Genomic DNA, 72,089 nt, shown 5'->3' with positions numbered 1-72,089 from the left:
TTGATTAGTTATCTAGTTTGAGGTGAGATTAGCATAATTAAGTCAAGAGGTGTGATGGTGCAGGAGCACCCTTAGGATCTAATATGCCTACAAGAGGAAAATTTTATTATTTTGCTTTGTTTTGTGTTGTTTAATGTTTTTAAGGTCATTTGTGACCATTCATGGTAATTTTGGATCATTATGTCAAGTTTTGAATCATTTGGATAAAAATTGTAAAAGTTGCTCCAAAGTTGTCAAAATTGTCATGACAACTTTTGCAACTTTATGACTTTTAAAATTTTTGTTAAAAGTTGTTTATGGGTAGTTGTAGGTTAGTTGGGTAGTTGAATATGATGCAAATTGTATAAATTTTGTTCACAAACTCGAATTTGGAGGTTGGAGAGGGTTGGAGAAGGATGGAATAAAGAAAGAACTTATTTTTGTAGCATCCTTACATTGCTCTTGAAGTTTTTAGAATTTGCAGTCTTAAACTTGCCATTGTACGGCCTTTTGATGGCCTCATATTGAGGATTATAATATATGGATGGAAAGATATTTGTTTCTAGTTTCCAAATCTTTTTGTCTCATTAAATTTTATTGAGTTTTGTGTAAGATATGGCGATTTTGGTGAAGTCTGTTTTGAATGACTGATTTTTCGGTAACAGTCTGAAAGAAATGTAAGGTATGGATTGGTAAGATACAATAACAGTCTGAAACCAATGGAAAAAGGTGGAGAAATGAGTCTAGTTTCATTTACTTTTGATCTGATCTAATTTCATTAAGTTTTGAATGAGTTATGACATTTTTGGTGAAAGCAGGTTTGTGATAAAACTAGGGTTTCCAGCAAGCATTAAGAAAAATATATCTTTGTAATGCATCATCCCAAAAGGCTAAAACTTGGTGAGAGTCTTCTTTAAATTGCTGCACAAGGATCCTACAAAGGAATTTGGGTTATTTGATCATTTGGGAAAGATATGGATGTTTTTGTGCGACTTCTCATAGTAAATGTTGTCATGAGGGTTTAATAAAATAATACATTGTTGAGTTGTTTGATGTAATGATGACTTGTGTGCCATCAAAATCCATACCGAGAGGCCAGGATCAGGCCAATATTATATCTCCTTGATGAATTTTAGATGACATGTGTGAAATAGACCAAAGAAGTAATGTATCCAAGTGGTGTAATTGGAATGCACCTTGAATTCATTTAAGTATAACTTGTATGTTGATTGATGTTACCCCCACCTCTGCATCATGTGATTTTAGTTATTTGTCAAAAGACTATCCATCATGGGATGTGACTCTTCTTTTGTGAAGAGATATGCCTCATTCATAAGAAGATATATTAAGGATTGAAGGAGGTAGTGATTCAGGGGGAATGGTTAGAAGGTTTAGATGCAGTGATTCGGGGGGAATTGACAATTAAAGAAGGAATATAAAATATATATTTTTTTATATCAGCACAGATCAGATCAGAATCGGAATTGTTAGCAAGTGATGGGCAGCAAACATCCTTGTTCTTGGTGATGTGCTTCATATGAGTGCTTAATATATGAAGCACAATAACATTCTTATGTAGAACTTAATAATTGTTGGCCGTAAAATGCCGACATAGGAATAATCATTTTATTATGTTAGTTAATTGGACATGTGGGGTTCCCGTAGGGGTTAGTTGGTAGTTTGTGACGATTGGTACCTCCGCCAACCGCCAAGTAGTATTTATGCTGTGTTGTAAGGGAACCCCGGGAGTTGTGCTCGTTGTACATCCATTTTACCTGATGCAATAAAGATATATCATTTTGGCCATATTGTGAATTCTGTTTATGTTCTGTGAATGACTTCATGAATAATATTTGTGTATTTCTATTATCTTTACTTATTTGTGTATTTCTATTATCTTTACTATAGTAATCTAAATTGGTATTGTAGCGGTAAACATTTTGGCGCCGTTGCCGATACGAATTTTGGAGATCAATATGGTGGTAGGCAGTAAGCACTAATGGGGACCATTCGATCAACAATTGATAGTAATTGAAAGTGATACACATGAAGAGGTGATGCAGGCAAAAACACGGGAGGATCAACTGACGGAAGATTTGGTGGGCCTGTGGGAGGTTTTGCTCACCTAGTACGTGTAGAGGGAAGCTTAGGAGAGAGTGGTGTTTGAAGGCACGGTACGTGGCAAACTTATAGTCAACCCTGGTTTATTTGATCTTCTCGGGAGCCTTTCGAGACTGCTGGCCTGGAACCTCATTGAAGTACAAGACCAAAGGGAGGAAAGCAATTGTTAACGTCGTTGACAACAAATATTGCAGATGTACGAAGAACGAAACTATAGGGAAGAGGAAGAGGGGGATACGAGCAAACGCTGTACCCTTGGCAATTAATGCCCCTACGACCGAACAAAGACCAATGGCATACTAGTACCACCTGAGAGGTAGGGGAAGGATCGGTATGGAGATCCCTACGTATAAGAGAACAAAGTGAGCGAAGACGATGGCTAAGGGAAATTGCTAAAGGCTCGGAGAGTCCGGAAAAACGAAGAGTCTAAGCCGTAGTCGAGAGAGGCAGAAACCGTGTACGTGGAATCAGTTGGTAGAGGTTGCGAGGAACCTATCACTTCTAGATGTAGCGAACGAAGATCTTGCCGACCAGGCCACACACTCAATGTCAAGTGAAGAGTCTGGAACCGAATCTGAGAACAGCCCATCCGAACACTCCGAATGTGACAAAGAGGTAGTACGGGACCTTGAGGGCGAGGTTGCTGAAATTTTTGAAACTAATTTGTATAGAAATGGGAATCTATCTCTGGCGGAGTAATAAAAAATAGGAGGGTCTGAGCCGAAGACTCTAGGGAGGAGAGAATATAGAAACGAAGGTGACCAAGGTGTGGAAGATGCAAGTGGACGTGTAGAGAGTTCGCGTGTGGCCGAGAGTGCAATAAAGGCACCAGAACACAAAGAGCAAAACGGTCCAATCTGGTCGAACACATACAGTACCTTCCAGGCAGCACATAGTAGATGAAAAACTCGGCGAGCAATTCAAAAACTCACGAGTAATCGCGATCCATAATCCCGCGCGAGTTAATCGCGGAAATACTCGGGGCGATTTTTTTATATACTCGCCGCGATTTTTTTGGCAAATAATCGCCGTTAATGGCCAAAACCCGCCCGAAACGCGGCACAAAATGCGAGAAAAACGCGACTTAAGTCGCAGGCAAAAAAAAAACCGAAGTCTTTATTCCATTTCGCGGCTCGCGCGACTCCGGAAGGCAAAAAACGCCACGCGATTTGCATAGGGTTTGCATTTGCACGCACGACCAGGTATCTTTTTGTATTGTTTCATTTCGAATACACAGTCATTTTGACTGTGTAATACACAGTCATTTGAAATGACTGTGTATTACACAGTCAAAATGACTGTATTGTTTGCATTTGCACGCACGACCAGGTATCTTTTTGTATTGTTTTATTTCGAATACACAGTCATTTTGACTGTGTAATACACAGTCATTTGAAATGACTGTGTATTACACAGTCAAAATGACTGTATTGTTTGCATTTGCACGCACGACCAGGTATCTTTTTGTATTGTTTTATTTCGAATACACAGTCATTTTGACTGTGTAATACACAGTCATTTGAAATGACTGTGTATTACACAGTCAAAATGACTGTATTGTTTGCATTTGCACGCACAACCAGGTATCTTTTTGTATTGTTTTATTTCGAATGACTAAGACTGTGTAATACACAGTCATTTGAAAATGACTGTGTATTACACAATCTTAGTCATTTCAAATGACTGTGTATTACACAGTCACAGTCGTTTCAAATGACTGTGTAATACACAATCATTAGTAATTAGTAATTACAATTTACAGTCATTTCAAATGACTGTGTATTACACAGTCATCAGTCATTTGAAATGACTGTGTAATACACAGTCATTTGAAAATGACTGTGTATTACACAGTCACAGTCATTTCAAATGACTGTGTAATACACAGTCATTTCAAATTTTCAAATGACTGTGTATTACACAGTCATCATTACACAATCACAGTCATTTCAATTTTCAAATGACTGTGTAATACACAGTCATTTCAAATTTTCAAATGACTGTGTATTACACAGTCATCATTACACAGTCACAGTCATTTCAAATGACTGTGTATTACACAGTCACAGTCATTTCAATTTTCAAATGACTGTGTAATACACAGTCATTTCAAATTTTCAAATGACTGTGTATTACACAGTCATCATTACACAGTCACAGTCATTTCAAATGACTGTGTATTACACAGTCATCATTACACAGTCACTAGTTCAGCACCACCCACCCAGCGGCCACAATCTATTTTGAGCTTTAGTCGTAGACGCAATTTATGATTTCTTATTTTCATAATTTCATTGATACCAAACTTTGAACTTGATATGTAATCAGAATTTCAGAGGTTCTTGTTTTGTGGTCTATGACTCTATAACTCTATGAGACTGTCACTATGAAACGTTGATATGTATTGAACTCTTATACATATGTTGCACTTGGTTTTTGGTTTATGCTATGATACTTGCATTTGTTGCTATGTATTACCAAAAAAATTTGATTTATATATCATGGAAATCATATATGTTATACAAATTTGGTGTAAATGTGTGTTTTTGAATTATATATTAAAAAAAAATGTATTTTCAAATGTTCGATAAAGTTGCCGAGTTTTGCCGAGTTTTTTGCCGAGTTTTGGCGAGTCCCGAGTTTTTAAAATTTTTTGGCCTCGCCGAGTTATTGCAAAATCCGAGTTTTTCATCTATGCTGATAGTACCTTCCAGGTGGCACACAGTACCTTCCAGGCAAGAACAATGTTGCAGAATCAGAATACTTCAGAGAGACAAAAACTCCAAAGATTCACAGGCGACGGGTCAGACGACCCCGTACGACACTGCAAAACATTGATAACCATATGGGGGGCAAATGGCCAAGACGACTAGGATTACTGGCTGAAGTTGTTCCCTGCCAGCCTTCGGGGAATTGCAATTGATTCGTATACAAACCTCAACACCCAACACAAAACGAGATGGAGTGATTTGAAGAAGGCTTTCCAGGAGGAATTCAAACTCTTGAGGGATGACAACGAGATTGTGGCCGAAATTTACAATACCAAGCAAGGCAAAAGTGAAAGTGTTCGGGCTTACAATCGTAGGCTGAAAGAATTATTGAACAAGATGGAAAACCAGCTAGCTGATGGATTGAAGAAACGGTGGTTTGTGGAGGGACTCGTGTTGTCCCTCAGAAGGAAGATGAAGGTGGTCCCTCCGCCATCATATGATGAGGTTTATAACAAAGCAATGGACATTGAGCGAAAACAAAACATCAAAAGGAAAGAGGAGGGCGAGTGATGATGATAGTACAAGTGGAATTAACGACGGAGTCCAAAACCGTATAGGCCCTCTCTAGAGACATGATGCGGATGATGGAGTTGAAGGTTGACAAGGAGAGTGGCAAAGAGGGTAAAGAACTATGATGCACCGATTGCAAAGTAGAAGGTCATACCAAGGGAACATGTCGAAGGAAGTTTTTTTTTGACATCTGTCAGGTACTAGGACATTTCATCAAGGAACGCCTGTACAATTTGAAGACACGGGGTACACAAGTGCTCTTCGCTCAAGGGGAACAAGTTACCCCGCAAACCACACCACCCAAACCACCAACAAACTTAGATGCTTCACCAGAAGGATATCACAATAATCAGCGAGGAAACAATCCGTCCAACAACAACACATCGAGAAGTAAAATCCAGTACGATGCGAAGGGGCAACCCATGATCCAGTGCCGTAAATGCAATGAGTGGGGACACTTTGCTCGTGATTGTCAGAGCGGGAACAATAACGAAAGTTTGTTGTGTAAGTGGTGTGGTCTTGGGAACCATGAAGACATTGACTGCCCAAAGAAGAAAGGGGTAAATATGTTGGACGTCAAGGAGCTAGATGAGGAGGTACTGGCGATCACGAGGTTACAGAGCAAAAAGGCAACGTACCTCGCAAACCACACCACCCAAACCACCAGCAAACTTAGACGCTTCACCAGGAGGATATCACAATAATCGGCGAGGAAACAATCGGTCCAACAACAACACATCGAGAAGTAAAATCCAGTACGATGCGAAGGAGCAATCCATGATCCTGTGCCGCAAATGCAACGAGTGGGGCCACTTCGCTCGTGATTGTCAGAGTGGGAACAATAACGAAAGTTTGTTGTGCAAGTGGTGTGGTCCTCGGAACCATGAAGACACTGACTGCCCAAAGAAGAAAGGGGTAAATATGCTGGACGCCAAGGAGCTAGACGAGGAGGTACTGGCGATCACGAGGTTATAGAGAAAAAAGGCAGCGTACCTCGATCCCCATACGGAGAAGGAAAGACTCTAAGAGGCAAAGGTGGATGTTGAATGGGCAATGGTGGAAGAGAAAAGGGCCTCAGATGATGCCGCCAATACCCCACTACGGTTAGAGTCCGAGAAAACTATAATAAAACAGATGTTGCAAGCTACCATATTAGTACAAATATCTGACCTTTTGCACATTATGCCACAATTGAAAATGGCCCTCACAAATGTAGTCGGTGACAACATCATCGACCAGGAACGTCGCGAGAGCCAGTGACAAAACCACCTGGCACATCCGCCATGGACCCCATGCTACTCACCGTGAGTATTGGCCAGAAGCCAGCTGTAGTAGAAATGGAGATTATGGGATGGAAGCTGACGAATACTATTGTTGACGACGGCTTCGGAGTAAATGTATTGCCAAAGGAGACATGGAGGGGTCTAGGCAAACCAACTGTCTGGCTACCAACATTCCACCTTGTAGGTGTCGACTAGCATGGTATCAAGCCCTTGGGAACACTCATGGCACAAAATGTTGTTGTTGGCACCCAACATTTCTTCCTCGACTTTGTTGTCATCCCACTGGACAAAAAGGCCTTTGATGATCTCCTTGGGAGAGGTTGGCTGATCATGACAAAGGCAAATCATAACTTGAAGAAGAATACACTATCCATCAAGAGTGAAGGGCACAAATATGTGATTGACTTGAGGATCCAGGCAGTGATCGAGGAATTGGCATCATCCGACACCGACTTAGATGACTCGTGATTATGAATGGGGTTCAGAAGACAAAGGGAAAGATGGAACCCAACGACGAAGGAGTGATGGAGTTGGAAGATTGTTCGGAGGATGAGACAAGCTCTCTCAATGGGCTCTTTCATTGGCAGATGGAGGATTACGAGGTGTTTCACCTTGAGTGCCATATGTTGCAGATTTGTGAGATTGAGGAGCCAGGCGAAGGTACGAAGAGTGCAACCTTTCCTCTAGAGTATGGAGAGTACCGAGAGGGTGTAGTGCGGGTGGATGATACACTGGCTCATCGGTTTGAACGGGACAAGGCCATCAAGTACGAGGAATCAAATGTGAAGAAGGTAAATTTGGGAAATGACGACAATCTGAGGGTGATCCTCGTAGGGGATGATTGGAACCCCATACTAAAAGCAACAACCTTTAAAATATTTTTGGAGTACAAAGACGTCTTTGCATGGATGTACAAGGATTTGAAGGGGATACCTCTAGACTTGTGCGTACATCGAATACCCCTTGTACCCGGTGCCCAGCCCGTACGGAGAAGGCCGTACCGAATGAACAAAAACTATACCGCCAAGGTCAATGAAGAAATCGAAAAAATGTTGGAGGCCGACATTATTTTTAAAGTCGAAACCAGTGAATGGGTCTCGCCCATTGTCATTTCTCTGAAGGAGGCAAGTCAGATAAGAATTTGTGTAGACTTCCGGTGTTTAAATGCAGTGACCATCAAGGACCCCTTCCCAATCCAATTCATGGACAGTATCCTAGAGGAGGCGGCGGGCCATGAAATGTATTTGTTCCTAGATGGGTTCTCTGGTTAAAATCAGATCAGCATCGCAGACGAGGACAAGTTGAATACCACCTTCGTAGTGGAAGACAAAGCGTACGCGTACAACTGGATGCTCTCCGGTCTATGCAATGCTCCAGCTACCTTCCAATGGATAATACTACACATTTTTGACAGGATGTTTGTGGGAAATTTTAAGGCTTTCCTCGATGACTGGTCCATCTATAGTGAGCAAGAAAACCACTTGAAGGCACTAGGAGAATGCATGGAGAGGTGCTGTCAGGCCCGAATCACTCAATCCGAAGAATTGTCGGTTCATGGTACCACAGGGCAAGTTGCTAGGTCACATTGTATGCAAAGAAGGGCTGAAGACAAATCCAAACAAAGTAGGGATCATTGTAACCATGCAGAGTCCGGTGGACGTGACGGGAGTCAAATCTTTCCTTGGGCACGTTGGCTATTATCGGAGGTTCATTAAAAGCTTCACACAAATCTCTTGCCCTTTGGACATGCTGACAAGGAAGGGCGAACTATTCATGTGGGGAACAAAGTAGGAAGAGGCATTCAAAGAGCTGAAGTCCCGATTAGTGAGTGCATCGATCTTGGCATACCCGAATTGGGACAAGGAGTTCCACGTCCATGTCGATGCTTCCAGCTATGCTATCAGTGTCACTCTAGCGTAGGTAGGCATACAAGGATTGGACCATCCCATCTTCTTTGCCAACCGGCTACTCTCCAAGGCCAAACGAAATTACAACACAACGGAGAGGGAGGCCCTTGGAATGGTATGCTCCGTACAAAAGTTTCGTTATTACCTCCAGGCGACACCGTTCATGTTCTATGTGGACCACCAGGCCCTCATGTACATGGTAACAAGCCAATCATTCAAGGCCAAGTGAGTTTATGGTTATTGCTACTCTAGGTTTTTACCTTCACAATCATAGTACGACCAAGGAAAAGCCATGTGATTGCAAACCAACTGTCGCAAATTAAGTCTGGAGAGTCTCCAGAGAGGGTGAATGAAGATTTTCCAGATGCTCACCTGTTCCAGATAGCAGCATTACTCCCTTGGTATGAAAACATTGGCGAATACTTGTCCACCTCAACATTCCTGAGGGATATGCCGCCAAGAGAACAACGGAAGTTGGCATTGAAAAGCAAGACGTTTAAGTTAATGAATGGCCTATTGTACAAAATGGGACTCGACCAATTTCTCCGGAGATGTGTGATGCAGGAGGAGATTCCCAGCGTACTGAAGGAAGCCACATGGGACCCGACGCCACCGCACGAAAATTTCTATTGGCGGGGCTATGGTGGTCGACCCTGCACACAAACTCCTGTGAGTGGGTTGTAGGGCGTGACACATGACAACGGGTGGGGAAACCACTAAAAAGGGATTTCATGCCTTTTCTCCCCTCTCAGCCATGGGAGTTGTTCGAGAGGTGTGGATTGGACTTTGTGGGACCCCTAAAGTTAAGTAGCATGCACAGGTGTCGGTACATCATTGTAGTTGCCAAGTACCTTATGAAGTGGGCAAAGGCAAGAGCATTCCTGACAACACCACTGTCAATATGGCGAGATTTCTCTACGAGTAGATTATAACAAGGTTTGGTATTCCCATCGAAATCACCAGCGATCGTGGGGTCCACTTTGTCAACCAAGTCGTCAGGACAATGACAACGGAGTTCAAATTTTTTCACAATCTGTCAAGCTTGTACTACCCCTGAGCAAATGGTCAGGCAGAGGCAACCAATAAGGTATTGATATCAATCATCTACAAGTCATGCGGAGTAGAGTAGGAGGATTGGGAGGGGCGGCTTTCGACAGTACGTGGGTGTACCGTACGACATATAAAATGACAAGGTATGTAGGACATGGGCGGAAAAGGGTTTCGTATGAAGGAATTTGGGAAGGATACTTAGCCTACAACATTGACTCAGAGGTTGAGGCACAATGAAAGGCAGAATTAGCAGGAAAAGATGAAGAGCACTTTGACTCAGAGGAGGAAATTGATTTGGAAGAATACGGTGCAACCCTTTGACCATGCCTGAAAATGGTGTTAAAAGGGGAAGATTATTTTATGGCAGCAATATATCTGGGCGAGGAGGCAGCCCCCAACTCACTTTGGCGAATAGTTCCCAATCCTGTGGGCCCACCGCAAATCGAAGGGGAAAGGGTAACTTGGTACCAACAATACAACGAAAGATACATAGATGGACAGTACATGGGGGTGGGACCAACGCCCTTGTTGGATAAAATTTTTGACCTAGAGTAGGTGGGTACTTGTTGTGAGGAGGAATGTTATAGACAACTGCCATTCATTTGTGTATGGTTACACGACTTAGAAATCAAAATGCGACTAGAGGGAGATCCTATAGGGGTAGAATGGGAGATGGAGGAAACTAAGAATGATGATGCAGTGAGGCCTAGTAAGAAACAAAAGAAAGAAGAAGCTGTCAAATAGGCAAAAGTAAGGAAGGGATCAAAACAACTTGTATGGAAAACCAAGTTGCGGAACTTGAGGCAAACAACAAGTACCGGTACAAAATAGGTGGCACACCTAGAAGTACGCAAAAGCAACCAAAAAAGCACCAGGAGAGAATTAAAAGTTGGGAGGTACCAACTAATGTTAAAGGTACGGAGAAATAAATTTAAATATTCTTGTCAAGGTAAAATATGGAAGAAATACTTTCAAAGGAGAATATTAAAATTGGAAAAAGCAAGGTAAGATATAAAAATTAAAAGAGAAGGGTCAAAAGTTACCAAAAAATTTAAAAGAATTGGGGAGATAATAAAGTCAAGGAACGAAAACTTATATGTAGCCAAAAAAGAGGATATTTTATAAGAAATTAATAAAATATGTTATTGCAACCCTAACCTTGGAAGTGAAAGAACTTTATAAATTCTCTCATTCGACCATTCAAAGCAAGTTATGCAAAGGAGAAAGGCGGTTTGCACCACGAGTTCAAGAAGGTCAACTGTACGATCCCTTATAGAAACCACAGGAGGGAGAAAGACAATTTGATAAGGGTAAAGCATCGTACGACTTCGTACGGAATTCACATGCTGAAGCATCATTTTACGGATTAGTACGGAAATTGCAGAATGAAGAAACCTCGTACAGTGTAGTACAAGATTGGCAGACTGAAAGGCTAACATATGGATTTGTACGAAATTCACGTGGAAAAAAATAGTCGTACGGATCTGTACGAAATTGACATAATAGAGAAGAAGTACTGTACGAGTAAAGTTAGAGGCAAGCAAAGAAGAAGTAATCCGTACTGAAGGTGGAGTAGTCTGTACGAAGGTAAGTGGAATCCGTACATAGGTTGAAGAAATCTGTACGGAGAGTAAAGAAATCCGTACAAAGGCAAAAGGCACAGAGACACATCCAGAATCCGTACAAGATTATCCTACCAAAAAGAAAATCTATACAGAATCCGTACGGAGGTGGAACTAGAGGAGGGAAAGCATGTTGGAAATCCATACGATAACATCTGCCAACACATCACCGTATGGAAATATGGAGTGGATGCACTGTACGAATGAATGGATTGGATGGAGAACTGGAAGGAGGCAATTCCATATGACCATCAACACACATAATCCGTACAGCCAAAGCACTTTAGAAAATTCCGACGCAAAGCTTCTGTATGCACAAGCCATAGAAGGGTTTCCGTACACTAAGGTACTGTACGAAGAAGACAACTGGAGAGATTCATACAAGCAAGAAAACGGTTGCGCCAACCGTTTTTCACAGGAAGATGTACACTTGGCAGTTGGGGAATTATTCAGACGCACAACAAAGACTTCATTGCATATAAGTCTTGACTGGAGAATGCCAAAAGTAAGTTTTGGAAACCCCTAGGTCAGAACAAAAGTGAAAACAATACATCTAGGAGCCATGGCCACACCCAGTAGCAGCAAGGGCAAGAAGGTCAGAGCCCGAGTATAGAAGGATGACCCAGTAACATTGCATTCATTGACATGGGAAGGATTGAATGGAGCCGACTGTTGAACATGGTGGAACGAAACCGATGACACGAACGTCATAAAGACAAATCTCAAGCGTGCAGGGGTGGATAAGATCATACAGATGCCTATTTTTAATATCAAGGAATTTGAGCTTGTGCTAAAGGCAATGGTAGCAAACTATGACAGACACACCAATAGAACCACGGTGAAGTACGGAGGATGCAACATTACCATGTCCTTTTGCGCCATGGAATTTGCTAGTGTGTTTGGAATTCCTTCCTAGGGGAACTTGGTAGCCAAGAGGAAACTACTAGTTGAGCAGAAGAAGAAATTACTGAACCTAATCTATTGAGGTGATTTGACAAAGGAAGAGATCGATAGCATTTGGAAGTATGGAAGCAGTCGAGGTGTGAAAAGAACATTCCTAGCCAATTTGGAATGGAGGTGCATAATGGACGTTATTTTGAGCCGACTCACAAGTGCGAGCAAGGCATTAGACATTGCCGTCTGGATGCTATACTTAATGAATGGACTGCGAAACGATACAGTCTACAATTGGGCATCCTTCCTCTCAGACAGAATCAGGGAATTCCTAGGATTGTAGCATAAGGCATTTTACATGTCGCATCATGCGATTACATTGTTTTTGGAGGCCATATGAACAGGAATGCTTGTGGACAAAAGAGGGCATTTGCAGTCGCTTCCCAAAGTGGAGCCCTGCAATCCGCCAATTTTCTATTGGACATACCTGGGTACCATGGCAGTCAGTGGGGACAACCTCGGAGGAAAAAATGACGACAAGATGTGGGGCAATCTAGCAGCATGTGAAGTGACACGAGTGAGGAGGACACTCTTGAGGCCTCATCATTTGAAGGGCATAGTGCAGAGGAAGATACCTTCAAGGTGGTGGCAGTGGCATTCCAAGGGGAAGATGACGTAGAAGTAGTTGGCAAAACATGATTGGCAGAAGGCGTAGGAGAAAGTAGAGTTTATCAAATTGTTCTTGAGACTATGCTAGATGCTGACATCTCTGCACCCCTTGGTGGAGGTAAGGACTCCAGACCCTTGCGAATTCTTGAAGTCATGACAGTTAGATGGAGGATGTAACATTGACAATCCATGATGCTTCAGAATGGGGAATTGTTGATGTAGTTGATGTGAAGGCATCACCACCACCCAGGACAACACCTAGGGTAGGAGCGACATTGACACAATGCAGCCCCACAGGGGGGCACCGAAGGCCAGGATGAAACAATTGATTCATGGCTACTGGAGACATTGGGTGTTTTGGTGGAAAACCTATTAGAGTTACCATCATCTAGTGGAATGGAACCGCCGTCTGGCGGAATAGAACTGCCATCTGGTGGGATGGAACTCCACGATAGAATGGGAATTCCATCGAGCAGAAGGGATCTTCATCATGAAGAAGGAAGGACACTGCATGCACAACACGAATTATAGGAGGTTGGCGAGCACGCAGGAGGGGAGGAATTTTCTTCTCCTGAGGCAGAGGAATTTGTACTATGTTTGCCTAGACCCAACCCAGAGGATCCCTTCGGTACTATGCATCAATGTGTGTCTCAATTGGAAGGGATGGCCAAGTTTCTGAGCGATGTGGGCCACATGGTGAAGGATATTAATGTTGGGCATGATCCTCGGGTTGCCAAGGTGGTGGAACGACTCTTGTCATTCATGAAATAAGGGTATGAAGGGAATTTTTTCCGCTACTTTACAGCTAAGGGATGGTCAAAATCTGAAACTCGGGATATGTTGGACGCATGGACTGCCATCCTAGTGGTAGATGATGGCCACAACATTTGTGGATCCCTATGCGGGATGGAGATTGCCTTTCGCGATTGCCTTTCGCGATTTGGTCATCGAATACCGAAGAATGGCTGTAATCCGGATGGAAGCAGTAACTGCACAACGGGACCAGGTAGTACGTGAGGCAGAGGCGCTAATCATATTCAGAAGAGCCAAGAGCAGTTGGCCTAGGAACATTCACGGGTGACATCTTGGGAGGAAACGGTGGCGAAGTATACTCAAGAGTTAGCCGCTAGAGACAACCAGAAGGCCAAGATGAAGGCCAAGGTGGCAGAATTGGAGGCGAACCTAGCACGTAAGGAGGAGTAATTGAAGGGACAGGGTGAAGAGCTTCAGAAAGGACACAAGAAGGTTATCAAAGCTACTTATATGGTCAAAACTGTGCGGGAACGAGAATTGGCAGCCAACTAGTGTCTCTAGCATTTATAGCAGTAGTCGGGCACTTCCCAATCTTCGGTTTTGCCAGGGATGCCCTCTAATCCTTCCCAACAGTAGTTTAGTAGGTTAGATGAGCTCCCATTTTGTTGTCGTCTGGAAGACGACTACTTTTTGGGGGGGCTGATGTTGGCTGTAAAATGCCGACATAGGAATAATCTTTTGATTATGTTAGTTAATTGGCCATGTGGGTTTCCCGTAGGGGTTAGTTGGTAGTTTGTGACGGTTGGTATCTCTGCCAACCGCCAAGTAGTATTTATGCTTTGTTGTAAGGGAACCCCGGGAGTTGTGATCAATGTACATCCATTTTACTCGATGCAATAAAGATGTCTCATTTTGGCCATATTGTGAATTCCGTTTATGTTCTGAGAATGACTTCATGAATAATATCTGTGTATTTTTATTCTATTTACTTTTGTAATCTAAATTGGTACTGTAGCGGTAAACAATAATAATATAATTATAGGAAATAATATAATGATTATAATTATTATAATATTTTATAAAGAAATGCTTTGCAGTAAAATATATATTATAATACTATTTGAGTATATATATATATATATTAATGAACAAGTAAATATGAGATTATAAACTAGATTGAATTATTAATTCAATATCACAAAGAAGATTAGGTTTCTCGGTTATGATTGTCAGTATTTAAGACGTTGGGAAATGCGATGTTTCCAAGGAGGGGCAATCTAAATTTGAGGGTATAGACCCAAGATAGGTAAGGGCTTGGATTTGTAAACTTTGAGGGGACTTATCATATTTGGTTTCTAAGTGCTTTGGTAACATTCATATCTTCTTCTTCCTTATGGATGTATGATAGATGAACAATTTACTGATTGAACTGTGGAGTATCATTGATTGGATTCATGTTAAGATAGTTGTCTCCGAATCAATTTAGTTTAAGTCATAAGTATATTAAGATGGATTAATTATGGTTAAAATATGCCTAAACTTAGTAGGGGACATTACAAATATGCCCAAAATTATACAATGAGATTGATCCAATTATTACCTATCTATTCTTCATTAGAAATTCTCTTCCCTGTAGTCCATCGGACGACTAAGCAACAAGTCATCCATCATTGGCATGCAACTAGTCCCCAAGCCTACATTCTCCTGGCGGAGTCTGCCCGATACCTTAGATCAATGTGGGGTATCCCTTGCGTGCATGCAACTGACGGTAACCATCCGCTAACTAAGGGGTACGACTGACAGTCTTCTGACATAGTACGCTCCTTGACTATTGTCAATCTCGAGTGGATAAGCTTATCTTATGTGGGCCATAGGATTTCCTTTGGTGATCACCTTAGATAGAGAGGACTAGTCTACGTGCTAGAGGAATACAATCCTCTACCTATGCCCTTGTACGGTCCGAACTCTATCCGTTACCGTAAAAGTCAATGCCTGCACTTGACTTAGCACTATAACTAGAAGAGAGGTTCCTAATTCAAAACAAGTAGATCATAATCAAGATAGGTCCAGGAGTATATACATAAAGTCTTACTTGTCTAGGATTATATTACACAACCACATAAGATCACTTGGATCCAACATAAGATTGCCTCTACTTAGTAGATAAACAAATTGAACATAAGGTGGTCTACCCTTTCACTATATTAACTCATCATTCAAAACACGAAATATATTAAATATGAGTTGTAAGGCTTTAACTCTTTCATAATCTTCTAATGCCTATTCGGCCTCATTTGAAACCTACTAAAGAGGAAAGGTCAACAAGTTAGGAACAACCTTGAACCTTGGAGTTATTCCCCCTCTAGACCCTACCCCTATGAACCTGAGGTCACAGAGGCATCCTTCACCCATGGATCGCCTACATTCCTGCTTCCAAATGGGTTAAAGTCACACGTAGTTCTCCTTACCAAGTCTCTCAAAGGACCCCTACACACAAGTTCTTGTAACCTAAGGTTTGTTGAGAATCCCCTTTAATTAATAACACTACCCTTTAAGGATATTGAGGTCTCATTTAATCTCCACCTGTTAATATTCACAATTCAACATAAATATGCTAGAATTCTTTTAGGATTACCTTATTAACATAGAGACTAGGTTGGTCACCTATCCACAATAAATTCCCCTTGTTTGCACACGTATTGCAACCATTATCATATGACCCACGATGTACTAATTGCAATAGTCAACACCACATGACTTGCAAGCAACCAATAAAACAACACTGATGTAAGGTCTTTAAGCTCAATGGATTAGTTTGATAGGCTAATGTTGCACCTTATTATGAACCCTTTTCTTGCACCACCTTTTCATACAATGGTGCAACCTAATATTCTTATGTTTAATAGTTTCTCAACTTGAAAAGTTTACCCATCACATATACCCTTGCATAGGAGTACGCCACTACTTAGATTTTCCCACTAGGGATGAAATGCTATATTTTATTAGCACCAACACATATGATAATTATTGTATCATTTTATGATAAGGCCAATAAGGTGAAGGGTTACCAAACTAAATAAATATCAATGTATATCAATATCATATAATTATTGATAATAATCATGTTATTGGATGATTGATATAGTTCTTAAAACCTTTCTCTAAATTGAAGTATCTTATTCGACTATAAGGATGCATTCTTATCTAGGATTCTCAACCTTGACATATAGTTCTCCTAAAGAAGCCAAGGACCAACGTAACCGAGGATAATCATGTAGATGAAATAGGTTACAATGGTGTATGATTTTACTCAAATGAATGAGTTCAACATGCCGAGATGATACATTACTAAGAACAAGGTTCTTGAGTTATCTCTACATAGGATGGTCCGAATTAACCACCACCTATATACTTAGGTGAGCATTAACACATCATTATTTCAAACAATACAATATAGACTATAATAGTGTCTTGTAAAATGTTTAATGAAAATCCAAGCCACACTCGTACATTGTGCATAACATCCTAATAAAATAAAACATTGCTCATAATAGAAGACAAGACAACAACGCAATCTGGTCACTCGGATTGAGGTTCTGAAGAAATCCGAGACCAAGTGTTTTGAGACAGACGCAAGGGTTAGAGAGATCGTGGGCAAGGTATTCCGTGTGGTGTCAGAGATCTGGAAGAAGGAAAGCCTAAGGGAGAAGCATTTACAAGTAGAGAACCTGAGAGCCAGGATTCAGGCAAGCTTCTTCCGAGATTCAGGGATGATTAACAAAGGCGATCTTTCGAAGATTGCAAACTTCCTCTCCATCGATGACAACTTCCTCACCCAAGCAGTGGAGTGGGAAGGGATCCTTGCCACATGCGCCGACGATGTGGATCTCATCGACTTCCAGATTGGCGGTTTGCCAAGTGTCACCATGGAGGAGGTCAAGCTCGTGGTTTCCAGATACGTTGAATCTTTGAAAGAGGAAAGTGGCCACTCACCTCAGTAGAATTAACAGCTATGCCACTTGTCATTCTTTCATTTGCTTGAACTGATAGTATTTCGGGAAACCCTAATTAGGGTTTAGGACTTTCAATCTTGGCCCTTGATCGCTGTTTGATCTCGGCCATTCATTTATTTTTGAGAAACTATATAAGGTTGCCTCCTCTCATTTGAAAAGGTTGAGGTTTTTGATGTATTGTTGCTTAAGGTCATTTCTAGATAATATATTGCATGTGCGCTGCTTTGTAATCTCTATCATTTGAATGATTTGCATGGTTTCAATTGCCTCAACACTTAGTTAGAATTAATTTAGATTTGCTTTCATGGTTGTTAATTTGAATGAAGGATTTGATAAGTGTCAATTAATGGTGTATCTCCGCTCACACTTTTGGTAAATGGATGATTTCCATCTCACCGTGCAAAGTTAGTCTGAGCCCACCCCTTGTGCATCCCAACATCTTGATCATAAGCAGAACCCATTGAAGATTGCACCGGCCTTTTGTAGTTGTCCCTAGTGTGGCAAAGCAAGGTTTGGTTTCTCGAGAGCACCTAGTTGATACTGTCTCCCGAATTCATAGGATTAGATTAGCCTTCCTAAACCCTATCTCTTTTTCCCTTTCTTTTGAAAGTCTAAATCCCAGAAAATCCCCCCCAAAAAAGAAGAGCCTAAATTGCTAAATCCATCTAAGTCCAGCAGTTCAAAATACTTGTCAAACGTAAGTCCCCCTTGAAAATTTCAGCATACACTACCCAAGAAGCTATTCCACTACAGGCGGCGCTTGTTCGCACATATAGACCTTGGAATCAGTAGTGATTTTTCAGGAGAGGATAGAATAGCTTCGGGTATCCTATCCTAATGTTTGGTAGATGATAAAACAGACACCGACATAAAATGGCGCTAGAAGGAGGGCTTGATCATCGTCAAGTTTTGACCAGCTAAAGTAACCTATTCTGGATAGTAGATATGAGGCAACATGGTATTGCTGCATGAGTTCCCGTTCAATCTGCCTCTTGAACAACCTGAACAAGGACTAAATCATTGCTACATTACATATCAATTGCAAGCTCTTGCTTGGAAATCAAAAGTGAATTACTCTCAGTTTAGACAAGTAAGTCACATTATTGCCACAGAAGAAGAAAAAGGAAGACAAATAGAGACTGTGATCAAAGAAAATCTAGAGAGACAAAGGATTTCTACCCTTCACAAGCAAGTTCTGAAAGAAATCCTACAATTTTCTTCCCAGTCCACTAACATGGTAAGAGATGGGTCTGCCCATCAATCCTCCTGAACCAGGAAGAGACCCCGAACCAGTGATACAACTAGATTTGAGCTTCAACGACGAACAAGAAGACATCATCATTGAGTTATATAGCTTAGCCTAGTCTGTGAAAAGAAATTATCCTGACTGGTGTCGAATTTGCTTCGTCCTAGAAGAAGAAGAAGAGATTGCTAACCGCATCAACGCACAAAATCAGAGAGAACAAGAGGAAGTTAATCCAGCACTTGAACCTGCTCCTGCACTGCCTCAGCAAGAATAAACGCTACGCTGGAACGCATAAGTTGTTTCTCCCCGGATAAATTTCAGCGGATCCTCAGATTAGCACAAGGTTCATCCAAAGAGTTCGTAGAATTGGAACGACCCACCAGATCTAGACAAAAAAGAGAAGTTTCGCCAGAGAAAGGAGAGAATCAAGCAGAAGAAGATAGGCCAGAGGTGGAAGACATTTCCAATTTATTCCAAACCCCCTCCCCTCAAGTCCCAAGCACTTTGCCTTCAGTCTCCTTTACACCAATTGCCCAACAAGTTCAGCCAGTGATTTCCCCAGCAAACATCCCAATGGCGTGGTGTCCGGCCAATGCATCCCCTATGGTCTTCACAGCCTATAATGCAATGCCAAAGAGCCCTGAACACTTTTGTTCTAGGTTTCAGAAGACGTGGCTTGTAGGTTGTTTCCTTACACCTTTGATGAGGAAGCCTCTCACTGGTATATCCACTTGCCAGCTGACTCCATTCATAATTGGCAAGAGATGAAAGATATCTTCTTAGAAAAATTCAGATCGCTAATCTTTCCATCTGAATTATATCGACAGTTTGTGGAAATAAGAAGACAAGAACATGAACCTATTAGCACTTTCAATAACAGGTTTCACAAAGCATATACAAGACTAAGAGATCCCTACAACCTGAATAATGCTGCTGCATTGGACCGCCTCACTTCCATGTTTGTAAAAACAAAAGGGACCCCCCCCAACCAATTTAAAAGAAGCCTATGCTTCAGCTATTTCAGTCAGCAATGATCTGGAAGTAGGTGCCGCTACAGGACCCTTGAACTATCTAGGAAATCCCGCTGCACAAGGACAAGTCCAAAATATCAATAGAGCATTGTCTCAGAATACTCCGGTGATGAACCCAATTCCTATAGCCAGTAATCAGTTGGTTCTTCACCCTGGAAATCCTGTCTCACAAGTACCACCGCCGCAGCCGGTATACCTCCAAAACGCGATGACGTCCAGTAAGTCCTTAGAGGAGAAAGAAGAAATGAGGGAATTAATCAATGAAGTAAAGAAACCGTTGGCAGAGGTAACCTATTTGAAAGGACAGAACAACCAAATGCAGAGAAATTATCAAGGAAATCATCCAGGACAAGGTTCTTCCGGATATACAAGAGACGGTCAAAATTTCCAAAGAGACAATCAGAACTACCAAGGGAATAATCAAAATTTCCGAAACAATAATCAGGTTCCCCAGAAGAGAACATGGAATACTGGACCCAACAACGGTACTGTACCATCCCCTTTTGATAGCCAACCTGCTGCAGATAGTCATCCCGCAGACAAAGTATTCCTGACAGAAGCTACACTATCAGGATGGTGTAGGTTGCACAGTACTGATCAGCATTCCGAGTTACAATGCCATGAATTCCAGGTAGCAGTAGACATTTTCCAAAGCGAGAGAAGGAATTCAGGACTAGAAGAAGCCCCGCGGACTGGGTATGAGATTGTTCCTGTAACTAGATATGATCAAGCTTTGGTCATAGAAAATGTCAGGTCCCCATTCCAGAATGGTTTATCATACCAGCCTAGCCAAAGATTCCCACCTGCGTCTGCTAATAGCCCCGTGGAATCGCTACAAGGCCAAGTTAAGCTTGAAGTCCAATTAGTATCGAACCAGCCAACCACCATCAATGGCTATAACTTCCCCCCATTATATGATAGTGTTCTAGTTGAAGGCACTAGGGAAGTACAAGCATTCCAACAAACGTCCGGAAATCAACCTTGTGTATACTAAAGGAATACTCGATACAATGAGCCTTTAACCACATCTATTCCTCCCAACAATTTTCAGACCCCACCAAATCCCAATGCTACCAATGCACCAACGCCTCCTAGGGATTCTCCTGAATATCACCAGCAGAATGTCCAACCCAATAGTTCAAAACCTGTCAGTTCCCATCAAGTTGACCAAAGGCGACTAATAGATCCCCAGCTAGGGCCCGTTCACACCTAGACCAAAGACAGCCCTAAGGAGGAATTAAAGAGGCTAAGTTCAGACTACACTAAGCCATTCTACTTGTACTCCTTTGCATCTGAACATTCGTGCGCTGCAATACTCATGCAACGAACTGAGGAAAAGGAAGAGCATCCTATAGCCTTTATGAGCTCTCCTCTCAAGGATGCAGAGTTGAGATTCTTGAGTGTTGAAAAGCAAGCTTATGCCTTGGTGAAGGCTGTCAAGAAATTTAGGCACTATATATTGAGTAAGATCTTCGCCATTGTACCTGATGTTGCAGTTAAAACACTCTTGATGCAGAACGAACTAGGGGAAAGGCGTGGAAAGTGGGTCGCCACCATCCAAGAATATGATGTAGAGTTACAACAATTAAAATTAGTCCGAGGGCAGGCTCTAACGCAGAGTATGGCAGTCAAAGGACTTGGACTAATACAACAGGCATAAGTCTTGACTGATGTCTCTCAAAAAGAATGGTACTGTGATATTGTGTCATATTTAACGAACCACAGATACCCCGCTCCCATGAATTCTGCACAGAAACGAGCCTTCAGACTCAAGTGCCAGCGATATATGCTCCAGGGATCAGTACTCTACGGAAAGAATCATGAAGGTATATACCTTCGATGTGTTGGATACGACGAAGCCAAGAGAATAATAGAACATTTCCATTCCAAGTTTGGAACGGGCCACGAAGGGAGTTAGGCCACTGCCTTTCAAATCTTAAGGGCAGGATATTATTGGCCTACTGTTTTTAAGGATGCCTATGAACACGTAAAGACATGCCACATTTGTCAGGTTGCTGCTATTAGAGAAAAGAACCCCGCAATGCCATTACAACCGATCACAGAGGTAAGACCATTCGCCATGTGGGGGTTAGATTTTATTGGAGCAATAAACCCACCGTCATCCGCGCAGCACAAGTACATCCTGACAGCAACCAATTACTGCACCCAGTGGTTTGAAGCCCAGGCATTGAAGAATTGTACGACAGACACAGTTTTTCAAGTTCCTTGAAGAGAACATTATCACCAGATTTGGATGCCCTCATGCTCTAGTGTGCGATAACGGCTTCGCCTTCACTTCTCTAAAGTTTTCCAACTGGGCATTCGATTATGGCATCACTTTGAAATTCTCATCGAATTATTACCCCCAAGGTAATGGACTGGCAGAGTCAACCAACAAAAATTTGGTCAATGTGATCAAGAAGTTGCTTGATAAGAACTCGAGAGATTGGCATACACAATTGAGGTTTGCTCTATGGGCAGACAGAACGAGAGCTAAGAAATCTCTAGGCACTTCCCCATACCACCTGGTCTACGGACAGGACCCGATTTTCCCTATTCAACTAAGGATCCTGACTCTAAAGTTCATGCAAGAATTTTTGGATCCAGAAGAGCGAGTCCAAATTCGTCTCTCCCAACTGCTTTTCCTAGAAGAACAAAGAGATCAAGCCCTGGAGAAGTTTGCCAAGTACCAAGGGATAGTCAAAAGATGGTTTGACAGATGAGCCACTACGAAAGCATTCAAGATCTCGGATCTGGTCCTGTATTGGGATAAACCCCACGAACGAAAAGGGGATCACGACAAGTTCGATTGCTTATGGAAGGGACCATACCAAATTGCCAAGATACTGGGAGAGAATGCTTTCAGGTTAAAGACTTTGACAGGTGATGACATTCCTTTGCCCGTTAATGGGCAATTCCTGAAACATTATTTCATGCCTTGAGCTCCGTGGTGGAATTCGTTTGTACATAGCTAGGGTAGTTTTGCTTTGGTTGTGTGTCTAGTTTAGTTGTTTTTATTTCCTTAGTTCAGTTTGCTTTGTCAGCTTAGTTTCTTTCGCTTGCTTCCGCGTGCTTTAGTTTAGTAATAAAGGAGGATTCCCTTTGGTGAGAAGGTGATGTTGCTTAAACATGCACACATTGGTTTGACCCCACTAAGCTATGTTCGGGGTATTCCTTTGATGAATATTTATGAAGAGCTTTTAAAATTTTAGATTAATTGTCTCTAAAGTATCTCGAAGCTAGGACGAGCATTTGACTAGAAAAGGAATCATCAGTTGTATCTCGACATTGAGTCTTTTAATCATTATATCTTGTACACTTTAAGAATCCTCTGAGTCATTTTTGACCTCCCACAGTGAAGTTATGGCAAGAAAACATAAGGAAATTCGTCAAAAGTCTTACTTCAGCGCCACTATAATACTCAAGCCCATGGTACGCTTCATTGCTTACATGCCAAAGTGTGGAAATATGTGAAAAGAAAAAAAAAAGAATATCAAGAAAGAATAAAAGAAAAGAAAAGAAAATCAAAACACTTGGCGTTTGGGGTGTACGGAAATCTCTATAGGTGTATCCTTCAAATCAAAGTATAAATTGCCGGAAGTAGAGCAATCTCCGTGAGATTATGGAGATAAGCTCGTCGGGGCTATGGACGCTTGTTGGCAGCGAGGCTCTATCCAAGGATGCTTTTGGAGTAAGGCAAAGCACTTAAAATTATGCAACTTGCCATGATGGAACCAAAGAGTCATAATGATCTTAAGAGACGGGAATGAATGCATTTTGCACACACTTATAATTGAAGGATGAAAGATCTTGATGCAACTGAGGATTCTTCTTTCCGTTTTGAATGCCCTTCCAAGCCAGCAGGTAAGTTAGTTATAATTAATTTTTGATTCTAAATGTTCAAACTGGGTTTTATCTTAGGAATATTCAAGAACATTCCTCTCGTGGAGTCGCCAGATGTTGTGACCTTTTTCACACATCGCCCCATTGCTACTAGGGACCCTCTGATTTTCCTGCTATCTAGGGTTTTGTTAGCGTCATGTGACCTTTTGCTGCAGTTTCTCCAAGTCTTATCCAGTTCAGAGCATTTCAGGCATGACTATTGAAAGTTAGTTTTTGCAAGTTATGTGATTCCAAAGTGTGAACACCACCAGAGTGCTTAGAGAGGCCAAAGGACGAAGATCGCAATTGATTTGGACGAATTTGGACAACTTTCTATTTTTAGAAAGTTTGCTTTTTTGCTTTTTTCCTATTTTTTAGGAAGTTTCGTTTTTGGCATTTTTAGCCCGATCCCCGGTATGGCTATTTTTAGAAAGTTTTTCCTATTTTTTAGGGATGTCTGCTTTTTGCTTTTTCGGGATGCAAACCTAGGGTTTACACTTGGACCACTCACCTGCTTCGACCGAAACTCGAAAATTCCAAGTTTTGACCTAAAAAAGCTGAATCCCTAGATTTTAGGCTTTTTGCTTTTTCTGGGATGCAAACCTAGGGTTTACACTTGTACCACTGACCTGTTTCGACCGGAACTCGAAAATTCCAAGTTTTGACCTAAAAAAGCTGAATCCCTAGATTTTAGGCTTTTTGCTTTTTCCGAGATGCAAACCTAGGGTTTACACTTGTACTATTGACCAGCTTCGACCGGAACTTGAAAATTTCAATTTTCGATCTAAAAAGCTAAATCCCTAGATTTTAGGCTTTTTGCTGCTTCAGATGATCCACCTAGGCATGGATTTCAAATTTCAAATTAATCCAATTAAATTAGACTAAATTGTGAAATTTTGAAATTTCTCTGAAAATTATTCTAAGTCTGGCTAACAAGGGTTTTGAAGTATTTTTGCAGGTTCAAACCCCACCATGATGCAAGAGAGGCCATGAAGGAGCCTTGCCTGAAGTCCGCCATGCCTTAGAAGGCTGTGTGGGTGCTCACCCTGAAGTCCGCCATGTTTTGGGAGGTCACATGGGTGCTCACCTCAAAGTCCGCCATGCCTTTGGGGGTCACATGGGTGCCAAGCCAGAAGTCTGCCATGTGCTGAAGAGGCCATGATGGCCAGCACCACCAAAGTCCGCCCAAGCAAGAGGAGGGATGCCTAAAGTCCGCCCAAGGGCTAGAGAGGTCATGTGGGAGCTAAGGCCAAAGTCTGCCATGCCTTAGGAGAGTCATGAAGAGGGACCTTCAAAGTCCGCCCCATGCCTTAGCCAAATAACATCAACAATGGAGGTCATGATGGAGCCCTTTCCCAAGTCCCCCAAAGTAAGAGAGCAAGGTAGGAGGTGCCAAGTTTAAAGTCCGCCAAGGTTGGAGGCTAAGGAGGAGGAGTGACCAAAGTCCGCCCAATGAGGAGAAGTGCTAGAAGTCCTCCCAAGATGGAGAAGATACCAAAGTCCGCCATAGTCATGTGGGAGCTAACAACAAAGTCCGCCCAAGCTTGCCAAGTGTTGGGAGCAACCTCCAAAGTCCACCATAGGCTAGGAGGGTCCTGAGGAGAGGTCACCAAAGTCCGCCTAAGGTGGGAGATAAGTCTAAAGTCCGCCATGGGCTAGAGAAGTCATGTGGGATGAATGTCTAAACTCCGCCCTAGGCCTTACTGGAGATGTGTTCAAAGTCCGCCCAAGATCTTCACAAGGGGAGAGGCCACCAAAGTCGCCCAGAGTAAGAAAGCCATAGAAGAGCCAAGTCTGAAGTTCGCCATACCTTGGAGAGGTATCCAAAGTCCGCCAAAATTTGAAGAAGATGGAGATACAATTCGAAAAAATCCACCTACGCATTGAAAAGCCAACATGATGTCACAAAATCCACAGAGATTTCAAAATTAAATCCAAAATGAAGAAAATATCTAAGAAATATCTAAAAATCCTCAAAATAAATCCAAAATGGAAAGTTTTTTTTGAGAATATTGAAAAATTATTCAGATATTAATTCAAAATGGAAAGTTTTTTTTGAAAGGGAATATTGGAGGATTGATGAATATCTTCAAACTTAAATCAAAATGGAAAGTTTTTTTTTAGAATTAGAAGTATGAGTTGGATGATTTTAAGGGTTTCTACTTGAAGATTTAACCTTGTCTACAAATACTTCATTATCAGCTTCATTATTACACCACAAAGTTCAAAGTTACTAAGGAGAGCTTAGTAAAGTATGTCAGTTTGAAGATCATCTGGAGAGAATTCTAGATATTGCTGGAAGTTGGATAATATTTTTTGGCGAAAGGTTTACAGATTTCTGGAGAAAGGCAACTAGTACGAGGAAGAATCATCCAAACTTTTCTGAATTTTATGAATATTTCAGAGAAAATTCTAGGCTTACTTCTATCCAAGTTAGAGGTGAAATTAATATTGTGAATTTTCTGAATATTTTCCAGAATTTAATAAATGATTTTTTTTTTTTTTTCAAAAAAAAAAAAAAATAAAAAAAAAAATTGGAGGAAGAAAATCATTTTTTTTTGGCTAAGTATGAATTTTTTGAAAGTTTTGACACTTGGTGGTAACCACAACCAACCTTAAGACTAAGGGTTTTACGGTGAAAATCCGATTTTTATGGCCAAGTGTGAGAATAAAAAAGGGGAAAATTTTCCAACACTTAGCCATTTCGCAGCCCCGTTATTTTCAAAACTTTGCAAATCATTTTCTAACTTTAAAATTTCCATCGTTTGCCTGCAGGCCCTAGACATTATGAAATTCTAGGTAGACAAAGATGCTCCTCCAATGTCGAGGATGACTTCCAAGTGGAAGAACATCAGCGACACCAACCTTGGACACATCAATCTGAGGGAGTTTAAGAAGCGAATGTTTGGTCTAGACAACCTTGTGCCTACCACCATTGCGCGAAAAATGATGAATGGTATCGTGCACGCTGTCGGCTTCCTCCCCACCATGCAGTGCAATGAACTAGTAGTTGAATGTGCCAAACACTACAACCCCATCATTAAGGATATTGTTGCACCTGATGGAAGAGTGTTGGCGAATGTCAGTGATGAGGCCATCAGAGAGGCCTTCAGGATCCTTGAGTACCACAATGCAGTATATATGACCAAGGACGAAGCTGACAGCCTGTACCACGACCACCTGGAAGAATATGATGCCATAGTTAATCATTCCTGGCTAGACAAGCCAAGTAAGGGCGCCTCCAAACTCCAGAGAAAGAGCCTAGTACGAGCATACTTCAAGGAGGACATTGGGGACATGATTGTCTTGCTCAATAGAATAATAGGAAATCCTCAGGGAGCTCCATTCGAACCCTGGATGTATTATTTCATTAATGAAATAATCAATCGAGTAAAAATGATAGACTGGGCCTGTATGATCAGCGACAACCTAGACAACCAGCTAAGGAATCTGGAGGCGAATAGGACTTTCTTCATGAGTTCTTACTTGTTCTATTCTTTAGCCAGGACCTACAGGTACAGAGGTCTCACTTGTAGAGGAGAAGTTGGGAACAAGGAGAACCAATTTCCGGTATATGATTGGTATCCCCAGCTCCATATGGAGGAGAAGTTCCATTTCAAAAGGGTGAATGATACCTTCCTGATGCACATTACCCGGACCCTTCAAGGTGGCCTGCACCAGAGGCTCTCTCAAGAGTCTATGGACTTCATCGGTTGGTTCGGGTGTTGGTACATCCAATATCCAAAGTTCACTTACCTCCGAATTCAGGGATTCTCTGGGCCCCCATACAAGCTTCCAGCTTACCCTACCAACCGAGTGGTGTTGCTCGAGGTTGTGAGACAATTGGAGGAGTATATAGTGATTCAAAGGAATAAGCAGAAGAAGGCAGGGACATCCTCACTTACAATTGGTAATGGGTTGGAAACATGTCCATCATCACAGGCTGCAGCTACCATTGAGAAAGAACTGGCCTGGTATCCCTTCTACCAATACAAGGCAAGAAATGATTTCAATCCATTCCATAGGATAAAGAAGATCGAAGGGACAACGTTTGAGCACAAACTAGATCTAGAAGACTACTGGGCTAATGCAGTTGATAGTTTCGAGATCTGGAAGAGGTTCTGGTCAAGAATTCCTTTGAGTATGGTGAGAGCAACAAAAGTATTCAAAGTTGCCGATTAGGTAGAAGAAAGCCTAGAACTTCAGCAGCCGGGTTTTGAGAAGATGAAGAATGAACCCTTAGTCTTGATAGATTGGACAGAGGGAGAAAAATCAGATCTAGCAGACCTCATGAGGTCGGTGGTTGAGTACTCAAGGTGGTGGGCGTCTGAAAAGACAAAACAGTTGAAGGCCAAAGGTGTGGTTTTAACTTATGAATTAATGGGAGTAGATGATACTCTGTCCGTCCATCCTTGTACCTCCGCCGGTGATGCTTGGAATCTAGAAAGTGTTGGATCTCGAAAGAGAAAGGAGTTGGGTGGAAGCTCCACAAAGGTCACAGGGAAGAGGGCTGTAGGTGAGAGAAGAGAATCCAGCGAAAGTCACTCCATCCTAAGTGCTGCTTCCATTGCGCCTGATCAGAGTACAATTGGGGAGCAAGAGATGAACATCTATGTGATTGATGATGAAGTAAGAGTACTTTCCCAGCCAGTTGAGGAAGTGGTGGAGAGGGTCTTCCGAACTCCAGACAGGGGGCAGAATGAAGCCCCTACAATCTTCTTGGATGGCCTACCAGCCAACCCGAGAGAAGCAGATGATGAGTTTGATCGGAACACTGTAGAACAATCAACCATTCCTGATTGGCTGAGAGCACGGATAAAGGCCAAGGTTCCCAAGGATGCCCACTCAACCGAGGAGGTTACTGCAACATTCCTGGAGAAGGTGAATGAACCTGCTATAGCTAAACCGCCCAAACCAGCCAGGAAGTTTTCCCTGATTCAGAGAGACAGTGCCGGATTCAAGACAGTCTAGATAGCAGTGCCCAAAGAAGGGAAGACTAGGGACAATGTCACCGCAGATGATTACAAGATTAGCACCATAGAGATGGGTAAGCCTACCCAGGACCAAGAGATCCAATATTTTGATGACTCCTGCAATGTTCTAAAGACGAGGCTGGCTCATGAAAAAGAAAAGAGGAAGAAAGTGGAAGAAGAGAACCAGCAATGGAAGAAGTATGTTCTCCATCTTACCAGCCCACTCAATCATGAAGTCTCGGCTACTCCACCACAGCCTCTTCAGCAGGGATCAATGAAGGACTATGATGATATGAAGGGATCATACACTTAAGAAAAGGAGTGGATTTCAGACGTTGTGATACGTGCTGATACCCTGGTAGAAAACTTAGTATCAGCACATGAGGCAACTTCTTTGTTGATTGATCGTATCCAGGATCTATCATCCAATTGGGAAGAAGTGGATGAAATTCAGAATGAAATACTCCCTCACCTGAAGGTTATCCGAGGCATGTCGAAGCAGAGCTTAGTGGATGCAGGCATTATATAGACAGGAGACAGGTACGACTTCGGCACGTGGTACTATGCTCTGGTCACTCGGATTGAGGTTCTGAAGAAATCCGAGACCAAGTGTTTTGAGACAGAGGCAAGGGTTAGAGAGATCCTAGGCAAGGTATTCCGTGTGGCGTCAGAGATCTGGAAGAAGGAAAGCCTAAGGGAGAAGCATTTGCAAGCAGAGAACCTAAGAGCCAGGATTCAGGTAAGCTTCTTTCGAGATTCAGGGATGATTAACAAAGGCGATCTTTCGAAGATTGCAAACTTCCTCTCCATCGATGACAACTTCCTCACCCAAGCAGTGGAGTGGGAAGGGATCCTTGCCACATGCGTCGACGATGTGGATCTCATCGACTTCCAGATTGGCGGTTTGCCAAGTGTCACGATGGAGGAGGTCAAGCTCGTGGTGTCCAGATATGTTGAATCTCTGAAAGAGGAAAGTGGCCACTCACCTCAATAGAATTAGCAGCTGCGCCACTTGTCACTCTTTCATTTGCTTGAACTGATAGTATTTCAGGAAACCCTAATTAGGGTTTAGGACTTTCAATCTTGGCCCTTGATCGCTGTTTGATCTCGGCCATTCATTTATTTTTGAGAAACTATATAAGGTTGCCTCCTCTCATTTGAAAAGGGTGAGGTTTTTAATGTATTGTTGCTTAAGGTCATTTCCAGATAATATATTCCATGTGCGCTGCTTTGTAATCTCTATTATTTGAATGATTTGCATGGTTTCAATTGCCTCAACACTTAGTTAGAATTAATTTAGATTTGCTTTCATGGTTGTTAATTTGAATGAAGGATTTGATAAGTGTCAATTAATGGTGTATCTCCGCTCACACTTTTGGTAAATGGATGATTTCCATCTCACCGTGCAAAGTTAGTCTGAGCCCACCCCTTGTGCATCCCAACATCTCGATCATAAGCAGAACCCATTGAAGATTGCACCGGCCTTGTGTAGTTGTCCCTAGTGTGGCGAAGCAAGGTTTGGTTTCTCGAGACGACCCAGTTGATATCGTCTCTCAAATTCATAGGATTAGATTAGCCTTCCTGAACCCTATCTCTTTTTCCCTTTCTTTTGAAAGTTGAAATCCCAAAAAATCCCCCCCAAAAAAGAAGAGCCTAAATTGCTAAATCCATCTAAGTCCAGCAGTTCAAAATACTTGTCAAATGTAAGTCCCCCTTGAAAATTTCAGCTTACACTACCCAAGAAGCTATTCCACTAAAGTCGCTTGTTCGCACATATAGACCTTGGAATCAGTAGTGATTTTTCAAGAGAGGATAGAATACCTTCGGGTATCCTATCCTAATGTTTGGTAGATGATAAAACAGACACCAACACTACGCAACACAACACTTTCCAAACTCTGTCTTGGCCTTACATTTGTGCTGCCCACTATACAGCCCTTCGTTAGCGCCTTGACCTTTGATGCCTCTTTCACACAACACTTGACCTTAGCATTCTACCCTCACACGCAATCATACTTGCACAGGTCTCTTTACTTATGCACTCTCTAATTGTGCACCAATCCACACTCACACCTCTTTCCTTAAGCTCTTACTACGTAGCTTCTCACCCCTTTTCTTTGTGTGCAGCCCACTACCTCATCATCTGGGGTGATACGACTCCTTCTTGCACAGCCTACCCTATCCTTGATACCTATTTTCTCTTCATTTATATCACCTATCTTTCTATCTCCCTCACTGCCATTTGAATTCCATTCAAGCGTTTCATTTGTTTTTCTCTTTTTTGTAGAAACATTTCAGCTTTCCCTTGTCATCGATGCATATTGTGCATTAGTTGCCCTATATTGCTTCATTTCTTTACTCTCCTTATTTCACATCGATTCCAAACCAGGTCACAAGCTCTCTTTTTAGCATAGGCAGGGAGGATGCGAGCAGCAGTCTGACCAATTGCCTTGGATTGAAGGCTTCCCTCCCATTAGTCTGCATGTGCGTCCCCCTTGTACTTCTCCCTCCCCACTTTTCTTCCAACGGATGTCTTTCCTACGCGACCTACAAAGTTTTTCAGACCATGGATAGGAATGCCATGCTTATTAATGGCTCGGCTTCCCATTGCATACCATGTCCCACTCCCTTGAATGTTTCTAAAGACTTTTGAATAAATTCCTGTCCATGGTATCCTACTCACACTTCTTCGATTCCCCTGAAAAGTTGGACAAAAAGAATGGAGGAGGCTGGGGTGCCATACCTTATTAAATGCATGGCCATCCCTATGTTTTCTTATCCCTTTCCTCCTAATTAAGACGTGTCTTGAAAGATTCCCAGCCATGCAATACTGAAATTTTCCGATTTGTTGCTGCTGTTTGAGGGTTTTAAAATTGTTTTCAAGTGGTTTTGTTGCATTTTAGGATGCCAATGATAGAACGACTCTTGGAATGGAATTATACACCAGGTATATAATACTTTGAAATTCAATTTGCATAGATATATTCTGATTCCTAAAACAGCAAGGTAGCAACTTTCTAGAATTAATTTGAAACAAGACAAGATCGCATACCAGGAGTCCAGTGCTCAACCAGGGTAGTGTTATTGAAATTCTCAAATAGATCACAGTACATGAGCATCCAGGGAAGTTGAATGACTCCAAACAAGTTTATTGGCATCAACCATAATTTAATTACAATCACTGATCTGGTCCACATATGCTTTGTAGCCTGAAGTAATTATTAGATTCTTGTTGGTAGGTGTGGGCAATGGAGATAGGAGCAAATTCAAACCCTTTCTTGTGTTGTACTACTGTTCTAGACAAATTGGGGTTTGTAGGATGGTACGACCTGTTATGGGAGGGTACGACTGTTGCAAATGAAGGTATGGTTGCCTTCTAAAGTCTCCAAACCCTCTTCAGTCTGCAAATAATCCTCTGAAACTGCTGTAACAAGTCTGAATTGAAGCACAATTAGGAATTCTGAATGAATCCCTCTATTCTGTGAATTGGGGTATCGTCCAAATCCACCTATCTTCAAGGAGTTTTCATTCCTCAAAGCTGCTATGTTGCTGAAATGAGTTGCAGAGCACAATTCCCAAAAAGTTGATTGTAAAAATGAATGAAAGATAATCAAATGGCTGCCTCTGATGTTCTTTTATTGCCTCAAACTGTAATCGTGGCTTTTAGGGTTTCTTTTATTTTATTAAGTTGCAACTTAATAAATTCTATTAAATATTTGCCCTTCTAAAGAAGTTCGAGCTTCTCCAAGCATTATTCCTTCGTGATATGAGAGTTCTTTAAAACATGTGCCTACTAGGCAAGTTCTCTAAGGGGGTCACTTTATTAAATAAATTAAAGTGACTTAATGATCATTTAATCACTTTATTAATATTTTATTTTGACTTTATAATGTATGATTATAAAGTTACTTTATAACTTCTAATTATTCCTATAAATAGCCACCATAGTGAAAAATTACCCGTTTTAGCCATGGGTATTGTCTATTTTGAGCAAAGGTGACTTAATCATAAGATATCATTATTTGCTTAAGGAAGGGACATTACATGTTTGTTAGTCATAATTCCTCGTCTTGATCGTTGACTGTAGGGAGGTGACATTCACTTTGACCACATTGCAATTTGCAATCAACAAACTTCAAGTGGTATGAACATAGGTTTCACCATCATTTATGAACAATATCTTCCCTGCAACTATGAATGTTTATCGCTACAACTGGTTAATTAAATACAAAAAATAATAATGTACATGACAATGCATACTAGACACGACAGTAAAATATATTTTTATTCGCACATGCAATTATTGCAGAGAAGAAGGCCAGAGATGGTCAGCCAAGGATTACAATAGATCCCACTATATCGTACTACCTTCCTTGGCGGTACACAACATATTTAAAGAACCCGACGGTTGTCGAGAGGACCACAACCGTCAACCAATCGACACAACTAACCGAGAGTGATAACCCATATAAGTAATTAATACATTGGCAGATAACAAATATTATCAAATATAACCATAGGTATTTTATGTCGACTACATCATTACCCCCAAAAGAAAAAGTCGTCTTCTAGACGACAAAGAAACATCAAGTAATATTCGGGAAGACTAATGACAGACAATGATGTGGACTAGACAACCCCAACTTGTAGTGTACTTGCCAAATCAAATGGGGGTTTGGGGACAACACCCCCAATGGGGGTTCTGGGGGCAGCGCTCCTAGCGGGGTCGAGGGGCAGTGCCCCTTGCAGGGTCCCAGGGCAGTGCCCCTTGCAGGGTCCCAGGGTAGTGCCCCCACCACCAACACCAGATTACAAACCACATGGAACTCCATGGTGCACACCAATTTTTTGATTTTTTAAGACTCCAGAAGCAATACTGATGAAGTCAGAAAATTGAGATTTTGCAGTGTTAAGCCACAGTTCAAGTGGCATTTCCATGTACGACTTGCAACTTTTACTCACTTGCCGCCTTGATATTTTCCTCACGTACGGGCTTGATTTCTTTTCTTCATACAGTTTAGTGTTTCCGTACAGTAACTTTGAATTCAAGTACGGCTCCTCGTCTCCCATGTACGACCTCAACACATGCATCCGCTTCCTCTTGTCCGTACGGTATGTGAAGTGGTTCCATGTACGGACTTCCATGTCCGCACAACTTATTGTCTCCCTTTCCATATGATTTGTTTATCTTTTCTTTGTACGACATCATCCCCACTTGCCTGTACAGATGCCTCCAGCTGTCACCGTACGAGATCTCTTCAGCTACCAATTCTATACGTATTCCTCCAAATTTACCTTCCAGCTTCGTACGGATTCCTGTCAATTTCGTATGGATCTGTTTAAACTTCTTTGCTAACTCCGTACGAAACGGCTCCAAACTTCGTATGAATTTCCTCATCGCTCATACGGATTTCTTCTCTGCTCGTACGAATTTCTTCACTGCTCGTACGAATGTCCTCCTTGCCCATATAGATTTCCTTTCTACCTGCCACCATACGGGGTTCTCCCACCACAGTATGAATTTCTCCTGCCACCGTACAGATTTCTCCTGTTGCCGTACGGATTTCTCTTGTCGCCGTACGGATTTCTCTTGATGTATGAAATTCTTCTGTTTCCGTATGGAATACTTTCCCCTTGCTGCTGACTCCACCTGTATGGACTTGTACAACACTATCTCTTTGTCAGACCAACTCCATACGGATTTGTACAACTGCTCTTTCCACATGGATTCTGTACAAACTTGCAATTCCGTACGATTGGTCTTCTCTAACTTGTGGCACAATTTGCTTTTCAGCTCTGCATAATTTGCATTGAGTGGCCGGATGAGGGAATTTATAAAGTTCCTTTAACATTCGCTGGCACTTACCTGCTTCTAATTTCCTGCGGGTATTTTTGCATCCTTCAGGGTGTGCCTTTGCTTCCATACCAACCCTTATGGTTTTCCTCAATCTCCGCAGTTTGATCTTCCGTGCAAGTCATTTTGCTCCCCTCCTTTTTGCCTGTTTTTAAACTTCTTCTTCCATGTTTTTGAACAATACACTTTCGTACAATCTGACTTTGTACGGATATGATTTCCTTTTGTGTAGGCTCCTTTGTTCATACGGCCTCTGTTCTTCTTTTGTAGGGTTTCTCATTCCACTCTCCACCTTTGTATTACCAAATGTATCATTGATAACTTTCCATGCTTTCATTAGTTGCTCTTCACTAGGAGTTATGGCTTCAAGAAAATTACATGTTGGTGAAAATACCTCATAGTCCTCTATTTGCCAGTGGAATAGTCCATTCAGGGAACTCGTCTCATCTTCAGAGCAATCTTCCAGTTCGAGCACCCCTTCAGTGTTGGGTTCCATGCCTTTCCTCTCTTCATCCATAGCAAACTCTCCACCCTCAGACTCTGAGTTGGAGGATGCCAGTTCTTCACTCACTGCTTAGTTCCTCAAGTCAATCACATACTTATGCCCTTTACTGCCGATGGAGAGTGTGTTGTTCTTCCTGTTATGATTTGCCTTCGCCATGATTAGCCAACCTCTTTCGAGGAGGGCATCATAGGCTTGTTTCTCGAGTGGAATGATGATGAAGTCGAGGAAGAAATGCTGGGTGCTGATAACATGTTGGTGGCCAGAGAGTTGGTTTGCCTAGACCCCTCCATGTTTCTTTTGGCAATACTCCAGAGCCACCGTCCCTGATGGTATTAGTCAGCTCCCATCCCATGATCCCCATTTCTACTACAGCTGGCTCTCGGCCAATACTCATAGTGAGTAGAATGGGGTCCGCGGCCGATGTGCCAAATGGTTTTGCTGCTGGCTGGTCCATGGTAGATGTGCTTGGTGATTTTGCCGACGGCTCGCGGCGTTCCTGGCCAATGATATTGTCGTGTAATGACCCTGACTGGATTCTGATTTGAAATCCTAATATTTTTCACTTGGACATTTTGTCAAACACTTGGCTAACATAGTTTAATCTGCTGATCGTATTTTCAGTTTGACTACAAGGACATTCAAGGTAAATTCTTCATGTAAACCAAGGCAAACTCTTCATGTAAACAAGATAGAATATCATAGGAATAATTTGGAACAACAACAAATATATATTAAGGGGAAATAGTGCTCATTATCAAACACAACTTCTTGCTGTCATTAGATCAAATACTTGGCATACAACCTCAGAATAAGATGCAGACCCCAAATTAATTCAATCTTAATTAGGAACCACTATAATCTGCTGTCAAGAGACCGAAGTGAGGTCTGACTAGTCTCAGACTTTTTGAAGACTATGAACTCGCACATTTGCAACTGAAACAATGGAATGGAATCTTAAGAACCTGATTTTGATGTCACCCTAGTATAGCAATGAAGAAGCAAGCACAATGCTCAATGGTGATGCCTTCAATGTGCAAGATCTTATCCAACCAAGTGCCGTCCCCTGCTGCTGTCAAAGAAGTATGATAACCTGGTGCAAATCTGTAATCTAGTAGTCTAAATGCTCCTCCAAATTGATCAGACCTTCCTCCCAAAGAAAGCGCCTCACTCAACAAGTGTTACCAAGCTAACATGTGCACTAATAGCTCGGATTCACAATATAAATTAAAATAAACACCAAAATGCCTTGAGAGTAGTTCCAATGATATCGGCTTTCCCTCCTTTAATTTTTGGAAACATTACAAGTCAAATTCGATGCTCATAGAGGATGGCATGAAGGAAAACCGTGGGACCAAGTTCTGCAATTATGTTGATGACAGCACCTTAGATCTTCGATTTGTTTCCACAAATATCTAATGGATATCGCCCTCTTGCTAAAAATCAAATCGCTGACCCCAATGTAGAGTATGGACATCCAACAAGTCTCAATGGCAAAAATCGTGGTGTATGACAAGTCTGAAGCAACACACCACTGTTATAACTGATATAAATTCTCCTTAAGCTCAAATAGGAAGACTAGAGTATCCTCCTTTCAACTGTAAATTTGTCTTCGAAAGAAGACTTCAAAAATTTAGGCACCGATGTAGATCTCATCACGAACCTACTCCAAAAATGAAGAACTAGGGTTCCGTCCAGCCCTTCTATCAAATCTGCTGAAGGTTTGCATCCTCAGAGATTCTACCAATGCCACGCATCAGTCATTTCATTATATCCAAATCTCCAATCTGCTTGATCAATCATCACCCTCTTCTATTTATCCTTTTCATAACCCCTCAAAAGATTCCTTCTAGAAGAGGGTAGGTACACTTTATTATTTATTAGTGACTTTTTAATTATTTTTAATTTTATACTTTAGTCACTTTTTTTTAATTAAATTAATTAAATATAAAGTCACTTTTTAATAATTAATTTATTTTAATGATTTTATAAGAAATTAATTTAATTAATTTCTCCTTATACCTCCTTTTAGCCCAAAGGCTAAAATCGGGGACATTACAATTTGCCCCTCCTGAAATTGCTTGCCCGCAAGCAATCTCCACTGCTCAACAAAAACATCCTCAAGAATCAGGCCAATTCGACTGTGTAATGTACCTATCAATATGCCAAAGCTCCTGTAACATTAACTGTATCTGCTGAATCTTTTCGAACACCTCATCATGTGCCACAGGAATGCAAGCCTCAGCCCTAACAATACCCGGATCCCAAACCAATCCATCAATCCTACCTTATGTGATGAAGATGAAATGACTCCTCAAATCACCATGAATCACCCATCCATGAAGGCTGACCATCAAGGAAATGTGGAAATGAACTCCCACATGCCAATGAAATAACACAAACAACCACCCAACATCATTACGATAACTTAGATTAGCAGCATGAATGATGTCATAGATGTCATCATACCAATGTAAATCAAAGGAATCCATCTCATACTCATTCCACATCAAATAGGTATGTTCCCGCACACCTTCGTGCCACTGGATAGCTGATGTAGACCATGCCAAATCTGAAAGCACACGGGAAAACAAGACATGACAGCCACTAACCCATGTAGAATCAAGGAAGATTAAATCACCAATCAGCAAATAGATAACTGCCATATCATAAGAAATAGGTGCACACTTCAAATTTGTAATGTAGGTGTCTTCCTTAACACCCCAAAGTATTTCATGTGTGGCTGATCTCATAAGGTCACTACGTTCATGTTCTATGTGGTTGCAACGTTCTTTGACCTTTTGTAGGTGTTGCCTTGTGTGGGCAGCTAGCAACTTAGCTTGCCTAGTTTCTTTACCACATCACACATGCTTAGAGTCCATGTTACGTCTTCTATGCTATGATGCACAAAATCATACCTCTTACTATTAACATCAGCAACCCATGTCTCATGATTGCCTTCCCAAACTTGAATGTCAATACTAGGGAACTCCATGTCATTGTCTTCTCCATGATTATGAGTTGTATTACCCCGAGGATGAAGAGTTATAACAATGCTGTTATAACAATCAACACTGCTTTCATGCATTTGTGTCATGCCTTCAACTTCGACAAGCACTTCTTCTTCATGTTCAACACTTGTAGGCTCATCTTCACAAACTCTTGTATGTGTAAGGGCTGTAATCTCATGAATATTATAGAACATAATGCTGCTGTCCTCAAACAAATCGGTGATGATATCATGCCATTGCAAAGTGTCTCCTCCATAAGTTGTTGTCACGAACCCATAATTGATGTATGAACTAATATATTAATACATATATACTTGTAATTATTGCGAATATCGGCATCAATTAATCAATTAATTAATAATCTATTTCAATTAATAAAATAAACTAGTATTAATTAATATTGATATAATATTAGTATTAATCAATAAATATTAATATTATAATCAATAATCAATTAATCAATTAATTAATAATCTATTTCAATTAATAAAATAAACTAGTATTAATTAATATTTATATAATATTATTATTAATCAATAAATATTAATATTAAAATCAATAATCTATTAATCAATTAATTAATTAATAACCAATATCAATTAATAAAATAAACTTGTATTAATAATATTAATATAAATCAATTAAATATTAATATAATCAATTAATCAAAATAATAAAATATCATATTCCAAAGCGATCATTATAATCCATCAAATATACAATTAACATTAATTAGTAATTAATTTAATTAATAAAATATTATTTATTTAAAACATCTATCAAATATATAATAAATATGTTAGTATGTAATATATGCGATGAACATAATAATCGCCATAGTGCAAAGTCAAAAGCATAAATCATAATACAAATATACTTAGGTATGCATATTAAATCTATTTTTAACGAAACCTTGCGAACAATAGTTTTTCCGAAGCGGCAAAAGTCTGAACGAACAGTCACGGCTCAAGCTAACATACAAATACGGGAAGGGGAGGAGGTATAAGAAAATCACGGAGAACGGGAAAAGGGAGTGCTGGAGATAACGCCAGAGACAAATTCATTTTATTTATGCAGAAATAATATTTCTCCATGCAATTTCATTTACGCAGAAATAATGATCATAAATTCCATTTACTGCACATTTTCAGTAGGAAATGACAATAAAAAATATTAATTAGACTGTGAATGTCTCTGAATATGGTGGCCATATTTAGAGACATTACTTAATGATATTTAGCAATATATGTTAATTTACTTTAGTATTGGGTAATATGTTGCTAGTTACCTTTTCGCTGGGATTTGTATCTCCATAATATGACGTTGCCTACAATGGACTGGGAGTTTGCTAGTGGATAGAGCAACCGTCTTGGGGCTAGACCAACTATGGGAGCCTGAGGTGGGTTGTTGCCATCCTAAGGGCAGTAATTCTACCGTCCACTATAGGAATGGGATAGGATTTGGAAATACAATCCCAGCAAGGGGTTTAGTATATATATTGCCAAAAGCTTGTATTAACAGTTCAGAATTAGGAAATCTGGTCTATAGTCAGTAATCTATAATCTCCTCTCTTGTAGAATACAATACTAATCTAGATTACTAAAATTCCATGACTTAGGTTCATTATAGTTGTCGTCAAAACACTAGTGGCTGCTCCACTAAGTAAAGGATCAACTTTCACATCAACCCGAATCTGATATAAAAAATCAGAATGCTCATGATTTGAGTTCACCCCTTCCAGCTCATCCTTCACACTCAATTCTTGAGTATCTTCACTTGACAACACTATAGAACCATCAATCTCACATGTATTAATTATTGTTTCATGCTGATGCAAAGGAACCTTACTGCTGTCATGAAAATCAGAACTGATGTGGCTCATATTCTTCATGCATTCTTCATGTTTGACACTCATATCTTGCGTGCCAACATTCAAAGCTTCTTCCGCAACATTTTCTACATTATCTATAGTGTCATCAATAGACTCAACCAAGACTTCATCCTCTGCTAACCGTCCATTACCAAGTGTTGGTTCAAGAGCTGCCTTCAAGGGAAGACTAAGTGTATCATGTGCTATATGGCTGCAATGTAAATCAGCATGTGTATAAGTCTCCTTAACCTCATTATCCGTGCATTGGTGTTTAGGCTCCCAAAAGCCTTTGCAAATGAAGCATAGACCTTGTCTTCTCATTTTGTTCTTGCTCATTATGGGCGTTCTTGTAACCTGATCGTTGAGCTTTGATGTAGAACCATCTTCATAAGCTGATTTAATAGTTCTATCATACCTGCTCACCTTGTTCCCATGACTGAATTGTGTACCTTTAGAAGAAATATCCTCCTTATACACCTTCCTAATATACTTTACTAACCCAATCTCTTTAGGCCTGTAGGTGACAAACAAGTTCAAATAATCATGTAGAGTATTGTGCTTTAAAAGCATTTGGCATTGTCTGATAGCCGTCAAGGAGTCGAGGAGCTTCCTGTTCATATTTTTCCCTCAATTTGATGGCATCCTGTTCAATCTCTTCTCTAGATTGTTTACCTCACTGGGTAAACAGGAAGAATACAGAAATCAAACAGCAATGCACAATGCAAATACAAAAGACGTACCAGAATAAGCTTGCTATTAATGTCAAAAGATGTTCATATTATAATGTGTCGCCAACATTACATGTCCTCCAACACTCGGAGGTGGTACAATATATGACAGCTGAAGGGGTGCGACACAACCGTCGCAACTCCAACTACCTACCCGTCGGCTAACTAACTGACCGCCGTAACTCATTATTACCGACGACAACATAAACATAATATACCAACATAACATAATGATTATTCCCGTCAACATCATCCCCCCCAAGAAAAGAAGTCGACTCCGACGACTTAATACAAAATAGAGATGAACGACAGGAACTACTGACGCCAGTCGGGCCCGGATCTTATACACTTGCTGCGTCCTCGCCTGAAAACCCTTTTCTGCTACCATCTGATGCTCAAGTGCGGATTTCACCAATATTGCTTCCTTTGCCATCACAGTTCTCCTGGGCCTAACCCAAACTTGTCGGCAAAACACGTTTTTCAGTCTCAGCTTCCACCAACTGCTACTCAAATGATTCTGTCTCCCTAGCCAATTTGTCCTCGATAGCCACCCGTGCTGCTCTCTCGGCATCCAACTCCTGGGTACGCTAAACTAAGTCTCACGCGACTATTGCCTCCAACTTGGTGGTCAGCTCCTCCCGAGCCCTCTGTGCATCCACCAAGGCAACCTCACGTCCAACCGAGACATACTCCGAGTTCCTCAAAGCGTACCAGTCATGCCTGGAGGTGGCCACAATCCGCTGGCACAAATGCTAGGAGACACCTCAAATCCTCCATCACACTCCCCAAAGGCTAAAAACTGAACTGAATAACTCCCTGGTGTCATACAACTGCGCAGACTTGCAATGCCTTCCATCGAACTCTGTTTGTTCCCAACCTCCAAATCCATCTCCCTCTACGACTTATGGCTTCCCCGCCAATGCTTAGCTGCGGGCTTCTTCCTCACAATACGGACAACCACAACACTTCCCGTGGTCTTCTGTAGCTCAAAATAAACTGGGGGTCTGGGGGCAACGCCCCCAGCGGGGTCGAAGGGCAGCGCCCCTCGCGGGGTCCTGGTGCAGCGCCCCCGCCGCCAACACCAATTTACAACCTTAAGAACCCCACGAAAGTCCATGGCGCACATCATTTCTGTGATATTTTATGATGTCAAAACCCTTCTTCTACACTCCAATATTTTCAGTGTCTAGGCTCCAGACTCCAACAAATCATTTTAAATCTGGCCGCCGCTGTCGTTTTTTTTTTTTTTTTTTGGGCACTGTAATGTCCCCGATGGCACCCCGGCCATACAACCTCCCTATACGGTCAACAACAGCATTGGCACCTCCGATCGTGCGGCTACTTTGTCTGCCTGTGGCGGTCGGCCCGTGCTTTACCCTTCGCATCACGTGGTGGCGTGGTGGTGCGGTGTTCGGCGTCTTCTTCCCTTTACCCCTTGCTGTGCGGTGATGGCGGTGTGTGGGGTTGTTTTGTTCTTCGTCGCGGTGGTGTTGTGCGGCGTCTTTGATGTTTGGCGGCGTTTTATTCTTCCGCGGGCTGCTTGGTGACCGCCTTCAGTGGCTCCCACCGCACGGTGTGACCACCGCACGATGGTTCCACCGCACGGTGGTGCCACCGTCGGTGCTTCCACCGCACGGTGGTGTCACCTTGTCACCTTGGTCCCACCGTACGGTGGCCATTTTCCCCTTCTTTTTCCTTTTTTTTTTTTGACCGTACGGTCGCTGTCGTACGACCGTGCGATTTTTTTTTTCAATTTTTTTTTTTTTTTTAAAGTTGTCTAGAGAGTCTTCGGCTCGGGTCCCCTGTCTCTGGGATCGCCCTTCATCCTTCTCGGTTTTTCTCGCCCAAAAGTCTCCTGCTTTTGTCCCATGCCTCTCGAGTTGCTTGCCCGGCCTTTTAGGTCCCCTTCCATCCTCTCGGGTCCCCCTTCGGGCTCTCGGGTGTCCGTCCGGCCTCTCGGGTCCCTGCGCGCTTCGCGTGGTAGGGTTTCAATTTGGGCCCGTTGGTGGCAAGTCTATTTTCAATGGCCATCGGAAGACCTGGAACCACAAATTCTATAGGGACCACGACCTCCTTCCCGTACATAAGAAGAAGAAGGATAATAAAGATTTTGAAGACTGCGGTCTTCCATACAGGGTTCCAATCGTTGCCGACACTCTTCGGATTATTTATGCCGCTAGGGTTTGGGGCGTCTCCCTTCCAATATTCTCTGTATTCCGGCAGGTACACCTCTGTTGGTTGCTCTGGTTCCTCTACTTCGAGCCTGTAGCTTTGGAACATTTCGTAATCCTCCATTTGCCAGTGGAAGAGCCCGTTAGTCGAGCATACCTCATCTTCAGAACATCCCTCCAATTCTAGCACCCCTTCACTGTTCGGCTCCATCGCGTTCTTGCCCTTGCTTTCATCGGGACCCCCTTCCCTTTTATTAGAGTCCTTTGAGTCTGAGTCTGAAGAGGCAAGCTCTTCGCCGACATCTTGGGTGTGTAGGTCAATGGTATATTTCCGCCCTCCCTTCTCCATGGAAAGTGTATTTTTCTTCCAATTGTGGTTTACCCTCGCGTTGATCAACCACGCTCTCCCCAGGATGGCATCATAGCCTTTCTTCTTCGAGGGAATAACCACGAAATCTAACAAGAATGGTTGCGTACCAATTGTCACTTGCTGGGCCATCAACAGGCCGAGTGGCTTAATGCCGTGTTGGTCCGCTCCCACCAGGTTGAATGTGGGTGGCCACAGGGTGGGCTTCCCCAGCCGCTTCCATGTTTCTTCTGGTAGTACATTCACCCCAGATCCACCGTCCACAATGGTGTCCTTCAGAATGGTCCCACGGATACCCATTTCTACCACAGCTGGGTGTCTACCACTGCTCAAGGCTAGTGACATCGGGTCAGTCGAAGGGCTGACGGAAACCTCCACTTGTGGTGTACTCTTCGAAGCGGTGGCGGGAACCCCTACTTGTGGTGCACTCGACGCTGCGGTGGCGGGAACCCCTACCTGTGGTGTACTCGACGATGCAGTGCTTTGCACATTGGTGAGGATGGCAGTCCTCAATTGTGGCATAGAGTCTAGAAGGTCTTTTACCTTTATCGGCACCTCCATCTGCAAGATTTGCCCAATGATGTTATTTTCCGCTTCCGTACGGGATGATGTACTCGCCACCTCGTTGTCTCGTCGTTCGGTCGTCATCTCACTTTCAATATTGGCCTTTGCCTCCCGTAATCTCTCCTTCTCCGTACGGGGGTCGGGATAAGTGGCTTTTTTCGTCTGGGCGCGGGTGATCGCCAGTAATTCTATCTCACGAGTCTTCTCAGCCTTCTCAATGTTGAGGAGATTAACCCCTGCCTGCGGGCAATTTGCGTCCTCATGGTCGCCTGGCCCACACCAACGGCAGAGGTGCTGAGGGGTGGCTTCCTTCGTGCAATCACGGGCGAAGTGCCCCCACTGATTACAGGCCCTACATTGGATAATTGGCCGGCCCTTGGCGTCATACTGGATATGGCTTCCATTATTGTTATTGTTGCTATTCCTTCCGCCGCCGCGTCTGTTGTCCCGGTATCCTCCAGATGATGCCGTTGTGTTAGTATGTTGGCCAATACCCGCTGGTGCGGATGTTGTGGCCTGCTCCGTGAGCAACACCTGGTTCGTGCTTCGGGTTTTCATATTGTATGGGCACTCCTTGGTGGAGTGTCCCATCACTTGGCAAATCTCACAGAATGCCTTCTTCGGGCAAGTACCCCTTGTGTGTCCGTCACTCCTACAGTCTGTACACCACACTTCATTTTCTTCCGTCTTACTTGTACTCCCTTTCATGGCTTTGAATTCTTTCAACATTCGTTCCATGTCCTTCTGGAGCGCGTGTACCTTTTTACCCGATTCGCCACCGCTACTGCTCTCCCCGTCAGAATCTTCATCATCGTCAGATGAATATCTATTACTTTTCTTCTTCCTTGATGTTTTATATTCGCTTTCTAGATCCATCGCCCTGTTATAGGCGTCATCATATGACGTCGGGGGTACAATCTTCATTTTTTTTCGTAGGGAGGATTTCAATCCTTCCACAAACCATCGTTTTTTAAAGCCGTCAGCCGGTTGGCTCTCCATTTTACCCAAGAGTTCTTTCAGCCTCCGACTGTATGCCCGTACTGTCTCCTTAGTACCTTGCTTGGTATTGTATATCTCTGTCACAATTTCGTTGTCATCACGAAGCAACCGGAACTCCTCCGTGAATTCCTTCTGTAGGGTAGCCCATGTGGCCACTTTTTGCTTATCTACATCGGAGTACCAATCTATGGCAACTCCTCGTAACGTGGCTGGGAACTGCTGTACCCAGTCATCCTGGTCTGTTACTCCGTTGGCGGACCAAATGGTTTCACATGTACGGCAGTGCCGTAAGGGGTCTTCCTTGCCCTCCCCTGTGAACTTTGGCAATTTTTGTTTACTCGCCATCCCACCGCTGGGTCTCGCTCCTCTAATTCCTTGTGTACTTGTACCTGGCGATCCTCCGCCTCCTGCAATTGAACCTCCACTCGTGGGTCCTCCGGAAAAAGTTGCTGACACCGAACCAACCAAATTGCCTCCCGTACGGTACCCTTGTGCTCCCTCGGCACCTTCGGTCGTACCGTCACCTTCCGGTGTCTCCCTCCGGTTGGTTGTCTCCCTCCGGTTGTCCTCTGAAATGGACAAATTCTTTAGCAAGTCTCTGGTAGCGTCGATCAGGTTTAGACTTCGCCTTGTTTGTTCCACCAACTCTTCGCGGCTTCTTACCCTACGGTGGTATTCTGGCGAACTGTAGAGTTCTCCTTCGGCACCCTCCGTGACTCCTTCTGGCAGCCCTACAACAGTGTAGACAGTGTAGTTCTCTCCATCTATCTCTGCCTCCGCAACACCTCCTGGGTTCCCTTCAGGCAACCCCTCGGCCGGTCGTCCCTCGGCAAGCTGCCTTAGCCTACGCCTTCGTTCTATCTGCTGTCTGAGATTCAATGCGGTTTGTGCCACTTCGCATTCGTCACTCTGTATCTTTTTATTTTTGTCCTTATTTAGTCTATTGGGCATAAGTCAAAGGTTCAATTTCCTCCTGGCCTGGCGCCATCTCGTTTCGTTTCCCGTCGGCTGTTCTCTTCGTAGCGTTGCAGGATTTGTTGTCGTCGCTCTTCCTGGGCAATCTCCTCCAGGTGGGCCTGCTGTGCTAGCGATGCCTGTGCAAGCAGCTGGGGGAGGTGGTTCATTAACCGGTTTACTGTCGGGCTAACCTCCAATGCTGTCCACACGACACTTGGTGGGATTTCTACCCTACCTGGAGCAAAATTGAAAATTCTCGCGTTGCCGTGTCTTCTCCTGCATAAAGTTCTGTCCGCGTGTTGTCGGCCTCCGGGTTTACTTCACCAACAGGTAGGCCCATTGTGTCTGTGCGCCATCCGTGTCTTCCGTTCCCGAGTACGTCTAGGCAACGGCGCCAAATGTTTACCTCACTGGGTAAACAGGAAGAATACAGAAATCGAACAGCAATGCACAATGCAAATACAAAAGACGTACCAGAATAAGCTTGCCATTAATGTCAAAAGATGTTCATATTATAATGTGTCGCCAACATTACATGTCCTCCAACACCCGGAGGTGGTACAATATATGACAGCCGAAGGGGTGCGACACAACCGTTGCAACTCCAACTACCTGTTGTGACGTTTTCACACATCGCCCCATTGCAAATGGGGACCCATGTTTTTTTTGCTCGTTTTGCTCGTTTTCGCTTTGCTTTTTTAGGGTTTTGTTAGTTTGTTAGTTGTCTGGATTTAGGGTCAAGCCTTAGGGTTTTAATTATCGTCTTTTCGGACCAAAATCCAGTCGGTTTTGGGAGTTTTTTGAATTTCCTTTTCTAGAATGCAAATTTTGAATGCAATGAATTCGCCAGAATGGTCTAATTTTCAATTGGAATTTTGAATGCAGAGCTTAAATTTTTCTAAGTGTTGAAGATGAAATGTGAATTTTTGTCCAATTGAATATTTTTGACCAAATTTTGACTTTTTTGAATTTTGATCCTAGGCATTTCAAATGATTTGTTTTCACCTTGTGAAGTGTTAAAATGTGTAAAATCATGTTATTTTGGCCTGTAGGAGCAAAATCGCTCCTGTCCCTTAGTGAAGGATGGGAGCTCGTTTTCAAATATTTTACTATTCCTGCAGGGTCAAGATGAATTACGAATTGGAAGTGATGGAGAAAGGCGAGATCTTTCCATTGAATATAAATTGAAGATTTTCGTGAGCACAGAAATGCCTCCAGGGGAAAAATCGCCCCTGTCCCTCAGTGAAGGACCGGAGCTACAAATCCAATTTTGCTTTGTCCTTGCAAGATTTTAACGTCTTGACGATGTGAAAAGGTCCAAAGAGGTACATTTTATCAAATGAATATAACTTGAAGCGTTGCCCAGGGGATCACATAGGATAGCAAGTCCGGCTTGAGTGAGGTCCTGATCCTGAAATTTGGCTAAGTCTGGAATGCCCTGATCCTGAATTTGACTAAGTCTGGAAACTGAAAAAACCTCCAAAAACTAGATTTTGCAATATAACTCCTGGAGGTCCGAAACCACTCTCAAACATCCTGAAAGTATATATGGAATATAACTTAAAGTATAAGTTCACTTATACTTAAATGTTATATTCCATTAAAATTATCCTGATAAAGAGTGCGAAAAGTCAAATTTCGCTCGTGTCCTTCTCCAAGGGACCAAGGCGAATCGCTCGTGTCCCTCACCAAGGGTCCAGAGCGAAAATGATTAGTTGAGCCATTCCTGACCTTGTTCGGACGAATCGAGACATCAAAGGCATGGTGAAGGACGAAATGAACATGATAGAGCATCCAGACTTGATCAAAAACAATAAAATGCTTAAGTTCGCTCCTGTCCCTCAGGAAGGGACCAGAGCGATTTTTGTTATAGATGATTTTCTCGCCAAGTTACGACCGATTTCAAGGCATGGATGAATGGAAGGACGCATTATGAACCCGTTGAATATAAATTTGGAAGCTAGCAAAGTGAAATGAAGACCACAAGAACAAGTTCGCTCCTGTCCCTCTCCAAGGGACCAGGGCGATACAGTGAATATATTGCTTCTCACTCAAGTTCAAAACCGATCCAAGTCAGGAACAAGGAGGCAAAGGACGTCTCAAGGCATTTTCAATCGAGCACAAGTTACCAAGGTCGTCACAATGAAAGGATTTGCACTCTAAGACCCAGTTCGCTCCTGTCCCTCTCCAAGGGACCAGAGCGATATTGGATATATTGGCCAATTCATGCGAGATTTACGTAAGGTCAAGGTTTCGCAACGTCTTGGAGGATCCATGGTATGATAGGAAGGTGATACACGAAGATTTCAAACGTAAAATAATCACCAAAATGAACATAGAGCTCATATCGCTCCTGTCCTTTGGACAAGGACCAAAGCGATCCCATCAAAAACACTCATACTCCTTCAAAGTCGAGGCAAGGCGAGGATGGACATGGTAAAGGACGACGTTTGGAAGACATCACAACGAAGATTGAAGTTCAAAGTTGTTAAGATTATGAAGAAAGACATGGATCGCTCCTGTCCCTCTTCAAGGGACCAGGGCGATATCACTACAAAAGGACATTCAATCGCAAGGATAAGTCAATCAAGTTCGAAGATCCCAAGGAAAATGGCAAATTCAACGTAGAAATGAAGACCTTGGACGTAAAATATGCAAGGATCATGACCAAGGTAATGAATCGCTCCTGTCCCTCAGCCAGGGACCAGGGCGATGAGGTATGTATTATTTCATCTTCAAAATTTGGCGCTCAAACACATTTTTTGAATTTATTTAAATGCTAGAAAAAATCGATATTTAATTAAAAGCATTTAAATAGCGCATGGTATGTATTTATTAATTATTTTTGCCTTTGTAAAAAATCGAAATTTATTAATTAAAAATAAAGGCATTTAATAATTAATTATTAATTTAATAAAAAATCAAATGAAGCGCTTGAGTTTATTTTATGAAGGTCGGCCCTTGTTATTTATTCAAAAATCATTTTAATTGCTTTATTTTTGCAAAAAGTCGGCCTAAGGTCAATATGAAGGTGAGCGCCTATAAAGGAAGGTGTTTATTTCATTTTCACATCATCATTTATCATCTCTCATATGCAACTTGGAGAAGGCAAAAGAGGAGCGAATTTCATACAAAGGAAGGGCGAAATTATCATTCAAGAAGAGGAGCGAATTCAATCAAAGGTGGTGCGAAACTACTATCCAAAGGAGAGGCGAACTTGAAGTTTCAAGTTAGGCGAACTTGCCAAGGACATTGAAGAACACATCAAAGATTCCAAGGGTGGCGAATTAATAAAGAGGACGTTCATTATCCTTCAAGATCAAGTCAAAGGCTTCAAATTTTGATTTTTGCCTAGGCAAATTCCTCATTTTGCATTTTAGAGTTAAGCTCTCAAAGAGGCATCAAATGGAGATCTCATCAAGGAAAATCAAGCCGGATCAAGGACGGTCTTCGCCAGGACGGTCTTCGCTAGGACGATCAAGCCAAGACATGGGCGACCTCTTTCAATCCAGCGTTCCAAGGCGAGGTACATCATCTTCCTGCACATCAATGACGCAAGGAGTTAGAACAAGGGCTCGTTGAAGAAGCAAATAATTCCAGATGAATTAATTAAAGCAAGCTTCTCAACAACATCAAGTTGAATATTTACCAAAGTTACAAGTGTCAGATGAGGTGGCATCCTAGTCATCACGTCTCCAATCAGTGAGGTCCATCTCAGCATGTCCAGATTCAATGTACTTAACTCATGGAAGGTGGCACAAACTTCGATGTACCTACCCCGGCTATCCATTGGTCGATTTTTCTAGAAGGGACATGTGTCCAAGCAATACAATTTTATCATTGGTCAAGCATTAAATGTTATGTAATGGTTGTAACAAACCCTAATTAGGGTTTTCATTGTAAAATCTTGGCCATTGATCTAAGCCATCAAATTGTATTGTGGGCACTATATAAGCCCAGGCATTTCATTTGTAAAGGCTAATAATTAGCAATTAGAGAGAGTTGTAAATAGTTAGAATAGTTAGAGAATAGTTGGAAGCAATTAGAGTAGAATAGGAGGACAAGGCAAGAAATTGTTGCCATTGATTGTAAACAAATTCCATTTTCATTGAAGTAATGGTGAAATATGTCGTTTTCTTGCAATTTGCATGGTTTCTTGTTGAGTCTTCAATTCTAGATGGTAGATGATTAGATGAATGGAGGAAATGTGATTGATTAATGGTGGAATTCGTATATCCATACTACTAGCAGTTTGTTGATTGCAGACTTGCCTTGTGTAGTCAACTGGAATCGTTCAGCTTAAGCTCAATTTCAAATTGTTGCCTCTTCATTGATATGCATCAACTTAGATGGTATCTATGCCTGCGGTGATGATTTGAACATCATAAAGCTCCCTTAGAAGATCGCACTAGTCTTGTGTAGATGTTCCATTGATGTCAAAACAAGATCTAGTTAGAGTTTCATCAAAAATCAAGTCATTGCTCCTACATTCTTAGTATTAGGATTAGATCCTCTCTTCGCCCTTATCCTTTTTTCATTTTTCAAATCTAAGTTAGTAAGAGCCTGTGTCCAGCAAAGCAGATCGGAAATTCAATCACCAAATGTAAGTCCCCTTGTGATTCCAGCAAATCACATCATACCACGAAGAGCTTATCCACATGTAGAGACCCTACCAAAAGGAACCTTGGAGTCATCCTAACTGATCCTTCATGCGAATCTTCAGCAGTTAGAGGCTTTATTCAAGAGAGGATAAGATACCCTTAGGTATTTTATTCTGTGTATGATGGTGTACAAAATACATGTCAACACTACCTACCCGTTGGCTAACTAACTGACCGCCGTAACTCATTATTACCGACGACAACATAAACATAATATACCAACATAACATAATGATTATTCCCGTCAACATAGATTTCCCCACAATATTGTAGTAACCTATGACTGAAACTTATGTGTGCTGGTCACTCAAATGATGCAATTCAAACCCCAACAGGATGGCAGGAAACCACTTTGATACCACTGTAATGTCCTTGACTAGATTCTGATTTGAAATCCTGATATTTTTCACTTGGACATTTTGTCAAACACTTGGCTAACATAGTATAATCTGCTGATTGTATTTTCAGTTTGACTACAAGGACATTCAAGGTAAATTCTTCATGTAAACCAAGGCAAACTCTTCATGTAAACATGATAGAATATCATAGGAATAATTTGGAACAACAACCAATATATATTAAGGGGAAATAGTGCTCATTATCAAACACAACTTCTTGCTGTCATTAGATCAAATACTTGGCATACAACCTCAGAATAAGATGCAGACCCAAATTAATTCAATCTTAATTAGCAACCACTATAATCTGCTGTCAAGAGACCGAAGTGAGGTCTGACTAGTCTCAGACTTTCTGAAGACTATGAACTCACACATTTGCAACTGAAACAATGGAATGGAATCTTAAGAACCTGATTTTGATGTCACCCTAGTATAGCAATGAAGAAGCAAGCACAATCCTCAATGGTGATGCCTTCAATGTGCAAGATCGTATCCAACCAAGTGCCGTCCCCTGCTGCTGCCAAAGAAGTCTGAGAACCTGGTGCAAATCTGTAATCTAGTAGTCTAAATGCTCCTCCAAACTGATCGGACCTTCCTCCCAAAGAAAGCACCTCACAAAACAAGGGTTACCAAGCTAATATGTGCACTCATAGGTCAGATCGAAGGACATAAGCCCCGAACCTGCCTCAGGTCGGGTTCACAATATAAATCAAAATAGACACAAGCTTGAGAGTAGTTCCAATGATATCGCCTTTCCCTCCTTTAATTTTTTGAAACATTATAAGTCAAATTCGATGCTCATAGAGGATGGCATGAAGGAAAACTGTGCAAGTTCTGCAACTATGTTGATGACAGCACCTTAGATCTTTGATTTGTTTCCACAAATATCTAATGGATATCGTCTTATTGCTAAAAATCAAATTGCTGACCCCAATGTAGAGTATGGACATCCATCAAGTCTCAATGGCAAAAATCGTAGTGTATGACAAGTCTGAAGCAACACACCACTGTTATAACTGATATAAATTCTCCTTAAGCTCAAATAGGAAGACTAGAGTATCCTCCTCTCAATTGTAAATTTGTCTTCGAAAGAACACTCCACAAATTTAGGCACCGATGTAGATCCCGTCACGAACCTACTCCCAAAATGAAGAACTAGGGTTCCGTCCAACTTCTCTATCAAATCTGGTTAAGGTTTGCATCCTCAGAGATTCTACCAATGGCACACATCAGTCATTTCATTATATCCAAATCTCCAATCTGCTTGATCAATCATCACCCTCTTCTATTTATCCTTTTCATAACCCCTCAAAAGATTCCTTCTAGAAGAGGGTAGGTACACTTTATTATTTATTAGTGACTTTTTAATTATTTTTAATTTTATACTTTAGTCACTCTTTTTTAATTAAATTTATTAAGTATAAAGTCAGTTTGTAATAATTAATTTATTTTAATGACTTTATAAGAAATTAATTAAATTAATTTCTCCTTATACCTCCTTTTAGTCCAAAGGCTAAAATCGGGGATATTGCATGTCGCCAACTACATTTGTGAGGGCCATTTTCAATTGTGGCATAGCCTACAGAAGGTCAGATATCCGTACTCGTACGGTAGCTTGCAACATTTGTTTTATGATAGTTTTCTCGGACTCCGAGCGTGGTGGATTATTGGCGGCATCATGGGAGGCCCTTCGCTCCTCCGCCATCGCCCGTTCAACATCCGCCTTTGCCTCTCAGAGTCTTTACTTCTCCGTAAGGGGATCAGGGTAGATTGCTTTTTTGCTTTGTAACCTTGTGATTGCGAGTATCTCCTCGTTTGGCTCTTTGACGTCCAACATATTTATCCCTTTATGCTTTGGACAGTTGGTGTCTTCATGGTCACCTGGTCCACACCATTTACACCATATTGTATTGTCGTTCCTGTTCTGGCAATCTTGCAAAGTGTCACCATTCACTACATTGTCAACACTGTATGATAGGACGTCCTCTGGAGTCGTATTGTTTTTGGTTTTGTTGATGTTTATAGCGTCGGTCAGTATCCTTCTCTGAACCGACAAAGAAAATCTAAATGTCTTCGGGCCTTAGACATTTTTCATATGTGCATCGATTTAAATAAATATTACTTGCCGACTTTCATACTTTATATTGACAATTAATGAAGCGGTTTTGTTAGTAAAATATAACTAATTTGATGACCCGCCACCTTTGGAGGAAGTCACGTCGATTTGTGTAGAGCCGACGTTTGATTAGAAGTTGTGTTGCTTGAAGACATCCACATGTGGGTACATATAGATCAGTTCTCTATCAAAAAGACATTCATCGTGATACACACACAATAGTTCGATATACACACACAACAGATCGTGATACACACACAACAATTGGAATACACACTCAGCAGATCGTAGAATTCTCACAGGAGTTCGCACCTATCTGCAGATCGAAGATCATCTATAGCAGTTCGTGGATTATCTAAGGAAGTCCGATTCACATTGCAGATCATACATCATCTATGGTGGATTGTTTCCAATCATCTAGCTTCAAGGAGTGAAGCAATGTTGTAAATACAACTTGCTATTTTGTTTAGTATAATAAAAGACACTTGTTGCTGGGTTTTTCACCTTCAAGTTGGAAGGTTTTCTCAGGGTATATGCTGTGTAAACTTGTGTGAATCGTCTCATATCTGCATTGTTATAAATGTGATCATAAATTTAACATGGTATCAGAGCCACGGTAAAAGAAGATCGTGATCAGATTCTCTAAGCATTCTCTCCTCTCTCCTTCCTTGGAGTGGTATCTCTAAAGTCTCGAAAATGGTGAATGGTCTTAAAGTCGAAGATAGGCTTGAAGGCTCATCCAACTTCACCTCATGGAAGTTCAGAGTTCTCATTGCACTTGAAGAAAATGATCTTCTTCAATTCGTGGAGGAAAAGGATTTATCAGAACTTGAAGATCATGAGGAAAAGCTTCAATTTAAGAAAAATGTCATCAAAGCAAAGAAAATATTAATCGAGTCCATGAGGGATCACTTGGTGCCTCTCATCTCCAAGATGACAAATGCAAGAGATATATTCAAGACCTTGGAGGGCTTATATGAGATTAACAATGTAAGTAGGGCTCCTGCCTTGAGGCAACAACTCCACCAAGTAAAGATGGCAAAGAGAGATTCTATCATTACCTACTTCATGAAAATTTCAGAATTGAGAGATCAACTAAGTGCAATTGGAGATCAAGTGATTGATAAAGATCTTGTTATGCTAGCCTTGAATGGTCTACCTCATTCATTGGAGCCATTTATCCAAAGTATAAGTGGAAGATCTAAATTACCTAAGTTTGATCGTCTCCGTGCAGATTGTATTCAAGAAGAATCAATATTGACCGCTAGAGGAATTATCAAGAGTTCTCAAAATGAAGATACTCATGTTCTTGCCACCCAATCTACCAAGAAACGTAAGTATTGGAAGAAGGGCAACTTCAAAAAGAATAGAGATTTCAAATCAGATTCTGCACCTGATTCTAGGAAGAGGAAGAAAGATCTCTCTTGCATACAGTGTTTTAGGTGTGACAAGTTTGGTCACTTTGCAAAGGATTGTTTGACAAGACCTAATCATCAAGGAGCAAACATCAATGAAGTCTCATCTCAGAAAGAGGTTGAAGATAACTTCAATGGTTTTCTTTTCATATCAGCATTATCAAACAATTTTCCTACGAATAGTGATACATGGTTAATTGATAGTGGAGCCTCTTGACATATCACCGGTCATCGAGAGCACCTTTTTGATCTAGTGGAGAAAGAGTCACATCTCCAAGTTATTGTTGGGGATGATGCACGCTATGTTGTAAGAGGAGTTGGTGCTACATCTCTAAACCTTGAATCTGGAGTTTGTCTACACCTAAGTGACGTATTGTTCGTACTAGGGATCAAGAGGAACCTTGTGTCTATTTCAGCCCTGGAGGATAAGGGCTATCAAATTGCGTTTTCTGAAGGAAGAGTTCTTGCTTGGCCTAAGAACTCCAGCATCAAGACTGCTCGTGTGGCCGGAAATCGACATGAGAGTTTATACAAACTCTCCACTCTCCCAGTTCAAGCTCTTATTCATGATTCTTCCAGTTCCAGCGAACTCTGGCACATAAGACTTGGACTTCACTTTAGGGCTCTTCCATCGTTGGAGAAGATGGTAAAATGTATTCCTAAACTTATTCATGTAAATGATGGTACTTGTAAAGGTTGTGCTATGGGTACAAATATTAAAAGTCCTTTTCATAGTAGTGCAACTAGGTCTAAAGAAATACTAGATCTTGTACATTTAGATTTATGTGGTCCAATGTCAATTCCATCCCTAAGTGGATGTTTGTATCATGTAACTTTTATAGATGACTACTCTAGGAAGACTTGGATTTATTTCTTAAGATCTAAAGAGTCTGATGAAGTCCTAGGTAGGTTTAAAGAGTTTAAAGCTCTTGTAGAAAATTTATCTGGAAAAAATATTAAAATCTCAAGGTCTGATAATGGAGGTGAATACACCTCGGGTAGCTTTCGTGATTTCTGTATTTTGGCAGGAATCAAGAGGGAGTTCTGTGTTCCTTACAACCCTCAACAAAATGGGGTTGCTGAAAGGAAGAACAAATCTATTGTTGAAGTTGCAAAAGCTATGATTCATGATCAAGCTCTTCAGATTTTTCTATGGGCAGAAGCCTCTAGAACAACAATGTATGTTCAGAATAGATGTCCTCATCGAATATTACAAAATATGACTCCTGAAGAAGCCTTCTCATGTATCAAGCCTGATGTTAGTCACCTGAGAATATTTGGTTGTCCCGTTTATGTTCATATTCCCAAGGACAAGAGAACCAAGTTGGAACCTTCTAGCAAGAGAGGAATATTTGTGGGCTACAGTGAAACCTCCAAAGCCTATCGCATTTATATTCCTGGTCAGAAGCAAATAGAAGTTAGCAGGGATGTCACATTTGAGGAAGATGTTGCATTTAGTAAATCAAAGGGCTCATGCATACAGATAGATGATGCGACTCCTCAAGACATGGATGTTGATAATGCTCTTGAGATTCAGAGGGAGAGTACAAAGTTTGATATGTGTAATGATCCAATTGAACCTTTGGATCCCACTGATGGGCCTAGAGATATTGTTGTGTCTTGAAAGAGACCTCTTTGGGCGAAAAACACTATGCAGGAAGCAGAACAGTTTGCCGCTCCTAGAGGCACATTCAGAGAAAGCAAAAGACCACAAAGATTTTCTAGCTATGTTTCATTAATGTGTAATCTTATTGAGTTTGAACCTTCTAGTGTAGAGGAAGCCGCAAAACAACAAGTTTGGAAAGATGCAATGGATGAGGAGTATCAATCCATTCTCAAGAACAATGTGTGAGATATTGTGCCTAGACCAAAAGGGAAGTCTGTTGTATCTTCCAAATGGTTGTACAAGACAAAACATGCAGCTGATGTCAGCATTGAAAAGTACAAGGCTAGATTTGTGGCTCGCGGCTTCTCTCAACAAGAGGGAATAGATTACGAAGAAACATTTGCTCCTGTTGCTCGCTATACTTCCATTAGAACCATCATTGCCATTGCAGTAGCTAAGAGATGGAAGTTACATCAGATGGATGTTGTGATTGAAGAAGTCTACATTGAGTAACCTGAGGGGTTCGTGATTCATGGGAAAGAGTCTCATGCGTGTAAATTGAAGAAAGCCCTATATGGTCTTAAACAGGCTCCTCAGGCTTGGTATGAAAGAATTGATAGATACTTAGCGAGCTTGGGTTTCTGCAAGAATGATGTTGATCCAAACCTTTACTTCAAGGTATTCAATGGTGATATGTTGATCCTGGTACTTTATGTTGATGACCTATTTGTTACCGGAGAAGATCATCTCATTGATATATGTAAGGAGTTGACTTCCGAATTCGAGATGAAGGACTTAGGACTGATGCACTTCTTTCTAGGGTCGCAAGTTTGGCAGAGGCCCAATGGGATTATCCTAAGTCAAGGAAAATACACCATCGATATCTTGAAGAGATTTGGAATGATAGATTGTAAATCTATGCCCACACCAATGGAAACTAACTTGAAGAAATAAAGGGAAGTTGCAGCTAGTTCAGATCTTGTGGACCCTACTATGTACAGGCAATTGATTGGGTCCCTGATGTATCTAGTTTACACTAGACCAAATATTTGTTATGTAGTGAGTGTACTTAGCCAGTTCATGAGTGAACCTAGACAGATACATCTAGTTGCAGTCAAGCATATCTTGAGATACTTGCGTGGCACAGTTGGATATGGCTTGAAATACTCTTCCAGTATGGACCTAATTCTTGAAGGGTATTCTGATTCTGATTAGGTAGGGAGTGTTACTGATCGGAAGAGCCCTTCTGGTTGTTGCTTCAGCTTAGGATCTGCTATGATTTCTTGGTGTAGCAGGAAGCAGTCTTCAGTAGCTCTGAGCACTGTAGAGGCAAAATACATTGCAGCATGTGTAGCAACTCGCGAAGCAGTGTGGCTTCGTAAGCTCCTTGCAGGATTGTTTGGTCAATCATTGGAGCCTACCATCATACATTGTGATAACCAAAGCTGTGTAAAAATTTCAGTCAATCCAGTATTTCATGACAAAACGAAGCATGTAGAGATTCAATACCACTATATCAGATATATGGTACAAAGGAATGCTGTTTAGTTGAGATACATTTGTACTGAGGAACATACGGCTGACATTTTCACCAAGCCTCTTGTGAAAGTGAAATTTATGCATTTTCGAGACGAGCTTGGATTTGTGGAAAATGAAGCTCTTGCTGAGAGGGAGTCTCAGCATCAGTGATTACTTGATATGTATTATAATGCATTCTTATCCGTGAGAGAAGTTTGAGGTATCAACGCTTGTTGAGCATTCTTCTCTGTGAGAGAAGTTTGAGGTATCAGCCCTTGTTGTGCATTCTTCTCTATGAGAGAAGTTTGAGGTATCAGCCCTTGTTGTGCATTCTTCTCTTTGAGAGAAGTTTGAGGTATCAACCTTTGTTATGTATTCTTCTCTGTGAGAGAAGTTTGAGGTTCCAGCCCTTGTTTCACCCTCTACAAGTAAGTATGGGGAATGTCATGTGATAGACTTCATGACTTAGCATTTGTGTGTACTCACCCTCTACAAGTAAGTATGGGGAATGTCATGTGATAGACTTCATGACTTAGCATTTGTGTGTACTCACCCTCTAGGAGTGGTCATGGTGGATGTGACTATGCAACTCAGATATCGAGAAGGATTCCTCCATAGCCAAGAGGGAGTGTTGATGTTTATAGCGTCAGGTTGTATCCTTCTCTGAACCGACAAAGAAAATCTAAATTTCTTCGGCCTTAGACATTTTTCATATGTGCATCGATTTAAATAAATATTACTTGCCGACTTTCATACTTTATATTGACAATTAATGAAGCGATTTTGTTAGTAAAATATAACTAATTTGATGACCCGCCACCCTTTGAGGAAGTCACGTCGATTTGTGTAGAGATGACCTTTGATTAGAATTCGTGTTGCTTAAAGACACCCACGTGTGGGTACATATAGATTGGTTCTCTATCAAAAAGATATTCATCATGATGCACACACAACAATTCGATATACACACACAACAGATAGTGATACACACAAAGCAATTGGAATACACTCAGCAGATCGTAGAATTTTCACAGGAGTTCGAACCTAGCTACAAATCGAAGATCATCTACAACAGTTCGTGGATTACCTAAGGAAGTCAGATTTGCATTGCAGATCATACATTATCTATGGTGGATTGTTTCCAATCATCTAGCTTCAAGGAGTGAAGCAATGTTGTAAATACAACTTGCTATTTTGTTGACTATAATTAAAGACACTTGTTGTTGGGTTTTTTACCTTCAAGTTGGAAGGTTTTCCCAGGGTATATGCTGTGTAAACTTGTGTGAATTGTCTCATATCTGCATTGTTATAAATTTGATCATAAATTTAACAGGTTTCGCCCTCGTTGATTTCCATAACTGCTTGGCGATACATTTTGTGATTTCTATGGGCTAGACTCTCCCTATGTGAAGAGTACTTGTGTATTTCTCATCTTCAAATTGTATGGGCACTCCTTGATTGAATGCCCCAACACTTGGCAAATCTCACAAAACATATTTCTAGGACAATTACCTTTCATGTGCCCCTCACTTTTGCACTCAATACACCATAGCTCATTACCTTCTTTGTTGGTTCCTTTCTCAACCTTCAATTCTTTCATCATTCTCAACATATACCGTCGAAGGGCTCATATGGTTTTGGATTGTTCGTCATTGCTACCTTCGGTGCTCTCATTGTCGTCAATCTTCCTCTTCTCTCGAGAGGTCTTGTTTTTACTCTTGATGTCCATTGCCCAATTGTAAGCATCGGTGTACGAGGACGGAGGCACTACTTTCATCTTCTTGCGCAGTGAGGGTTTCAATCCCTCCGTGAGCCACCTCTTCTTCAACCCGTTGGCTAGTTGGTTCTCCATCTTGTTCAACAGTTCTTTGAGGCTACGGTTGTAAGCGCGTACACTCTTATTTTTCGCTTGCTTGGTATATAGATTCTGGCCATGATCTCGTTGTCATCCCTGAGGAGTTTGAATTCCATCTAGAACGCCTTCTTCAGATCACTCCATTTCGTCCTGTGTTGGGCGTCGAGGTTTGTTTACCAGTCAATGGCGATCACCTGAAGGGTGGTGGGAAATGCCTTTAGCTAGTAGTCCTTGTCATCTTGACCACTCGCCTCCCATATTGTTATTCATGTCTTACATGTCTTACGGGGTCCTTTGATCCATCCCCCATGAACTTCATCAATTTTTGCTTCTCCTGGGTGTTCACCATTGTTTTCACTTGGAAGGTACTGTGTGTATTCGCCTTGTGTGCCGGACTTGGGTGGACTGTTTCGACCGCTACGTTCCGGTGCTTTCCCTGCACTCTCAGCCACGCAGGCATCCTCTACACGTCCACCTTCAGTGTCCCCAACACTCCGGTGGACTATTCCGACTGCTATGTCCAATGCTTTCCTTGCACTCTCAGACGCGCGCGTCCTCTACACGTCCACCTCCAGCGTCCCAACACTCTGCATACTTCCAAGCTTTGACTCGTCTCTGTGTTGCCTTCGGCCGAGGGTCAGCGGATCACCTAATCACTTGGTCTTGACCACCCTGTGGCCTCTTCTCAACTTTAATGGGGTCTACACACATGAATCACTCAAGGCTGACCCGATTTCTTTTAAGGCAACGACACCAAAATATTTACCACTACAAGTGGTAAATTAAATATAGAAAATAATGATATACATGACAATGCATACCAAACACTACAGTGAAATAAATCTTTATTCACACATGCAATTATTACAGAGAAGAAGGCCAGAGATGGTCGACCAAGGATTACAATAGATCCCACTGTATCGTACTACCTTCCTTGGCGGTACACAACATATTTAAAGAACCCGACAGTTGTCGAGAGGAACACAACCGTCAACCAACTGACACATAATTACTTGAGAGTGATAACCCATATAAGTAATTAATACATTGGCAGATAACAAATATTATCAAATATAACCATAGGCATTATATACCGACTACAATGAAATTTTTAGTTAAACAAATCTATTTTTACTTGAGAAGTAAAGAACCATACAAATACTCCAAAATATCAAATAGAATCACCCAAGTTCAATGATTTATTTCAATTCTAGCAGCATCAAAGTAACAATTCTCCAAATCTCTCCTATTAGGTACAAATGAAATGACTTGAGCTTGTAAAGAGCTCTTATTGCAAATGAAGGGCCAAGATTGATCTAAAATCAATGGCCAAGATTAAACCACCTATGCCCTAATTAGGGTTTACAACAAAATCATCACATGCAATGCAACAAAAGTGGATCATTATTCTGATCACCAACTACGAGGAGTAAGAGCCAATAAGACAACTAGATGACACTCAATCATCTTAGCAAACTATCTTCTAGAATCTGGTTGCCCTTATCCCTTTCTCTGATGGCATATTTGATGAATCTAGACATCACCAATTCAAGCTCCTCCATTGTGACACTTGGCAAGGTATCGTATTGAAACTCCATCACATCCAAGCTATTTGTACAAGCATCAAAGATGTTCTCCCAATTAGTTTCTTGCTTCTGAAAATTGTTGATGTAGATCACGAGGGAAAGAAGATCATCCAACTGATTATTTTTGATGGATTCTACCTTTCAAAAGTAAACAACTTTCAGTTTTTCTTTCAATTCTCCGAGGTCCAGACCACTTGTGGTAGTAACTTCTTGATCAAATAATTCCTCAACTGATGTAAGGACCCTTGATTGTATTTCCCTAATCGACCCTTCCATCTCAATACAATCTTCCTTAGCTCGATCAAGGGTGAACCCACAATAGTGGGTTACACTTTTTGGGATGAAAGAAATTGATGTTGAAAATGCTGAGTTTTTCATCACCAAAGAACAATACCAATGGTCAAAATTATATATATTTCATTCGTCAATTACTTTCTCTTGAATCAAGGTTGTCATAGGAATCTTCTTCAATATCTTAAGACGTGGAGTTGTCTTATCTTGGACTATTTGACAATCTTCCCACACTCCATCCAAGCTTTGTATTTTGTTCAGATATATTACTGTCTTATTATATACTTGGATGAGCCTAACTAGGAATTCCTCTACTTGCTTTGAAGTACCATCAATCCATTCCTTCACTTCTTGATTTGTACTCTTCAATGCCTCATAACTATCAAATGATTCTTGAGGAATAGATATTGGTGGAACAAATGTAGGATCCTCTTGCCTCATTGGGTTCATCGAACGTTGTATGAACTCTTTCAACCTCATATATTCCAATACCAACCTTTCTTTTTTCTCTTCAACTTTGTCAAACCTTGCCTCAATTGCCTTGGTGGTATCATGGATTTCTTCGAAGTCTTGTTTCTTTGTTGATGGCCCAAGGTCAAGTGTCTTGATCTCATAGTCCATAGGAGTGATTTCTTCCCTTGACTTATCAGCCATTGGGACTACCATCTGTAAGATGTGTGATCTTGTACTGTCTCTAGTAATTTGAGAGAATTTCTTAGCTTTCTTTTGCTCCTTAGTTTTGCCAATTCGAGCTAGGAAATCATCTATATCTTCAATTGGTTGAATTTCTTCCACCGTTTTGTCCTTCAAGTTGTTTTCAACCAATCAGGAACTGTGGATAGTTCCATTCCATCTTCAAGCTGATTATCCTCATTAAGTCCTCTCAATCTGAAATGATTTCCTTATCTACCTCTTCATTAGTATTGGGATTGTTAGACTTTCCCAAATTTTCTTCTATCTCAGTTTCTAAATGATGTCTAGTTGGCGAAGTTGGACCTTGTCCCTGATTTTCATGATGTACTGATGGTGATGGTATATGTTCATCATGACTCCTCTGATGTAGCATCTTTGTTTCTGATTCCCGTATTGATCCACTTCCTGTATTATGTGTATCAATGTCTCTAATGGGTGAAGTGCTCATAGTGGATTGAGGAGTTTTGGACATTTGCTTCTTATGCCTTGATTCTTGACTAGGTACTTCCTTGTCTTTCACTTGTAAACTTTTGGTTATGTCGTTCCTCTTTCTAGAAACTTGAATTTCTCCCTTGCTATTTTACCTCTTCATTGCTTTTCATCATTTCATCTTCATCGGAGGAAGATTCATCATCTTCCATCCTTCCATATGTTAAAGGAGTACCTTATTTCCTTAGTTTGTTGATTTGCTGGTCTACCCATTCTCTTGAGTAATCAATCACTTCTCTCATCAATGTGTTTAAGTCTGTCATTTTTGGTTGTGATCAACTGAGTTCTGGGATAGGTTTGTTCTTCTCTTGCTCATATTGAGGATGTATATGATTCCCATTATCCTTCACTTGATCAGGAATTGGAAAGAGATTGCATTTCCTCATGAAGTCCACAGACATCCTTGACCACATCTTCCCTCTAACTCCAAATTCATTGGTGAGGTTCGCCCAATAGTCCTCTAGTTGATTCTGTGCTTGTATTTTTTTCCTTCAGCTGTAAGGATCTTAGGAAAATGATGGAAGTGAGTCCTAGACTTGTATGTTCCAAGTTGATAGAATTGCAACTCGGTATTAGCTTCTGCCACGAAAGCTTTAGGGCATATCTCTGACATTTTCCCAAGTGTTATAGGAAATTTAACACCAGGTCTATGCTTCTCTTTCTGAATGTAGTCGAACCCAAACAATTGTCTCACTACCTCAAGCAACACCAATTTATTTGTCGGATACCTTAGGCGCTTATAAGGATTATTTTAGCATCCTCGAATTCTTATGTAGGTGAAGGTCGGGATTTGGATAAACCATGATCCATATTTTGCTATCGATGCTATTGCTTCCTTGGATAATATTCTATGTAATCCACCTTGTAACAAATGAGTGAGATACATTGAGAATGTATCATTCACTCTTATATATTATCCTTTCTCATGCAATTGCAGTTGAGGTTAGCAATCGTATACCTTGAGTTGATCTCTCTTACTTCCCACTTCACTTTTTCATGTCAGCCTGCTATACTTTATATGCCTAGCTAACATATATACCATGTAGGAACTCATGTAAAATGTCTTTGTTCTTTTGAAGTTCCTTAGCTGAATATCCAAGTTGTCGCTTTTCATTTTTGCCCAATTTATCATTACCAATCTGGCTGCAATCTCCTCTATGAAGTAGAACATCCATGTTTCAAATAGTGCACCTTGAGGAGCCCCCATGATCCTATTCAATAGGAATTTCATGCCACCATATTCTTCCTTGAAATTTATACTTATGAGTTTCTTCAGTAGCTTGGAATGATGTCTCCTTGGTTCGCTGACCCATTCATTGTTGATGAGAGTCATACATGCCTCTGGCTTCTTCTCAAACATTTCCTCTTTAGTCTGTGTTATCATTCCTTGATGACTAGGAATCCCAAATGTTTCCCTTATTGAATCTTCATTGAGGAATGCAAGTACCATTCCTTTAGGTGTCTTTATAGTCCTTGATTGTGGATCATAATGTCTAGCACACTCAACCATCAATTCATTGCATTGCACTGCTGGTGGAAAACCTGCTGCTTGATATATCCTGTCCCTCATCATGCTGGTTGCCAAAGAGGATGGCATTTGATCCTTCGTTCCATACATCCTTTGCTTGATCTTGGCCATATTCAGTTGCTCAAAGTTGGTATCCCCGACTTTCTTCCACTTAAATGACTTTTGAGATTCTGGATAAAATCCTTCCAACAATACCTTTCTTCATTTGAGTCTTCCTAGCAGCCACTCCTCATTTCGACCCGGACATGTTCCTGTATGAAGCTCGAAGTCAATAAATTTGAAGAACAATCAAAATGCTAAAAGAAGATTAATCAATTTCAAGACTTCCTAAGCTCTGATTTTTCACTTGTGAATTCAAAATTCAATCCTAAGATCAAAATTCAACATTTTGAATGGCATTTCAATGAAGGAAACATGCTTGACAATATCTGAAAACGAAAATTCTCATGAATTTCTCTTGAAAATGTTCTGATTTTAACTCAGAATGCTGAATGTTTGTCCCAGAATTTTAAATCCCCTCCCTTGGTATAGGGTGATCCGGGCTTTGATCTTTGATCAGCCCTCTTGAATCTATCCTTGCAACAATTTTGAAACAGTCTTTCTGATTCGGATTGTTGAGTCTTTCTTTCCTTAATGCGAACCTGAAACAATTCTTTATGCTACGAATTTGCTAAGTCTTTCTTATGTTAATGCAAATTTGGGAGAGCAGATTCGAATTTGATTTGAATTTGTTTTTTTAAATAATACTTCCCTCCCTTGTTATATATGCATCTCTATGAACCATCTCACCTCTCTATCTTAGCTGACTTGGACATAAAAGGCACTTTATGTTTATCTTGTTAAAATTTGAATTTGCTTTGTAGTCAATACCCTAGTCGGCATTTTCCTTCCAACGATTTTCTTTGTGCGATTTTTCAACAACCATTAATTAATGCGCTTGGGTTTTAAATTGTAATTGCAAGGTGGAAATTCGATAAGTATAGGGGCTGATTTAGTCCCTATAGAATTCGTTTACCTTAGCTCACTCCCCCAAATGAAATGGTGGAGAATCAATATGCATAGGGACAAACTAGTCCTTATAGAAAATTTGCATTACTTATAACATGATTTGCCTTTAGGTGGAATTCCGATCTGGATAGGGATAAAATGAGTCCCTAAAAAATTCGTATTGTCTCTATGGATTTTTTTTTCAATCCTTTGTTAGTTTTACTCCCAAGTGGAGACTCGATAGGGATAGGGACAATTTAGTCCATATGAACTTTGATTGATGTTTTTAAAATAATCTTTCAAGTGGAAACTCGACATCTATTGGGACAAGTTAGTCCTTAAGAAAATTTGTTTTGTCCCTATGAAGTTTGCTCATATTTTGGAAGTTTTAGCTTTGGGTGGAGATTCAATGGGTATAGGGACAAAATTAGTCCTTATGAAATTTGCTGTTTCTTTGCAAGTTTCATCTCCAAGTGGAAAACTGATGGGCATAGGGACAATTAGTCCTCATGGAATTGATGATGCCTTTGCAAGCTTTTCACTTAGGTGGAGATTCAACCTCCATAGGGACTGATTATTCCCCATGAAAATTCATCTTTCCTTAGCACATTTACTCCTTCAAGTGGAAATTCGATGGTAGTAGGGACTAGTTGATTTATCTCTTCATTCAAATTTTTCAAGTGTAGCCTTGAGTGGAGATTCGACATCCATAGGGACAAAATAGTTGTCATGTCCCCTTATAAGTGATTGAGAAATATATAACAATATTAATTACTTTATATAAATTCCCCATTCATCTATATAAATAATTAATATTTACAAGGCATAAGACATATCTTTTAATTACATGTATTTTGTTTAACCGTAACTAGCCTTAACTATTACGAGATTTATAAGCACTTTGGTGTTAAAAAAAGACTGGGCATCTGCGATGGAGAGGGAGGAAAAATGATTATGAAACCAATCACATTGCGTGAGATAAGCGTTTGATCATCCGCGTGATATCAAACATAGGGAACAATTCCTTTCGCCAGCCTGCATCTGGCCTATTGGAACTAAGAGGTATCGAATCCAAGGAGGAACCTTACGGGAAGTATCATTTGCAAGTTGGAAAGCCATTAGCATCTTGGCGAGAAGACCACACCTCTATACATTGCCGCGAATTCTAGAAAATTGACAGCAAGAGCTCTGTCTGAGCCGCAAACTCCATTCGTGGTGACCGTGCATAGCACCTGGCACGTACATCTCCATCACCAAAGTCAGGGGAAGAGGCATCGGCACACACCAATCCATTGATTCCGAGGCATTTCAGGAGACCCGATATCAGGTATGATTGTAAATCACGCGTGCTGACACAAAGGACCCAGACTCGTCCGGAAACCCGAGTGCATTTATCGTAGAAGGTTGCCATTATCACGCCTTACGGGGAAGCCACGAAGTTCAGTCCAATGTCTGACAGCTATATGAATGGGTAATCACGGCCACGACAAATGACAGGTGCATCGTTTACATTTTTGAATACTGTAATGTTAATTCCGTTAATACTGTGAATACTAATAAACATGAAATGTAACTGGGAATTGCACGGGTTATATGCAACAATATGGGCATTTCAATGAATGTAACTAGGAATTGCATGGGTTATATGCTACAGTATGGGCATTTCAATGATCAAACGGTTTTTAAAATGTTACATCTCTGTATAAACTGGCTATACATATTTATTTGCACTCGGTTCCTATGAGGAATTTTTCAGTATATTTATTTGCAATCAACATCTGGAGAGGAATTTTACAGTGGTGTCAGAGTTTTTGAATCCTGCCAGCTTGTAGGGTATTGAAACTTTCCGAAACTTAATGCACAGTTGAGTATGCACTAGGGAAATTATAATTTCCGAAGTACTAGGGCCCGTGAAAACAGATTTCCAAACTCTCCTTTAGCACAAAGTAGTTCATCTATTCCATTTGAGATTTAGGATAGCCACACAGAAACAGATGAGGAATTTATTTTTGAAACCAACATGGGAGACCGGGATAACAATAGGGACCTATTGGCTGCATTGATTAGAAGTCAGCAAGATATGGAAGATAATGTTAACAGAATGACCAACTTGATGACCCAGTTTATGGCTAATAATATAAATCAGCACCAAAGTAATGGAAGACAAAATAATCAACATCAAAATAATGGGGGAAACAATGGGGGTAGAGATGAACAGTCAGTCAACAATCAACCAGAAAGAACAAGAACAGCTAGACCATTTATGCCCACATTTACTGCTAGAAACCAGCCACTTGAAAATGAACCTACAATAAGAGAAATACATCAGGATTGGTTAGGTTCAGGAAAAGAATTCAGATCAACAATGACATTTAGAGAATATTTAGATACAGAATGAAACATAGGCCAAGAGGACAGCGAGGAAACAACAGTGAATTGCAAAGGAAAAGTGGAAAAATGTCCATTCCTTATTTTGATGGTTCAGGTAAGACAACTGCTCGGGCTTGGGTGCAAAAATTAGACACATACTTCCAATTAAACCCTATGATGGAAGAGGAGGCAATTAAATATGCTGCGTTACATCTTGACGGTTTAGCACATGAATGGTGGCATCATGGACAAATAACCTTGGGTCATAATTTGATAGGTACTTATGTTGAATTCAATGATAAACTTATTGATAGGTTTGATTCTAAAGATCCTGAATTACATCTTAAAGATTTGACTCAGCTTAAGCAAATTGGAACTGTTGAGCAGTATATTTCTGAAATTGAAAAATTGGCAGTCTTAGTTACTGAAATTTCAGAAAGACATAAGATTGTAATATTTATAGATGGATTGTCTGATTCCTTTAAAGGTTGGGTTAAGTCCTTAAACCCCCTTACCTTACAAACAACTGTCAAAAGAGCAAGAGAATTAGAACCATCTTCAAAAGGAAATTTTTTTAATAAAGGACCACCTCCTAAACCAGGAAAAGACAAACAATCTTTCAACAAAGATAATTTCCCTAAAAACAGGTTAGATAAGGAGGAGCGGGAAGAGCTCAGAAGGAAAAAACTATGTTTCAGTTGTAGAGAAGCATGGCAGTCTGGACATAGATGTTTAGGGAAGGGAAAAATCCATTATATTGAGGTTATGTCTGACAGCGAGGATGAAGAGAATGTTGATCCTAACATAGAACGAACGTCACAAAACATAGAGTCAGAAACGGGTACTAAACAAGGAGAAGGAGTAATAGCATCTATGACAGAAACTCCCCATTATAATATTTTTAGAGTTAGAGGAGTTTTGAATGGACATCGTGTGATTGTTATGCTGGATAGTGGCTCAACACATAATTTTATAGATGCAGCACTTGTGGAAAGGCGTGGCTTGCAAACTGAAAAACATTAGGGATTTGATGTTAGAGTAGCAGGAGGAACTAATTTATCTAGCACTCATAAAGTTCCTAAATTGAATATTACTCTTGGCAATTACACTGTTACTGATGATTTTTATGTGATTGATTTGGCTGACACTAATGTTGTCTTGGGCATGCAGTGGATGGAGACATTAGATGAATATACATAGAGTTTTAAAAGAATGGAATTCTCTTTTAAAATTGATGATAAGAAGGTAGTCCTTCGTGGTATGTCTAACTGTGGTCCCAAGATCGTCAGTGCTAAAAGAATGGAGGCTATTTTCAGACATGGAGATGTGGCATGGTCAGCACAATGTTTAATCTCCAACAAGGTATCAGGCTTTGAATCTAAATCTTATCAGGATGATTTGTTAACAGTATTAGATTCACATCATTTGGTTTTCATTGATATTCCCCCAAGAGTCCCACTTGATAGAGGATTTGAACATACTATTAAACTAGAAGAAGGTGCTAAACGAGTTATCACTACTCCTTATAGACATCCTAAAACATTCAAGGATGAAATAGAAAAGGCAATTAAGGAATTATTGGATATGGGGCATATCAGACCTAGTTCAAGTCCTTTTGCATCATCTGTAGTGTTGGTAAAAAAGAAGGATGAAACTCTTCGTATGTGTATTGATTACAGAGCTCTTAACAAGAAAAGAATCAAAAACAGGTATCCAATTCCTCGAATTGATGAATTGTTAGATGATTTGCATGGTGCTGTTTATTTCTCTAAAATTGACTTGAGATCAGGGTATCATCAGATTAAGTTAAGAGAACAAGACATTCATAAAATTGCTTTTCGTTGCCATTATGGTCATTATGAATTCTTGGTTATGCCGTTTGGTCTAACCAATGCTCCGGCAACATTTCAGTCCTGTATGAATCATATCTTTAACAAACAGCTAAGGAAATTCTTGCTAGTATTCTTTGATGACATATTGATTTATAGCAAAACTTGGGAAGAGCATTTGAAACATATTGACATAGTTCTTGGTATTATGGAAACTCAATCACTATATGCAAAGGCTTCTAAATGTGAATTTGGAATGAATGAAATTTTATATTTAGGGCATATGATCAGTGCAACAGGGGTACAGGTTCATCAAGAAAAGATAAAAGCCATCTTGGATTGGCCACCACCACGGAATCTTACAGAATTAAGAGGATTCTTTGGTCTATGCAGTTACTACAGGAGGTTTGTTAGAGGTTTTTCACAGCTTGGGGCACACTTGATAGATCTTACCAAAAAAGGGGCTTTCTGATGGACTGAGGAAGCGCAACAGGTATTTGAGAAACTCAAAGAGGTAATGAGCTCTTGCCCAGTACTTGCTCTTCCAGATTTTAATCAGCCTTTTGTGTTGGAATGTGATGCTTCTGGTGATGGAATAGGGGCAGTTTTAATGCAAAACAAACATCCTATAGTTTATGAAAGTAGAAAACTTAATAAACTTGAGAAATTGTATTCTATGATAAAGAAATGTTGGCAATCGTGCATGTGCTGACAAAATTTAGACAATATTTGGTTGGTAGCAGATTTGTAGTTAAAACGGACCACAATAGTATGAGATATTTCTTGGGACAAAAATATTTAAATGACAGGCAACAGAAATGGATCAGTAAGCTTCAAGCTTATGACTTTGAGATTGAATATGTAAAAGATAAAAATAATGTTGTTGCAGATGCTTTATCTAGAAGGTCTGAAATCAATGCGATCTCTGTAGTAACAACTGATTGGAAATCTTTATTGTTGGTTTAGTATTCAAAGGATTCTTTTGCATGTGATTTCCTAGATGGTAATATACAAGATGATAAATATAAAGTTGTTAATGATGTTATTTATTACAAGGACAGGATTTATTTAACTCCAGAATCGAAGTTGAAAGAAAAAATTCTTCAATCTATGCATGATATTCCTCTAGCTGGGCATCCTGGATACTTCAAAACGTATCGTCAGGTAAGAGAAAGGTTCACTTGGAAAGGATTAAAAAACAATGTCCTACGTTATGTCAAGGAATGCACCACTTGCCAGCAAAATAAAGCAAAGCAAACTTATCTTGCAGGTTTATTATAGCCACTACCTATACCAGATCAGAAATGGGAAAGTATATCATTGGATTTTATCACAGGTTTACCGAAATCCCATGGTAAAAATTGTATTTTTGTCATGGTTGATAGATTAACTAAATTTGCGCATTTCTTTTCTATCACTACAAAATTTATAGCAGTTCAGGTTGCAGAGTTATTCTTAAGAGAGGTTTTCCGTTTACATGGTTTACCAAAGACTATAATTAGTGATAGAGATAGCAGATTTTTGAGCATATTTTGGGGTGAGCTTTTCAGATTGACAGGTACAGAATTGAATCATAGCACCAACTATCATCCGCAAACCAATGGACAAACATAAATAGTGAACAAATGGATTGAAGGTTATCTTTGTAACTATGTAGCCGGTCATCAGAAGGCTTGGGTTCGTTGGTTATATTTGGGTGAATATTTTTATAACACTACTTTCCATATGTCAATTGGCATGTCTCCTTTCAAAGCATTATATGGCTATGATGTACTCTCTTTTCTTGACCTTGCTTTTGAACAGAGCAATGTACCTAAAACTCATGATTGGCTCCAAGAAAGCCAAGACATTTTGTCAGCTCTTAAGGAGAATTTGCAATGTGCTCAGAATCAACAAAAAATCTACACAGATAAAAAACGAGTTGAACGCCATTTCGAAGTGGGAGATTTGGTATTTCTCAGGCTGTAACCTTATCGACAATCTTCTCTTAAACGTAGTGGGTCTGAAAAATTACGACTGCGGTTTTATGGTCCCTATCAGGTAGCCCAGAAGGTTGGTACAGTTGCCTATGAACTCGACTTACCAGTGGATAGCAAGATACACAACGTATTTCATGTATCTTGTCTCAAGAAAGCTCTGGGGCAGCAGGTGTCAGTGTTCGAAGATTTACCCCCTTTGAATGATGAAGGGAAGCTTGAAATGATACCAGAAGTAATTTTGGAAACACGGGACAGGCAACTGCGGAACAAAACTATCAGGGAATATCTCATCAAATGGAAAAATTTGCCTCAAGATGATGCTACCCGGGAAAATGAAAGCGTTCTGGAGTTGCTTGAGGGCAAGCAACACGAGGCAGAGGAGACTGTCATGTCCCCTTATAAGTGATTGAGAAATATATAAAAATATTAATTACTTTATATAAATTCCCCATTCATCTATATAAATAATTAATATTTATAAGGCATAAGACATATCTTTTAATTACATGTATTTTGTTTAACCGTAACTAGCCTTAACTATTACGAGATTTATAAGCACTTTGGTGTTAATAAAAGACTGGGCATCTGCGATGGAGAGGGAGGAAAAATGATTATGAAACCAATCACATTGCGTGAGATAAGCGTTTGATCATCCGCGTGATATCAAACATAGGGAACAATTCCTTTCGCCAGCCTGCATCTGGCCTATTGGAACTAAGAGGTATCGAATCCAAGGAGGAACCTTACGGGAAGTATCGTTTGCAAGTTGGAAAGCCATTAGCATCTTGGCGAGAAGACCACATCTCTATACATTGCCGCAAATTCCAGAAAACTAACAGCAAGAGCTCTGTTTGAGCCGCAAACTCCATTCGTGGTGACTGTGCATAGCACCTGGCACGTACATCTCCATCACCAAAGTCAGGGGAAGAGGCATCGACACACACCAATCCATTGATTTCGAGGCATTTCAGGAGACTCGATATCGGGTATGATTGTAAATCACGCGTGTTGACACGAAGGACCCAGACTCGTCTGGAAACC

This window comes from Cryptomeria japonica, chromosome 10 (genome assembly GCF_030272615.1).
Source record: "Cryptomeria japonica chromosome 10, Sugi_1.0, whole genome shotgun sequence".
NCBI lineage: Eukaryota > Viridiplantae > Streptophyta > Pinopsida > Cupressales > Cupressaceae > Cryptomeria > Cryptomeria japonica.
The sequence above is the reverse complement of the archived record's forward strand: the minus strand, read 5'-3'. Positions refer to the sequence as shown.